General features: G+C 39.9%; 1 long non-coding RNA gene across 1 annotated transcript; it reads right to left on the reverse strand.

Moving 5' to 3' along the window:
• Window positions 1-5,583: 5,583 nt before the first annotated feature.
• On the reverse strand, window positions 5,584-58,675 carry LOC116277200 (uncharacterized). The gene is made up of 7 exons (XR_012067520.1): window positions 58,539-58,675; window positions 41,337-41,376; window positions 39,417-39,635; window positions 35,515-37,333; window positions 34,899-35,011; window positions 12,055-12,231; window positions 5,584-7,987 (listed from the first exon to the last, which is right to left on the reverse strand). It is a non-coding gene; the product is annotated as an uncharacterized lncRNA (long non-coding RNA).
• Between the last annotated feature and the right edge of the window lie 13,414 nt (window positions 58,676-72,089).

Below are 72,089 nucleotides of genomic sequence, written 5' to 3' on the forward strand. Positions count from 1 at the left end.
TCCTCACACTTGTTTATTGTATATTTTCCTGGGAGCTGTAAGCTTTGTGAGGATGAGAAGGTCATGTCTGTCTTGTTCACCAGTGTGTTCCTGGCACCTAGCACAACTGCAGGCACATACAGAATCTCAAATATGGGTCTTTTACCCATTTTATGCTTTGCCTGTAATTTTACAACTTTTACTACAATTGATGAAATTGCACCTTTCCGCTCTATTAAACAAAAGCATTGTTCTTATTTATGAGAAAATAGCTCCAGATTTAAAAACCCACCACACTATAAAGGATGGTTTGAATCTTTGGTACTTGCACAATTCTCCCCCCAGTTCTATTGAGGTAATACTGACAAATAAAAATTATATGTACATATACATTGTGAAATGATTACTACAGTCAAGCTAAGTAACATATCCATCGCCTCACAGTTCTAAAGCATAGTTCAAGTCCAATATTTTCTTATTGATTTTTCTGTCTGGATGATCTAACCTTTGTTGAAAATTGAGTATCAAAGTCCCCTAATATTATTGCATTGCTGTCTATTCCTCCTTTCAGATGTATTTGTTTTTGTTTAATATATTTAGGTGCTTTGATATTGGATGCATATATATTTACGATTGTTATATATTCTTGATTAATTAACCCCTTTATCAGTACATAATGCCCTTTGTCCCTTGTTACAATTTTTGACTTAGTCTATTTTGTCTTAAATATAGTTACCCCTGCTCTCTTCTGGTGACCATTTGCAAGGAATATCTTTAGCCATCCCTTTATTTTCAGCCTTTGTGTGTCCATAAAGCTGAGTAGGCAGTACATAGTTGAGTCTTGTTTTTTACCCATTCAGCCACTCTGTCTTTTGATTGGAGAATTTAATCCATTTACATTCAAAATAATTATTGATCTGTAAGGACTTACTCTTGCCATCTTGTTCATTGTTTTCTGGCTATTTCATAGTTCATTTGTTTCTTTCTCAATGTCTTATTTTGTGAATTGATGATTTTCTGTAGTTATATGCTTTGATTCCTTTTTCCGTATCTTTTATGTATGTTCTATAGGGTTTGAGGGTTTTTAAAAAAATTTTGGCAGGAGGCAATTAGGTTTATTTCTTTATTTTAATGGAGATACCGGGGATTGAACCCAGGGCCTCGTGCATGCTAAGCAGGCACTCTACCATCATGCTATACCCACTCCTCAGGTTTTTATTTTGGGGTTACCATGAGGCTTACATAAAACATTGTATAGTTATCATAGCCTGTTTTAAGCTGATAACAACTTAATTTTGGTCATTTCAGTTTGAAGGACTCCCTTCAGATTTCTTATAAGGCAGATTTATGGTGATAAATTCCCTCAGCTTTTGTTTGTTTGGAAAAGTCTTTCTCTCTCATTCATTTCTGAAGGATAGTTGTGCCAGCTAAAGTATTCCTGGTTGGTAGTTTTTTTCTTTCAATACTTTGAATATATCATCCCACTCTCTCCTGAAGTGCAAGGTTTATACTGAGAAAGGTGATACTCTTATGGGGGTTTCTTTGTATGTAATGAGTTTATTTTCTCTTGTTGCTTTCAAAATTCTCTCTGATTTTTGACAGTTTTATTATGTGTCTCAGTGAAGTTCTCCTTGGATTGGATTTTTTTGGGGACCCATGCACTTCATGTACCTGGATGTCTGTATCTTCCCAGATATGGGACATTTTCAGCCATTACTTAAATAAGCTTTCTGCCCTTTCTCTCTCTTCTCCTTCTAGGACTCAACCATGGGTAGTTGTCAAAATCAGTGTTCTGTGGAGGGATGATGGATGAACTGTCCTATTCTCCCATCTTGCTTATTTCATTGCACTTGAACAATTTCTTATGTTAGGCTTGTTGGATTCAGATAAAGAACACGGGCAGAAAGTAAGCAGATGTTGTGCCAATGTCAGAAGGAGGAGATAAAGGTGATAACATCAATGAATGATTGCTGAGCTGTGCTCCTATTGACATTTCAATGTTCATCAATTAGGCACTTCTCACGGGAAGGAAAAAAAATTAATTAGTGTCTTAAAACTTGAAGATAACCTGTGCCACTGAGTGGGAGATCAGCATGTTCCCAGTGGTAGATGACAAAGAATTTGATCAAACATCTAAACAAATCTTATTTCCAAGTTCTTGTGCTGTGCATGTTAAAAAATGAAAAACATATCCAGATAGACACTGCACGTTTCTTACCACCTGCTTCACTGAGAGTGGGTATTTCATAGCATTATTTTACATAAGGGACATAATGAATAGTTCTGGGTAAGGTTTAGTGCTAAGAGGGCTTCTTTATGACAAAGTTATTTTAATTGAATCTCTAAGTATGTGGAAAGGAAATCTAAGCTGACATGCAGTGTAGGTATAAATCCTTAACTCTGACCCTTTCTTAGATCCAAGCTGCCAACATAATGATTTAGGGTAGACAGTGGAAGAGAAAGTCCAGCATTGGTGCTTTGTTGGCCCTCAAGAAGTACCACAGAATTTTCAGAACCAGATAGACTCACATAATATGCACATCTTTGCCACAAGTTAAAGGAAAATATACTGGATTTATTTGTTAGAAACTTAAAGTACAACATATACTATGTATGGCATATGGAAGTCTCAATATTGTTAAGATCTCAATTTTCCACATTAATCTATAAATTTAACATAATACTAATCTAAAACTCAGAATTTTTTTTTGTAAAAATCGATAAGCTGATTCTAAAGTTTATAAGGAAATGTGTAGGATCTAGAATAACTAAAACAAATTTGAAAATAACAAAGTTGGAGGAATCACACTTCCAAATTTCAAGACTTGCTATAAAGCTACAGAGGTCAAAACTGATATTTACATAAGGATAGACATATGGATTAATAGAGCAAAACAGAATACAGAAACGGGCCCATACATACATGTCAAATGACTTTCAATAAAGGTGCTAAGCCAATTAGAAGGCAAAAGAAAGTCTTTCAACAAATGATGCTAGATCAACCAGATATCCAATTTAAAAACATAAATCCTGACTCTTACACATCATACACAAAAATTAACTCAAAATGGATTGTAGAACTAAATGTAAAAGCTAAAACTATAAGACTTTTAAAAGAAAACATGGGAGAAAATATTTGTCAGCTCACGGTAAACAAGTATTTCTTAAATAGAATGCAAAAAGAACAAACCATAATAATAAAAAGTTGATAAATTAGACTTCATCACAATCAATCTTTTTCTCTAAAATTTCAACATTAGAAATATGAAAAGACAAAGGCAATACACATAAAAGAAAATATTTGCAATATATATGTCTTACTAAGGACTTGTATCCAGTATACGTAATTATCAGTTGAAAGAATTTTGGGGGGGGTTTTGGGAATTTTTAGATAGGGACTATGTGTTAGATTTTATCAGTGTTTCTCAACCAGTTTTTCATAATCATCCCCTCAATGAACTTTTTTAAACATTGTTTTGCTAATTGTTTCCCAAAAGAAATTTTAGTACCACCGATACGTATCTGTTTATGTACTGTATGTATATTTGTGCTTCAGATATAAAAAGAGTAAGATTTTTTCACACATGCCTCCAAGAAAAAAGTTTCACCTGTTGAGAATTCTTAGATTATATTATGGGAATGTTAATTTTGCTAAAGTGATCATGGTATTTGGCTTTATAAGAAATATCATTATTTTAAGAGCTGGATAACAAAACTAATATTTTAAAAGACTGAAATGCTATAATAAATTTACTTTAAAATACATTAGAATTTCAAAACAATACAAAACGGTCCATCATTACCACTTCAACATTGTACTAGAGATACTTATTAGCCATTGCAGGAAGGCATGGCAGACAATTAAAACATCGAGGGGTTGAGAAAAACTCTTATTCATAAGAAAATCTAAAATAATTTACAGATTAATAAGAATTAATGGTCACTCGACCCATCCACTTTAGGAGATAATGCTACTAAAAATAAATATGCATATAATGTACCACCACCAATTTAGTCTGTTTCTGGAAATAGATCCTGGAAAGCTCTTGTACATGAGTACCAGGAAACACTTATGATCATAGAATCATGTTTGTATTAACAGTAAATAAAAGAATCAATACAGACATCCATCAATAGTAGATTGGATACATAAATCATAATACAGAGGCAAATACAATGGAATGCTATTCAGCAGTGAAATGAATGGTCTATCTCCTGTCTGCAGACTCTACCCCGATCCTAGAGAGGGTCTTATGAATGCTTGTGACAGGCCACAAGGATGGTAGACTAGAAGGAGAAACTGATCCACAGAACTCCAAATCTTGGACCAATTCAGCAAGCACACTGATGGCACCCTCACAGACAAAGGAGTCCACATTTTTATTTCCCTGGGTCTCACATCTCTAGGATTTGAACGTGTCACTACAAAACGACTCCAAAAGAAGAAACTTTGATATTCAGTTTTATATCAAATGCACAAAGTATGGAGTTAGATTAAATTGCTTTTCAGTGCCCTGCGTCTTTTGATCAGAATAGAAGTGGTTCTTCTCTTCTTCCATTGTGATAGATAATAGTGGTGTCTTACCCTAGAATTGCAGCCAACTTTTCAATAATAATTTTGCTTTCCATTCAGCCTAAATGAAAGGTCACTGTTTCAACCTCTATGAACACTGGTTCAAATGAGGGTCACCAGCTTTCACAAGACTAGGATTTGTTAACATCTTCTAGTTAGCATTGACATTATTATTCAACAGCACAGTTTTCCCTATTTAAAACATTGTGAATATTCTCAGTTTATCCTAGTCTATTTCTCCCCCTGAATCCTGAAGTTAAGACCCAGGATGTTGTCAAAACACTTTAGAGACACTTTTTTTTTTTTTCCAATCTCGCATATCCGAGCTGCTCTTTTATTCTCCCATACAACCTCCAACATGGCTTCCTCGAGTTGAAGGCAGATCATAGGCCAGCAGCAGGGATTTCACACTGATCCTCTAAGCCAGTGTGTATTTAGTCAGCTTTGGTTGCCGTAACAAAATAGCACAAACTGGGTGGCTTAAACAACAGAAATTTCTTTCTCATAGCTCTAGAGGCTAGAAAGTACAAGCTCAAGGTGCCAACCAATTCAGTTCTGGTGAGAGCCCTCTTTCTGGCTTATAAATGGCTATCTTCTCACTGTCTTCACATGAGAGAGAGAGAGAGAGAGTGTGTGTGGGAGAGCAAGCCAGGAGCCAGCTCTCTAGACACTAAATCTATTGGATTAGAGCACCACCCTTGTGACCTGATTTAACCGTAGTAACTTTCTTATCCAAATATAGCCACACTGGCAGTTAGAGCTTCAACATATGAATTAGGAAAGTGGGGGGACATAATTGAACCCATAGCACAGTGCATCTCAAAGTATTTGTGCTGAAGCACCAGGTTGGTTCTGTATGTTTTGTTTTAACTTTATCTCTTGTGGACCATTACTTTCGTACAAATCCAATAGAAATGGATCCCTCGAACAAAGGGAAATAGGGACAAAACCTAGAGACATGCAAGATGCAACACCTGATTTTTTTTATTATTAGATCCAATAAACAGAAAAATATTCTGTAAATTGCTTTTTAAAATACTTTTTATTGTAAATATGTATAACAAAATTTACCACTTTAACCATTTTTAAATGTACATTTCACTGATATTAAGTACTTTCACAATGTTGTACAACCATCATCACTATCTGTTTCCAGAACTTTTTCATCTCCCCAGCTGGAAACTCTGCACCCATAACACTAAATCGCCTTTCCTCCCTCTCTCAGCCCCTGGTAAGCACCATTCTAATTTGCCTCTCTGAATTTGTGTATTCTAAGTACCCCATGAGTGGAATTATGCAAGATTTGTTCTTTTGTGTCTGTCTTTCTTCATTTAGCACATTTTCAGTTTCAACCATGTTACAGATTTTTTAATGCTTCTCAAGCTCTTGTTCACAGTTTCTTTGCTTACTTGCTGGAGTGCTAACTTAGTTTGTGGGCCGGCATCAGCCCAGGGGTTGCTTTCAGACCGCACTCCGAATAGCACTACTCTAAGCTGTTACGTAACCGGACGTATGCTTATATGCCTACTTTACTGGACATTATCCCTCAAGTAAAACCGGGGAAGGATTGGATAACACCAAGGCAAGTAAGAGTCGTTTGTTTAGTAGGTAAGACCACCTGCATCAAGGATAACTTTTAGTGAAAAACAGAGAATCTTGTCTTGTATTTACCTAGTCATATGTATGTCATATTGGCACTGCCAAGACGGTGAGTTGATGATCAGATTCAATAAGGAGTAGTCATTAAAATAAGTAAAATTTTGGCCCATTGAAAGCATAAACCTTCTTATCACAGGCACCTGTATATTACTGTTCTTTAGAACCAAGCCTCCAAGCTGCTGTTTATTAGTATGGGTTCCATTATCAAATGGTCCAAATTGAAAACCATATTCTATCAGCTTTCTAGAGTCTTGAGAATTATCCCCAGAGGGTTCAAGATGGTGCCCTGAGCACATGTCTATCTCCTCTTCTTCCTAAGAGACCCCCCACTCCTCCAAGATGTACAATTTCCAATCATTTTCCAGTTCTAAACAAATCTCTCTCCCTCTCCCTCTTGCTGTTCTCAACGACACTTCTCTCCAGCACCATCACCTTACCTCACAGAAGCAAATGGAAATGTTGTGGCCTGCAAAAATTCCCTGAAGCAAGGAAACACTAGGGCTTGTTGGAAAGAATGGACACGGATAATAAGGAGAGAATAAGTAACACTTTGTACTGTAACAAGTCATCTTGCCGTATTCTTCTCAATGCCGACTGAGATCTGGGCAGGCAGATGTGCTCACTGTGCTTCCTCTTTCTAGACCGTACTTTAGAGACCCCAGGTCCTGGAATTTCCTGCCCAAAAGGCTTCAAGCCTACTTCCAGGGCCCAAGCAAACATCTTCCCTAAGACTCCCCAGCTAGTGTGTTCTGTGCTAAGCTTGAGGAATGGCCAAACAATTGCTCTTTGTTGGGAAGGGATGGGGGGAGCTTTAATACGTGGCCTGGGGTATCGACATGTATGCATGGGGTCCTCTCATGGTGAGGGGCAGACCTTTATGCTGTGGAGCCCAGAGTCCAAGAAGCCTCCATTCCAACCTGGCCTTCCAGTCATGGCAGTGGGAGAGAACATATTTAAATCTGTTACCTTGACTGACAACTTTTAACCACTTAGACAGCTGGTGTGTAGACATCCATTGTATTCTTGCCTCAGGCCCCACAAATGTTAGCAGGACTCTGTCTCTCTTAAAAGAGTCTCATCCTGATAATGACACTTCAGTTTCTCAGGGCTCTCCTTGCCTTTCAGCGTTACAGGGGGAGGCACTGAGGAGGCACAGTCCCAGCTCTGGGCTCTCGGGTCACTTGAAACATACTTTCTCTCCAAATGGCCAGGTTATCAGTTTGATATTGAGTGAGAGCATGTATTTCCTTTGATGTTCACCTTAGGCATTTGTTGACATTCTGAATTTATTTTTTGAATATGTAAAACACTGACGTGTTTCGGAGTATAAACTGTGTCTTGCCTCCTCCCTTCATTCTTGCCCCTCCCACCTCCCACACCCTAGAGGCAACCGTTTAATAAGTTGTTTATTTATTCTTCCAGCATGTCTTCCTGCAAATAGAAGCAAATACGTAGATGTTTTCTCCTCTCCCACCCCTTTATTGCACAAAATAGAGCTTCCTGCATACACAGTCCTGCACCTTGTGCTTTGTCACTGAACAAAGTAGCCTGGAGACCACAACATTATCAGTGTCTTTCTCAGTCCATTTTTACAGCCACATAGAACTCCACAGTATGAACATACCACAGTTGATTTTCACTAGTCCTATATCATGCAGGTTTGGGTTGTTTCCAGTATTTTGCTGTTCCAGTAGTATTGCAATCCATAGCCTTGTCATCCGTCATTTCATCAGTGTGCAGGAATACCTTGAAGATGGATTCCTAGCAGAGGAGTTCCTGAGTCAAAGAGTAAATACATCTCTAATTTCTTTAGCTATTATGAAACTCCCTTTTGTAGAAGTTACAGTTTGCGTTCCCACCAGCAATGTGTTGTGGGTGTGTTTCTTCTAGCTTCACCTACGGAGTGTGCTGTCAAACTTTGAAACAGAAATAGTCACTCAATGTATTTTAATCTGTATTTCTGCTATTATTGGTGAGCCTGGTCATCTTTTTAGAAGGGTAAAGCCCTGCTTACATCTCTTTTGCTATATTGCCCGTTTTTCTATTTTGCTTTTGGTCTTTTTCCTGTAGATTTTAGGAAGGATGTTAACCTTTATTTTGTGACCTAAGTTATAGAAGCTTTTCCCAGTTTATTTGTCCTCTGCCTTTTCTTATTGTCCTTTTAGCCAGGCAAAAATGTGTTCCTGCTTTTTAAATGTAGTCTAGTATGTAAACTGATCTCTTCTTTTCTGGCTTCTGGATTTTGTATCATAATTAGAAAGGCTTTCATCACTTCCAGGTTATAAAGGAATTCACCCATGTTTTCTTCTATTGTTTCTTTTAAAAAAATTTTAGATCTTTGTTCCATTTGGAGGAACTTTTGGTGTGTGGCATTGGCATCAGTCTTTAGAGTTTTTGATCATGGATTTCCCTACTTTGTTTAGATTTTCTGTTTTGAGTGTTAATCCCCCTGCTCAAGGACTTGGCAGTCCTGAGCATCTTCCCATCCTCATTAGTTATCTGCAATTAGCTTTGATCATCAACCTGTCCAAACATCCCTCATGAATACTTGTTTGCCATACACACTTGCTCCATCCTTTTCCCCAAGAGATCCCAGGGGACTCAGTTCTCCCAGGCACAACTCTTTATAAAGGAGGCTTGATGACAACCTTTTTCATGGCAGGCACAAGGCATGGGAAGTCGTGCAATCCCAAGGGTGAGGTTTGGGTCTTTGGTGTTACTCCTACTGCTTATGGACCTGTATTTGGGCTGGGAAGCTTTGGGGGACATCTAGGGGAGCAGGAGGTGGTAGGGAAAGGCAACACTGTAAAATGAGATGGGGAAGGGCATGTGATGGTGCGTGTCAACATACTTCGATTTTCCTCTGGTCCCCCTCTAGCTTTCTTCTTGGCCTCAACATTGTCTTAGTGTTCATTGAATGAGGGTGATTAATCTTCTTCATCATTCGGGCATGTTTCTAAGAATTTTGAAACGCAAGCCTGATTCTGGAAGTTTGCATAGCAGGCTTTTCTCTACGGAAATGTAAATGAGCTGTTTCACTAAGGAAGAAAGTTTTCAAATGTGGGAAAATGGATGAGTGTTTGCTCTCTGTGAAAATTCTTTTCATACTGAATAATGCAGCTGTCATTCTCTGAGTTGGTTTCTCAAAAACTCACTGTCAAACAAACTTACTTCCTGGTCCAGGCCTACAATGAAAGTTGTTTATTCATTTACAAGTCCTAAGCCTTGTTTGTATGCCTTCCGCTAAAAGCACAATGCCCCACGTGTTTGGTGTAAATGGTCCTTTACCATCTTCTAGAATTTTAACTATTTTGATGGCTTAACCTGATCTTCTATTTCAAACATGGGAACTCATCATAAAACGGACTAGCTTTTCCTTTACACTGATCTTTATTTCAATTTATTTTCAATCTTTTCAATTGATTTTTATTTCAACCAAAAATGTATTGCTTTTTGAAACTGAGATTATAATTAAGAGGGATAGGACGCTTGTATGGTGCTGCCAGAGGGGAAGCTCTCAAAACAGTGCCCAGAAGAAGAGTGGGAAAACATTCCCCAAATATTTTATTTGATTGTAAAACTGCTGGTCTGTCCTACCAAATGACTCTTGGTTAAAGGTAATGCTTTTATTGTTGGCAGATGTCCCAACCTGGTCGGCCTGAAAGTCCCTTGAGGGGCAAGCACCATGTTTAATTTTGAGTGTGCCCTAAAGCCATAATTTGGGAGAATTTATTGTTACATAAATTAAATACTTTAGTAATTATAACTTGGGGATAATATTATTCATTTCTAACTTTTAAAAATTAATAAAACAAAAGTTTAATATAGGTACCATTGCCACTATGATTTTAAATATATGTAAAACAAAAGGAAGAAATGAGTTAAACCCACACCTAGCATTCTGTCTTTGTGAAATGTGGGAAATCTGTATAAAATATTAAAAGCAGATCCTTAATCAAAGATTCAAGCATAAATAGCTTATTTGGAAGACAAGCCCAGGAAATTTCAGTAGTGGAATGGATAAGTAAGAAAGAGAAAGGGAGGAAGCCAATACAGTGTGTTAACAAGGCAGTACCACTGTGGGCAACTGGAGCAAATCCCTCTGAATTCTGTATAGTAGTGCAGACTGTGTCCCAGAGTTGCCTCAACAAAGAGGCGAGGAAGCCTCTAGTTGAGGACTGCTCTTGGAACATTAACTCTATGGCACTTCTGCTTGCTCCACTGCTGGCCAAAGATGAGCCTAAGTGTGAATATCAAGGGGACACGGAAAGAGCAGCAGCGTTTCCTCCTAAGGAAAAATGATGCAAAGTGCAAAACAAAAATATTCCATACTTTTAAAAAATTATTTTGGGGGGGATGTTATTAGATTATTTTTGTTTGTTTTAGTGGAGGTACTGGAGATTGGACCCAGGACCTCGTGCATGCTAAGCATGCACTCTATCACTCAGCTACACCATCCCCCCTATACTTTCTTTTGATACGCTATTGAGATCTAGAAATTAGTTCCTGCAGAAAATAATTTGCAATGAATAAAGCAGGAGAGCAAGATAGAGAATCTGAAAACCAAAGTAACCAAAGATTTCCATTAAAGCAATACGTTAAGCTCATTAAATATTCATGATACCTCATAATCCCACTGTAATGACTCAAGGGTCTCCTAACCAAGAAATACAACTTCTTTAATATTATCCCCCAAGTTTCAAGTCACTGTGCCAATAAATAGGCAACCAAAGATGAAGATGGTTAGGATACATTCTCTGCCCTATTTGAAATACTGATTTTGGCCTTCTCAAAACTCCATTAAATTTTAGGTTGGTTTTTGTTTTTATTTTGGTAGAGTTACTTAAGTGACTCGTACATGGGGATTTTAATTCTCCATCTCCATTGGAAGCTTCAGGTTTGCAGGGGGGAGGGTGGAGAGAAATGAGTCATCTGGAAGCCAATGAAGCTGATGATAATGTAGGTACAAATCATGTCCAGGGAAACTGAAGGGCTTTGTCTTGGAAAATAGGGGGAGTGGGAGAACTGTCTTCAGATCATTTCAAAGTCAAAAAAGTGGTAAAATTGGTCTATTCTCTTTGCTCTCCTGTATTCATCAAAATAGACTGTAGGTGTGGGGAGGACAGCATGAGAAGTGGGCCAAGGCCACCAGACAGTCCATCATTCCCCAGTTGTGCCTTGTCCTCTCCCACCTCTGCCTTTGTCTGTATAGGAAATGCAACCTCTCCCTGCAAGTTTATTTCAAATGCTACCTCCTTCATATGGTTGGTGGTCATCTTCCTCTGTGCTTCCTTTGTGCCCCTATGATAATCTTTAGGACATTTTGCCTTACTTCTTCTCAAACAGATACACACATACGTTAATTATCTGAGAATGAAAACTTCTTCCTCATTTTCTCAGACCCCCTCCTCTCTCGCTGACACAGTGACTGCGCTGGGCAGTTCATCACCATATTGTCTCAACTACGAAAGCACTTTCTCCATACTTCCCATGGGACACTTCCATAATTAAAAAAAAAATAACAACAGTAGCTACTACTTACTGAGTACTTACTATGAATCAAAAACTGACACTGGCACTGACACTAATAACCTCGTTGCCTCAGTTTCTCATCTGGAAAATGGGACTAATCATACCTGTTTCATGGAAATGTTGTCATGGACACTATAAGAGATACAAGTGAGAGTCTTAGTATGGGGACTAACAAATATCAATACTTGATAAATATTTTACCACAATGTCTTAGTTAAGAGAAGGGAAAATCTATGAGGTCATTAGGTGTGAAGGGATGCTATTGGCTGAAGGAAAATGAAATGCTAGGGGGTTGCTGAAGACCAACATACCTCATCTTATTTTTTTTGTCTACTATTTGACCTGTTCTTTCTGTTGGAGAAAAAGAGTCCATCTTCTGTGGGTGCTAGCTTCTTCGTAAGTCACAGAAATACGTTGCTTATTTGTTACTTGGTTTGACCACGAGTCATCTGAGAACTTCCATGAGGGAAATGCTGTTCAAAAAGCCTCTGTATGAGGAAGAGGTCATTTATTCAATAACTGTTCATGGAGCAGGTTAACATCAAGCTCTGTGCTAGATGCTGGGGACATAGTGATGAACAGGACAGCATCTTGCCTTTATGGATACTTTAGTGTCAAATGGGAAATAACTAAGCAAGTAAGGGCAAGAAGTTCATCACATAGACTCTGTCGCACACACACTCCCACACACTGTGCATAGTTTAACCCTGATTCCTAGAAATCTTGCCAGGGAAGAGGGCAAGGAGCCAGGGGACATTGGCAAAAATATGAACCCAAGAGACTGGACCACTCCAAGATGGGAGGGTAAAAGGGTAAATTATTCAGTGGGGATAAGAGGGAGAAAAGGTAAGAGGCTGACTCAGTAGCTTTGATTTGGGAGAGTAGCTATGCTGGAAAGGACCAGCAGATCCCAAAGCTTAAGGGAGGTAGTGTCAAATATAGTGAGCTTAACTAAGGCAGAACAGAGAGGAAAGGAGATCTTTTTTTTTTTTAACTGAAGTATAGTTGATTTACAACATTGTGTTAGTTTTTAGTGTACAGCATAATGATCTAGTTATATATATATATATATATATATATATATATATATTTTCATATTCTTTTCCTTTCTGGTTTATTACAGGATATTGAATATAGTTCCTTGTGCTATGCAGCAGGCATAGTTGGTTATCTATTTTATGTATAGCAGTTAGTATCTGCCATTCCCAAACTCTCAATTTATCCCTCCCCCATGCCACTTCCCATTTGGTAACCATAAGTATGCTTTCTGTCTGTGAGGCTGTTTTGTAAATAAATTAATTTGTATCATTTTTTAGATTCCACATACAAGTGATACCATATGGTATTTGTCTTTCTCTGTCTGACTTATTTCACTTAGTATGATAATCTCTATGTCCATTCCTGTTGCTGCAAATGGCACTATTGCATTCTTTTTTTACGGCTGAAAATATTCCATTGTGTGTGCATGTGTTTGTGTGTGTACACACACATACATATATATATATATATATACACACACAAGTGTGTGTGTGTATCACATCTTTTCTCCAGTCATCAGTGGACATTTAGGTTGCTTCCATGTCTTGCCTATTGTGAATAGTGCCGCTGTGAACATTGGGGTGCATGTGTCTTTTTGAAATAGTTTTTTCTGGATACATGCCCAGGAGTGAGGTTGCTGGATCATACGGTAACTCTTATTTTTAGTTTTTTAAGGAATCTCCATACTGTTTTCCATAGTGGCTGCACCAAACTACATTCCCACCAACAGTGTAGGAAGATTCCCCTTTCTCCCACCCTCTCCATCGTTTATTATTTGTACACATTTTAATGATGGCCATTCTGACCAGTATAAGGTGATACCTAATTGTAATATTGATTTGCATTTCTCTAATATTTAGTAATGCTAAACATCTTTTCATGTGCCTATGGGTCATCTGTATGTCTCTGGAGAAATGTTTATTTAGGTCTTCTGCCCATTTTTTGATTGGGTTGGTTTTTTTTGAGTTGTCTGAGCTATTTATATATTCTGGAAATTAAACCCTTGTCAGCCACATCATTTGCAAATATTTTCTCCCAGTCCATAGGCTGTCTTTTCATTTTGTTTATGGTTTCCTTTACTGTGCAAAAACTTATGAATTTAAGCCCCATTTGCTTATTTTTCCTTTTATCTCTATTGTCCTAAGAGACTGACCTAAGAAAACATTGCTACAATTTATGTCAAAGAATGTTTTTCCTGTGTTCTCTTCTAGGAGTTTTATGGTGTCATGTCTTAAATTTAAGTCTTTAAGCCATTTTGAGTTTATTCTTGTGTATGTTGTAAGGGAGTGTTCTAACTTCATTGATTCACATGCAGCTGTCAGCTTTCCCAACACCACTGGCCAAAGAGACTATCTTTTCTCCATTGTATATTCTTGTCTCCTTTGTCAAAGATTAATTGACTATAAGTGTGTGGGGTTATTTCTGGGCTCAGTACTCTTTTTTTGTTTTTGTGCCAGTACTACACTGTTCTGATTACTCTATATCTCTGTAGTATTGTCCAAAGCCTGGAAGGGTTATGCCTCCAGCTTTGAGGAACAAGAACAGTACTGCTTTGGCAATTCTGGGTCTTTTATGGTTCCATATAAATTTGAGGATTATTTGTTCTAATTCTGTGAAAACTGTCCTGGGTAATTTAATAGGGGTTGCATTAAATCTGTAGATTGTTTTGGGAAGTATGGCCATCTCAACAATATTAATTCTTCCAATCCAAGAGCATGGGATATCTTTCCATTTCTCTGAATCATTTTCAGTTTTCTTTATCAATGTTTTATAGTCTCAGCCTGTAAGTCTTTCACCTCCTTGGTCAGGTTTATTCCTGGTTTTGTTTTTTTGTTTTGAAGTGACTTTAAAAGAGATTGTCTTTTTACTGTCCCTTTTTATTGTTGGTGTACAGAAATGCAACAGATTTCTGTTATGTCAATCTTGTATCTTGCTGTCTTGCTGAGTTTATTGATCAGTTCAAGTAGTTTTGTATGGATTCTTTAGGGTTTTCTATATACAGTATCATGACATGTGCATATATTCACAATTTGGATCCCTTTCATTTCTTTTTCTTATCTGATAACTCAGACTAGGACTTCGAATACAATGTTGAATAGAAGTGGTGAGAATGGGCAGCCTTGTCTTGTTGCAGATTTTAGCAGGAAGGCTTTCAGCTTTTCAGCACTGAGTATTATGTTGGCTGTGGGTTTGTCATACAGAGCTATTATATTGAGATATGTTCCCTCTATACCCGCTTTGGTAAGAGTTTTTATCATGAATGGATGTTGAATTTATCAAATGCTTTTTTTTTTTTTGCATCTATTGAGATGATCGTGTGAATTTTGTCCTTTCACATTTATTGATTTGTGTATGTTGAGCCATCCTTGTGACTTTGGGATGAATCTAACTTGATCATGGTATATGAACTTTTTTATGTGTTGCTGGATTTGGTCTGCTAATATTTTGTTGAGAATTTTTTCATCTATATTCATCAGAGATAATGGCCTATAATTTTCTTTTTTGGAAGTGTCTTTGTCTGATTTTGGTATCAGGGTGATAGTGGCTTGATGAATGACTTTGGGAGTGTTCCCTCCTCTTCAAACTTCTGGAAGAGTTTGAGAAGGATGAGTATAAGTTCTTTGTATGTTTGGTACAATTCCTGAGTGAAGCCATCTGGTCTTGGACTTTTATTTGCAGGGAGTTGTTATTATTATTATAGATCCTATTTCACTTCTAGTGGTTGGTCTGCTCAAATTATCTATTTCTTTTATCTCTTTTTTAATTGAAATATAGTCAGTTACAATGTGTTGATTTCTGGTGTACAGCATAATGTTTCAATCATATGTATACATACATTCACTTTCATATTTTTCATTATAGGCTACTATAAGATTTTTAATATAGTTCCCTGTGCTATACACAAGAAATTTGTTTATCAATTTTATATACAGTAGTTAATATTTTCAAATCTCAAACTCCCAATTTATCACTTCCTACCTCCTCTGCCAATAACCGTAAGTTTGTTTACTATGTCTGTGAGCCTGTTTGTTTTGTAGATAAGTTCATTAGTGTCTTCTTTTTTTTCTTTTTAGATTCCACATATGAGTGGTATCATATGGTATTTTTCTTTCTCTTTCTGGCTTACTTCACTTAGAATGATGATCTCCAGACCCATCCATGTTGCTGCAAATGGCATTATTTTATTCTTCTTTGAGGATGAGTAGTATTCCATTGAATAAATACACCACAGCTTCTTTATCCAGTCATCTGTTGATGGACATTTAGGTTGTTTCCATGACTTGGCTGTTGTATATAGTGCAGCTATAAACATTGGGGTGCATGTATCTTTTCAAATTAGAGTTCCCTCCGGAGATAGACAGACAGACAGATATGTTTTCTTCTAGGAGATTTACAGTGTATTGTCATATTTAAGTTTTTAAGCCATTTTGAATTTACTTTTGTTTATGGTGTGAGGGAGTGTTCTAACCTCATTGATTTATATGTGGTTGTCTGGTTTTTCCCAGCACCACTTGCTGAGGAGACTGTCTTTTCTCCATTGTATATTCTTGCCTCCTTTGTAGATTAATTGACTGTGACTCTTTGGGTTTATTTCTGTGCTCTCTATTCTGTTGCATTGATCCATATGTCTATTTTTGTGCCAATACCATGCTGTTTTGATTACTATAGCTCTGTAGTATTGTCTGAAGTCTAGGAGGGTTTATTCCTCCAGTTTTGTTCTTTTTCTTCAATATGGCTTTGGCAGTTTTGGGTCTTTTGTGATTCCGTATAAATTTTAGGATTATTGGTTCTAGTTCTGTGAAAAATGTCCTGGGTAATTTGATAGAGATCACATTAAATCTGTAGATTGCTTTGGGTAGTATGGCCATTTCAACAGTATTAATTCTTCTAATCTAAGAGCATGGGCTATCTTTCCATTTCTTTAAGTCATCTTTAATTTCCTTAATCAATGTTCTGTAGTTCTCCATATATGTTTTTCACCTCGGTCAGATTTATTCCTAAGTATTTTACTTTTCTGGGTATTATTGTAAAAGAATTTTTTTTTTTTTGCTATATAAGTTTATTATTACTGTAACAACATTTAATGGAGTATAATCTGTGCATATACTGAATCACCATGCTGTACATCTGAAACTAGTATGATATTGTAAATCAACTATACTTCAACAAAAGAAATACATAGGTAAAAGGGTTTATTCTTTGTTTTTGTGGAGTTTTTTTTGGGGGGGGGGGAGTCCATTTTTGGTTTTGACTTAGAAGCAAGGCTGATTATTATTCCTCAGACGCCCCAGAGTGGTTAGTTGTCATTTCTGTCCTTAATTTATTTTTGTTGTTGAAGTATAATCAGTTTAGTTTCTGTGTCAGTTTCCGGTGTACAGCATAATAGTTGAGTCATACATATAATTGTTTTCATTTTTTAATTATAGGTTACTACAAGATATTGAATATAGTTCATGTGCTCTACAGTATAAACTTGTTTAACTGTTTTATACATATAGTAGTTTGTATCTCTAAATCTTGAACTCCCAATTTATATCTTCCCACCCACTTCTCCCCTTGGTAACTGTAAGTTTGTTTTCTATGTTTTGAGTCCTTTTGTTTTGTAGATAAGTTCATTTGTGTTTTGTTTTTTTTTTAGATTCCACATGTAAGTGATATCATACGGTATTTTTCTTTCTTTTTCTGGCTTCCTTCATTTAGAATGACAGTCTCCAGGCAATTCTGGGTCCATCCATGTTTTTGCAAATGGCATTATTTTATTATCTCTTCTGGCTGAGTAGTATCCCATTGTATAAATATACCACTGCTTCTTCATCCAGTCATCTGTTGATGGACATTTAGGTTGTTTCCATGTCTTGGCTATTGTAAATAGTGCTACTACAAACATTGGGGTGCACTTATCTTTTTGAATTAGAGTTCCCTCCAGATATATGCCCAGGAGTGGGATTGCTGGATCATATGGTAAGTCTATTTTTAGTCTTTTGAGATATCTCCCAACTGTTTTCCATAATGGCTGCACCAACTACATTCTTACCAATAATGTAGGAGGGTTCCCTTTTCTCCACAGTCTCTCTAGCATTTACTGTTAGTGAACTTTTCAATGATGGTCATTCTGACTAGTGTGATGTGATACCTCATTGTAGTTCTGGTTTGCATTTCTCTGTTTTCATGTGCCTATTGACCATTTGTATTTCTTCATTGGAGAATTGCTTGTTTAGGTCTTCTGCCCATTTTTGGACTGGGTTGTCTGGGGGTTTTTTGTTACTAATTTGTATGAGTTGTTTATATATTCTAGAAATTAACCCCTCGTCAGTCTCATTCGCAGATACTTCTCCCATTCTGTAGGTTGTCATTTTGTTTTGCTTATGGTTTCTTTGCTATGCAAAAGCTTGTAAGTTTAATTAGGTCCCATTTATTTTTGCTTTTATTTATCTTGCCTGGATAGAATGCCTTAGGAGAACATTGCTAATATTTAAGTCAGGTAATGTTTTGCCTTTTTCTTCTAAGAGGTTTATAGTAAGTGTCTTGTCTTTTGTTTAAGTCTTTAAAGCCATTTTGAGTTAATTTTTTTGTATTTTTATTGAAGTATAGTCAGTTTACAATGTTCTGTCAATTTCTGGTGTACAGCACAATACTTAAGTCATATAGGAACATGAATATATTCCTTTTCATATTCTTTTTAACCATAAGTTACTATAAGATATTGAATACAGTTCCCTGTGCTATACAGTATAAGCTTGTTGTTTATCTATTTTATATGTATTGTTGGATTTGGTCTGCTAATCTTTGAGAATTTTTGCATGTATATTCCTCAGAGATATTGGCCTATAATTTTCTTTTTTGGTAGTGTCTTTGGTTTTGGTATCAAGGTGATAGTGGTTTGATAGAATGACTTTGGCAGTGTTTCCTCCTCTTCAGTCTTTGGGAAGTTTGAGGATTGGTATAAGTTCCTTGTTTTGTAGAATTCCCCACTGAAGCCATCTGATCCTGGACTTTGATTTGCAGGGAGTTTATTATAGATTCTATTTCACTTCTAGTGATTGGTCTGTTTAACTTACCTATTTCTTCTTGATTCAGTTTTGGTGGCCTGTATGTTTCTAGAGACTTGATCATTTTTCCATGTTGTCCAATTTGTTGACATAATTGTTCATCATATAATAGTTTTTTGTATTTCTGCAGTATTAGTTGTTATTTCCCTTTCATTTTTAATTTTGTTTATTTGGGTCCTCTGTTTTCATCTTGGTGAGCCTGGCCAGAGGTTTGTTGATTTAGTTTACTCTTTCAAAAAAAAAAAAAAAAAAAAAAACAGCTCTTGGTTTTATTGGTATTTTTTTATTTTTTTAATTTTGACTTTATTTTCTCTGATCTTTATTATTTCCTTGCTTCTGCTGACTTTTGGTTTTGTTTGTTCTTTTTATCATTCTTTTAGGTGTGGTAGGTTAGGTTGTTTGAGATTTTTCTTGTTTTTTGAGGAAGGCCTGTGTTGCTATGAACTTCCCTTAGGCCTGCTTTTGCTGCATCCTATAGATTTTGTATGGTTGTGTAGTCATTGTCATTTGTCTCAAGGTATTTTTTAGTTTCCTGAGTTCACCATTGACTCATTAGTTTTTAAATAGCATGCTGTTTAGTCTCCATGTAATCGTTTTTTTCTTATTTCTCTTTCTGAGGTTGATTTCTAGTTTCAGGCCAGTGTGGTCAAAAAGACGCCTGAAATAATTTCTATCTTAAATTTTGTTGAGGCTTGTTTTGTGTCCTAGTATGTGTTTACCTGAGATAATGTCCCATGTGCACTTGAGGAGAATGTGTTTTCTGGTTTATTTGGATGTTCTGTTGTATTATTTAGGATCTCTGTTGCCTTAATGATACACTCTCTGGAAGATCTGTCCATTGATGTCAGTAGGGGTGTTAAAGTCTCCTAATATTTTTGTAGTCTCATCAGTTTCTGCTCTTATGTCTATCAGTATTTGTTTTATTTAGGTGCTCCTATATTGGATACAAACATTTTAATGAGGGTAATATCCTCTTCTTGTATTGATCCTTTTATCATTATATAATGTCCCTTTTATCTTTTTGGGGGGCCTTTGTTTTAAAGTCTATTTTGTCTGAGAGGAGTATTGCTTACCCCTGGCTTGTCATTTCTGTTTGCATAAAATACCTTTTTCCATCCTCTCACTTTGTCTATGTGTGTCCTTCTCTCTAAAGTGGGTCTCTTGTAAGCAGCATACTGTAGGCTCTTGTTTTGTTATCCAATCTGCCACTCTGTCTTGATGGGAGCATTTAGTCTATTGACATTTAAGGTAATTGATAGGTATTAATTGCCATCTTAAACCTTGTTTTCCAGTTGACTTTGTACTTCTTTGTTCCTTTCTTTTTGGTTTTTATGATTCTATTGTATGTTTTTGATTTGTGGTTATCCTCTTTTTCAAATACGTTAAGCCATTACTATAGCTACTTGCTTTAGACTGGTAGTCATGCAAGCTCAAATACATTCTAAAAACAAATCTATATTTTCTTACTCTCCCCCACATTTTATTTTTGTGAACTCTTTAACATCTTTTTCATTGAAGTATATAGTCAGTTTAGTGTTGTCTTTTATCAGTGTTGCATCTCTTTTAAGTTTCTCCTTTTGTTATTCATTATAGTTAGTGCTTTCACACACAAAAAAATATTTTTTAATCTGTGTACTGGCTTATTTAAGTGACTTATAGTCCAGTTCTGATTTTCTTTCCTATAGATTCTTGCTTCTTTTCTACTGAGAGTCAATACTTCTTTTAGAGTAGGTTGCTATATTGGTTGAGTTTTTGCTTGTGTGAGAAACTGTCTCCTATTCTAAATGATGATCTTGCTGGATAGAGTATCAGAAGTTCCAGGTTTTTCCCTTTTAGGACTCATACTGCTTTTATTTCTTTCATTTTTCTTTTCTGCTGTTCTGACTGGGTGATTTCCGTTACTCTATATTCCAGATCACTCATTCACTCTCCTGCATTATTCAGTTTGCTATCACTGCCTTTAGCTCAGCTTTTGTCTCAGCAAATGAGTTTTCTAATTTTAATTGGCTCCTCTTGATAATTTCTAGTCCCTTTTTACAGTAATCTGCATTTCTATTGATAGCCTTTCTTAATTCCTTCAGTATTTTTACCTCATTTTTGCACTCAGTGTCTATTTGACTGGAGAGGTCTGTTTCACTCTTCTTTCAGGGGAATTCTCCTGATCTTTTAATTTCAAGTGGTTCCTCTGCTTTTTCATTTTACTTAATTTTCTCCGACTCTGAGTTTAAGAGAAACAGTTACCTACTGTGGTCTTAAAGGACTCTTCTTATCTGGGAGCATCCCTCTATAGAGCCTAATATTTTGGGTGCAATGGCTATTCTTAGTATGGATGACTGACATGTCTTTCCTCCATGTGTGCTGGCCATTATCCCCTTGATAGGTGGCATGATTTGTGTTGTGCCCAGAGCCCTGTCAGGGGTAAGGTCTGTGCCCCAGTTGTTGGAGCAGACGCCCTCAGATCCGTTTCTGAGCTGCAGTGTGAGGTAGGTGGGACTGGAACACTCTCACTGGGAGAGGAGCTACTGAGTATTCCTCCACAGGAACTGTCTCCCAGGAAACATGCTCTGTGGTGTCACCTGTCACCGACTGTGTGGGCTCAGAAAGTACTCTGTTGTTGGCCCCACCTCAAGTGTGGGAATGCAGGCAATCAGCTCATGTTACCCTCAGGCCCTGTGCTCACTAAGGCACTAGTAAAGATCTGTTGGCACAGATCTGCTGACTGAGACCACCATGGGAGCTTGAGAACAGCCCAGACCCTGACCTTGGCAAAGCCCACAACCACTAACACAGGACCTACCCAGCCATGGGACTACCAACAGTCCACTCCGGTGTCCTGCAGGTGAGGAATTTACAAATGGCCAAGTGGCCTGTAGCTCTGGGGGTGGCAGAACTGCTGGGACAGGGCTCAGATTTCAGCCCTGCCTTCTCGTGTGGGTAACCGGTGGGTGCTTGCTCAGTCCCACAGCTCAGAAAGGTGGAGGCACGCCTGCTTTGAGCATGCCAAGAATGAGGCTGCTATGGCAGGACCCCATTTCTTCCTGCAAGTGCATGTTAACAATGGGGCTTCTATGCTGGACCCAGGCTCTGTCGTGCATATACCCCTGGTCGTGGCCTGGACCATACTCCAACCCCTCAGGCTATCTCCAAGCAGCCAACCCTACTCCTCTCCCTGGATCTGTTGACTGAAGCCCGAGTTTCAGCACCCAGCCCCCGTGGGCACTAGGAGACGTGCATCTCAGGCTGGGGAGTGCAGTGAGGTATCCACAACCATCTATGCTGGTCTCTTTCTGTTCTGCCTGCTGCGAGCCCATTGCTGCACTCTCCACTGAGCCTCAAAGCTCTCTTTCTGTCCTGGTTGATCTCCAGCAAGTTAAGGCAGTTCCCAGGTGAGGGAACATTCCGTCTATCACAGCTACCTCCCAGGGGGCACATGTCCCATTACAATTTATTTTTTCCATCCTACCTGGTTATGTGACCTTTCTTGGAGCTTTGGTTGTATGAGCTCTTCTCCCAGTGTTCACCAGGTATTCTGTGACAGTTGTTCCACATGTAGATGTACTAGTGGGAGGAGGTGAACTCCATGTCCTTCTATTTGTCCATCTGGATCTCTATAGTAAGTTCCTTCATGCCTTTAAGATTTTTGATTTGCAAAACACCCGTATAGGAATATACTGAATCCCTCAATTCCCTGGCACAGTACAGTTAGCAGGGCTAATAAGAGGAGACTTTTATAAAGCAACTATTGAAAAACATGTTGGAGGTTATAGGGAAATCAACAGGAATGATGATGTGCCCCCAAGGCCAGTAACAACAGGGCAGAGAAGAGCCAACAGGAAGGCAGTTACGGAACCTGATTGGGGAGCGGAGGAGACAGGAGACACAGTTTCTGAGACACAAGCATTCATTCCAACAGAGAGAGATTGGGGAGAGGAGAGAGGACAGAGAGAGGAGAGAGGACAGAAGAGAGAGGAGACAGGAGACAGAGTCTCTGAGACACAACCATTCATTCCTACAAAGAAAGATTTGAGAGGGGAGACGGGAGAGGGGACAGAGGACAGAGGAGACAAGAGTCAGGACACGGACACAGGAGACAGAGGTTCTCCGACACAAACAATCATTCCAAGAGAGAAAGATTTCACAGAGGGGAGGGGGGAGAAGGGAGGAGGGAGAGGGGAGAGGAGAAAAGGGAGAGGGGAGAGGAGACAGAGTTTCTGAGACACAAGCATTCATTCCTAGAGAGAAAGATTTCAGAGAGGGCAGAGGGGAGAGGAGAGACGAGACAGAGATTCTCAGACACAACTATTCATACCAAGAGAGAGAGATTGGGAGAGGGGAGAGGGGACAGAGGACAGAGGAGACAGGAGACATGAGACAGAGGTTCTCGGACACAAGCATTCATTCCAAGAGAGAAAGATTGGGGAGAGGGGAAAGGGGAGAAGAGAGAGGGGAGAGGGGAGAAGAGAGAGGAGAGAGGATACAGAGTTTCTCAGACACAAGCATTCATTCCAAGAGAGAGAGATTGGGGAGAGGGGAGAAGAGAGGAGAGAGGAGACAGATGTTCTCAGACACAGGCATTCATCCCAAGAGAGGGGAGAGGGCAGGGGAGAGAGGAGACAGAGTTTCTGAGACACAAGCCTTCATTCCTAGAGAGAAAGATTTCAGAGGGGGGAGAGGAGAGAGGGAGATGGGAGAGGGGACAGAGCAGACAGGAGACAGGAGACAGAGGTTCTCAGATAGAAGCATTCATTCCTAGAGAGAAACAATGGAGAGAGGGGAGAGGGGAGAGGGAACAGAGTTTCCGAGACACAAGCATTCATTCCTAGACACAAAGATTTCAGAGGGGGGAGAGGAGAGAGGGGAGACGAGAGATGGGAGAGGAGAGAGGGGAGAGGAGAGAGGAGACAAGAGTTTCTGAGACACAAGCATTCATTCCAAGAAAGAAAGATTGGGGAGAGGGAAGAGGGGAGAGGAGAGAGGAGAGAGGAGACAGAGTTTCTGAGACACAAGCATTCATTTCTACAGAGAAAGATTTCAGAGCGGGGAGTGGAGAGAGGGAGATGGGAGAGAGGAGAGAGGAGACAATAGTTCTCAAACACAAGCATTCATTCCAAGAGAGAAAGATTTCAGAGAGGGGAGAGGGGAGAGCAGACAATAGTTCTCAGAAAGAAGAATCCATTCCAAGAGAGAGAGATTGGGGAGAGGAGAGACAGCAGAGAGGACAGGGGAGAGGGGAGAGGAGAGAGGGGAGAGGAGACAATGGTTCTCAGACACAAGCATTCATTCCAAGACAGAAAGATTTCAGAGAGGGGAGAGGGGTGAGGAGACAGGAGACAGAGTTTCTGAGACACAAGCATTCATTCCTAGAGAGAAAGATTTCACAGGGGGGAGAGGAGAGAGGGGAGTGGAGAGAGGGGTGGGGGGAGAGGAGAGAGGGGAGACGGGAGAGGAGAGAGGAGACAGGAGACAGAGTTTCTAAGACACAAGCATTCATTCCTAGAGAGAAAGATTTCAGAGGGGGGAAAGGGGAGAGGGGAGAGGGGACAGAGTTTCCGAGACACAAGCATTCATTCCAAGAGAGAGAGATTGGGAGACGAGAGAGGAGAGAGGAGACAATAGTTCTCAGACACAAGCATTCATTCCAAGACAGAAAGATTTCAGAGAGGGGAGAGGGGTGAGGAGACAGGAGACAGAGTTTCTGAGACACAAGCATTCATTCCTAGAGAGAAAGATTTCACAGGGGGGAGTGGAGAGAGGGGAGTGGACAGAGGGGAGGGGGGAGAGGGGAGGGGGGAGAGGAGAGAGGAGACACAAGCATTCATTCCAAGAAAGGAAGATTGGGGAGAGGGGAGAGGAGACAGTAGACAGAGTTTCTGAGACACAAGCAATCATTCCTAGAGAGAAAGATTTCAGAGGGGGGAGAGGGCAGAGGAGAGAGGAGACAGAGTTTCTGAGACACAAGCCTTCATTCCTAGAGAGAAAGATTTCAGAGGGGGGAGAGGAGAGAGGGAGATGGGAGAGGGGACAGAGCAGACAGGAGACAGGAGACAGAGGTTCTCAGATAGAAGCATTCATTCCTAGAGAGAAACAATGGAGAAAGGGGAGAGGGGAGAGGAGAGAGGGAACAGAGTTTCCGAGACACAAGCATTCATTCCAAGAGAGAGAGATTGCGGAGAGGAGAGAGGAGAGAGGGGAGTGGGGACAGGGGAGAGGGGAGAGGAGAGAGCAGAGAGGAGACAATGGTTCTCAGACACAAGCATTCACTCCAGGAGAGAAAGATTTCGGAGAGGGGAGAGGAGAGAGGGGAGACGGGAGGGGGGAACAGAGGACAGAACAGACAAGAGAGAGGAGACAGAGGTTCTCAGACACAAGCATTCATTCCAAGAGAGAGAGACTGGGGAGAGGGGACAGGGGAGAGGGGAGAGGGGACAGAGTTTCAGAGACAAAAGCATTCATTCCCAGAGAGACAGATTGGGGAGAGGGGACAGGGGAGAGGGGAGAGGGGACAGAGTTTCAGAGACAAAAGCATTCATTCCGAGAGAGAGAGATTGCGGAGAGGAGAGAGGGGAGTGGGGACAGGGGAGAGGGGAGAGGAGAGAGCAGAGAGGAGACAATGGTTCTCAGACACAAGCATTCACTCCAGGAGAGAAAGATTTCGGAGAGGGGAGAGGGTAGAGGAGAGAGGGGACAGAGGACAGAGGAGACAGGAGACAGGAGTGAAGGGTTCTCAAACACAAGCATTCGTTCCTGGGGAGAGGGGAGAGGAGAGAGGAGAAGGGGTGAGGGGAGAGGGGAGAGGAGACAGAGTTTCTGAGACAAAAGCATTCATTCCTAGAGAGAAAGATTTCAGACAAGGGAGAGGGGAGAGAAGAGAGGGGAGAGGGGTGAGGAGACAGGAGAGGAGACAACAGTTCTGACACAAGCATTCGTTCCTGGGGTGAGGGGAGAGGGGACAGAGGTCAGAGGAGACAGGAGACAGAGGTTCTCAGACACAAGCATTCGTTCCTGGGGTGAGGGGAGAGGGGACAGAGGTCAGAGGAGACAGGAGACAGAGGTTCTCAGACACAAGCATTCATTCCAAGAGAGAGAGATTGGGAGAGGGGAGAGGAGACAGCAGACAGAGTTTCTGAGACACAAGCATTCATTCCTAGAGAGAAAGATTTTAGAGGGGGGAGGGGGGAGAGGTGAGAGGGGAGGGGGGAGAGGAGAGAGGGTAGAGGAGACAGGAGACAAAAGTTCTCAGACACAAGCATTCGTTCCTGGGGAGAGGGGAGAGGATACAGAGTCTCTGAGACACAAGCATTCATTCCTAGAGAGAAAGATTTCGAAGGGGGAGAGGAGAGAGGGGTAGGGGAGAGGGGACAGAGGGAGAGGGGAGACGGGACAGAGGACAGAGGAGACAGGAGACAGGTTCTCAGACACAAGCATTCATTCCAAGAGAGAGAGAGAGAGATTGGGGAGAGGGGAGAGAGGGAAGAGGGGAGAGAGAGGAGAGGAGACAGGAGACAGGAGACAGAAAACAATGGTTCTCAGACACAAGCATTCGTTCCAAGAGAGGGAGATTGGGGATAGAGAGATTGGGGAGAGGAGAAAGGGGATAGGGGAGAGGAGAGAGCAGACAGGAGACAGGAGACAAGGGTTCTCAGACAGAAGCATTCATTCCAAGAGAGAGAAATTCAGGAGATGGGAGAGGGGAGACAGGAGACAGGAGGGAGGTCATCAGACACAAGCATTCATTTGGAGGGAGGGACACAGAAATACAGGAGACTGGAGGAGAGGAGAGCAGAGAGGAGAGAGGCAGGAGATAGGTTTTCAAACACAAGCATTCATTCATGGAGAGAGACAGAGATACCTCAGATGGTAGAGGGGAGAGGAGAGAGGTCCTCAGACCCAAGCATTCATTGAGAGAGAGAAAGTGAGAGAGAGAGAGATTCAGGGGTGGGGAGAGGGGAGACAGGATACAGGAGACATGAGAGAGGTTGTCAGACACAAGCATTCATTCCGAGAGAGAGAAACAGCGATTTGGGAGAGGAGAGAGGAGAGCGGTTTTGATACATAAGCATTTATTTCGAAGGAGAGAGATAGAGACAGAGACAGGAGCGGGGAGAGGAGGTTTGCAGATACATGCATTCACTCAGAGAAGGAGAGAAGAAAGGAGAGGAGGTCTCAGTCATAAGGCATGACTCCTATGGTGAGAGGGAGGGAGGAGGAGAGAGGGACTCAGACACAAGCCACCATTCCTAGCTTGTCACAGTGAGAGGTTCTCAGACAGAAGCATGCATACTCTGGGAGGGGGGAGGGAGAGAGTCGGAAAGAGGGAGAGAGGAGAGAAGAGAGGGACTCTAGAGGCTTCCCTGGGCAGCAGAAGCAAACCCAGGGTACCAGAGTTTCTGAGAGTACAGAGTACCTCCGTGTTTTCTCTCTACTGCAGTCCAGAGTTCCAGAATCCCCTGGAGAGAAACTTACATACATGCATGTGTCCTGGAAAAGATCCGTCAGCCCTTACATGTAGTTTTACTTAGAAGCCCGCCCCTCAGGCTGCAGCTCTGGAGGGCAGCTCGGGGGCCGCGTCCACAGGCCGCCCGCGGCCCGGGGCTCTCCCCCGTTGCTGTACGCTGGCATGGCAGCTGATGGAGAACGATTTGCCCGTTGGTTCCTGGCCTGTGGGACTCCTGAGCATAAGCCCCCCTGGCCACCAGATCCACGTGATTTAGAGGTATCTTCTGAGTGGCAGTCACAAAAATCAGGCTGCCAACAGACAGTACAAGATCCTTTCTGGAAGTTACGAGCCAGTGGACGTGAGACAGAGAGCACACAAAGATGGCAGCCACCCGTCTACGTCCCTGGAGAGTAACCTGCAGGCTCTTACAAGCGTGTTCAATCCGATTCCTGCCATGAAGCTGCTGCTTTAACATAAGCAAATCTTTCACAATGGGGTATGATTCAGCTTTAGAAAGTAGTGAAATTCTGACACATGCTACAATTTTATTGAATCTTGAAGACGTTACAGTAGTGAAAGAAGCCATACAGAAAAGGACAAGTACTGTATGATTCTCCTGCGCTGAGGCGCCTAGAACAGTCAGATTCACAGAGACAGCAAGTGAAAGGGGGGTTCCCGAGGACTGGCTGGGGGAGCACGCAAGTGTGAAGTTACTAGTTCAGAGGTATAGAGTTTTAATATGGACTGATATAAAGCTCTGGAAGTGGATGGGGATGATGGTTGCACAATGATGTGAATGTCTGTAATACCAGTGAACTGTACACTTAATGGTTAAAATGGTAAATTTTGTCTATTTTAGTACAGTTTGAGAGAATTAGCATTGGACCTCATCACATAAATCTGTTTTCTCTTAAAAAAAAAAGAACAAAGCATCAAAGTTTTGTGTTTTCTTTTTAAAGTAATGTCATATGTCAGATGGCAAATGACAGGTCCACTAGACTGACTGGGGCCATGGGAGTTCGTGGTCCAGAATGAATCAAAAATTTGCACCTGACTTATGGTCATTCTCTCCTGTTGCTCCAGGCCAGGGTCTGTGTTCACGAGATAAAAACAGAATAGATCCAGTTTCACTTCAGATAGGAAATGATTCTGTTCTCAGAGTCAGTGAAGGAATATAGTGGCAGATCATTCAAAACTTTTTTTTTAAAAACAGCATATGTGGTTTGGGTACTAATGTTTAAAATAGAATGTTGTTTTTGTTTGGAATGTCTGAATTCCCGGAGCACACACAGTTTCACTAGGAAGTCAGCATCCCCAATCTTGGTTTCTTGACCCTCAACATTTTGGAAATGAACAGAATTGCCTCAGACATAGCAACAAAGCTTCAAAATTTATCTCCTTTAGAACCCCTCCCTTGAGACAGCCTGTCTTTCAGAGACACCTCCTTAAAGAGAAGTAATACCAATATGGTTGGGAAGGCTTCTGTTTGCGGCTCTGACGGGGTTAGGGGCTCTCTTCGAAGTATGAGTCACAACTATTTATAAGAATAAAGCAGGTAGATTTCCTGTCAAGATGGCAGAGTGGCAGGACCACGAGCTCGCCTCTCCTTGTGACTACAACAAAACCACAACTGACTGCTAAACAGCCATTGAAAAGACTGGAACCAAGCAAAAAAGATCTTCAACTGGAAACATAAAGAGGGAACCACAGCAGGACGGGAGGAAGGGCGTGCTCACATTATAATCGGGCCCCATACTCCCCGGGTGGGCCACCCACACGCTGAATAGTTAAGTGGCAGAGGCCCTCCCACAGGAGTGAGAGCTGAGCCCCACGTCAGGCTCCCCAGCCCAGGATTCCAGCACCAGAAGGAGGAGACCCCAGGACATCTGGTTTTGAAGGCCAGAGGGGCTTAACTCCGGGAGCCCCCAGGGACTGGGGCAAACAGAGACTTCACTCTCTTGAGAAGCACACACAGAATTTCATGTGCGCCAGGTCCAAGGGCAGAGGCAGTGATTTTATAGGAACCTGGCCCAGACCTGCCTGCTAGATTTGGAAGGTCTCCTGTGGACGTGGGAGACGTCTGTGGCTCACCCAGAGGACATAAAAGCTGGTGGTGGACATGCCGGGAGTGTTCATCTGCATGGGCTTTCCTGGATGCTGAAATCTTGATTGGATCATTACAGAGGTCCAGGACCAAGCTCCACCCAGCAGTGGGCAGGCAATGGCTCCTCCTGCCAGGAAACCTGCATAAGCCTCTAGTCCAGCCTCATCCACCAGGGGCACATGCCAGAAATAAGAAAACAACAATCCCAAAGCCTGTGGAAGGAATCCACAAACACACAGGAAGACAGACAGTATGAGGTGGCAAAGGAGTATCTCCCAAGCCAAGGCACAAGATAAAATCCCAGAAGAAGAAATAAGTGATGAGGAGATAGGCAATTTATCTGAGAAAGAGCTTAAAGTAAAGATGGAAAACATGTTCAGAGAACTCAAAAGGAGTATAAATTCAAAGAGCGAAGTTTTTAGCAAAAAGTTGGAAAATATAAAGAATACCCAGAGTTGAAGAATGAAATCACTGAAATGAACAACGCACTAGAAGGAACCAAGAATAGACTAAATGAGACAGAAGAACACATCAGTGAGCTAGAAGACAGATTAGTGGAAATCACTACTTCAGAACAGAAAAAATAAAAAAAGAATGAAAATAAATGAGGATAGTTTAAGAGAACTCTGGGAAAACGTGAAGCACTCTAATATTCGCATAATAGGGGTCCCTGAAAGAGAAGAGGGAGAGAAAGGACCTGAGAAAATTTTTGAAGAGATAATCACTGAAAACTTCCCCAGCTTGAGAAGGAAACAGTCACCCAAGTCTAGGAAGCACAGAGAGTTCCATACAGGATCAACCTAAAGAGGAACACACCAAGGCACCCAGTCATCAAATTGACAACAATTAAGGATAAGGAGAAAATATTAAAATTAGCAAGAGAAAAGCAACGAATAGCATACAAGGGAACTCCCATAAGGTTATCAGCTGAGTTTTCAGCAGAAACTCTACAGGCCAGAAGGGAGTGGCATGGGTATATTTAAAGTGATGGAAGGGGAAAACTTACAACCAAGAACACTCTATCCCGCAAGGCTCTCGTTCTGACTTGATGGAGGAATCAAAAGCTTCACAGATAAAAGCTTAACAATTTCAGCACCACCAAACCAGCTTTACAACAAATGTTAAAGGACCTTCTCTAGCTATCAAACCATAAGAAAAGAGAACAAAAAGAAAGAGAGAGAAAAAAAAAAAGACCTACAAAAGATTGCTTTGGCAATTTGGGGTCTAGTATGGTTCTGTATAAATTTTAGAATTGTTTGTTCTAGTTCTGTGACAGATGTTGTGAGTACTTTGGCAGGGGTTGCACTGGATCTGTAGATTGCTTTGGGGACCGTGGCCATCTTGATAATGTTGATTCTTCCAATCAAAGAGCACAAGATATCTTTCCATTTCTTTGCATCATCTTCAATTTCTCTCATCAAAGTTTTAACAGTTTTCAGAGTATAGGTAACCTCCTTAGTTATTTCTAGGTATTTTGTTCTTTTTGATGCAATGGAAATGTTTATGCCAGTTAAAATTCTGGTTTTTGAAGTGGAAAAAGAAAGTGAATGAAGGGCTGCAAATGGCAAAGTATCCTTTTTTCTTATGGGTGAGTTGTATTCCATTACATATATATATGCTGCATCTTCATTATCTATTCAACTATTGATGGGCACTTAGGATGCTTCCCTATCTTGGCAATTATAATGTATCTTTTTAAATTCTTATTTTGTGGTTGGCTTTATTCTTTTGATAATTATGTGAGTTTAAAGTGTTAAACGTTCTTAGAAACAACGAAGAGTACATATATGTAAATTTAAAAGATATGTGTAGTATTGTGTATATGTGTTTACATGTAATACATTGTATATGTGCAAATTGTAATAATTCTACCTAAACTGAAAAATGAAAAGATAAATTGTACAACACAGGAAATATACCCAATATTTTATAATAACTATATATGGAGTATGACATTTAAAGATTGTGAATCATATTGTACACCTGTAAGTTATAATACTGCATATCAATGATATTTCAATAAAAACATACATCTTTAAGTTTGGTAGATATAGCTAAATTTATATTATTTTTCATAAATAATTTTAAAAAGTACACATGCTTTTAAAATCATTTGTAGCTTTTAGTATTAAAATCACAATAGGATTTAAATCAAGTAGTTATTGAATATTTATCATCTATGCCAATCGTACGCAATATGGGAAAAACTGAAGAATAAGACAACACAAGGAAAGAAACAAAGATCAGAGAGGAAATAAAACGTTAAAAAAAAAAAAGAGAAAAATCATTCAAACCAAGAGCTGGTTTTTTTGAAAGAATAAACAAAATTAACAAACCTCTGAACTAGGCTCACCAAGAAGAGAGAGACGACCCAAATAAACAAAATAAGAAATTAAAGAGGTAAAATAACGACCAATACTGCAGGGGAAAAAAAAAAACTGTAAGAGAATAGTATGTAACTGCCAACAAACTGGACAACATAGAAGAAATGGACATATCTCTAGAAATATATGTTCCACAAAAACTACATCAAGAAGAAATAGATGATTTGAATAGACCAATCACAGGAAGTGAAATAGAATCTATAATAAACTCCCTGCAAATAAAAGTCCAAGATCAGATGGTTTCACTGGGAATTCTAAAACATACAAAGAACTCATACCGATCCTTCTCAAATTTTTCCAAAAGACTGAAGAGGAGAGAATACTCCTAAAGTCATTCTATTCAGAAACTATTAGCCTGATACCAAAACCAGACAGAGACACAACCAAAAAAAGAAAATTACAGGCTAATACCTCTGATGAATATAGATGCAAAAATTCTCAACAAAATATTAGCAAACTGAACCTGACAATACATAATAAAGATCATAGACCATCATCAAGTTGGATTCACCCCAGGGTCACAAGGATGGCTCAACATACACAAATCAATAAATGTGATATGCCACATTAACAAAGGAAAAGACAAAAACCACATGATCATCTTAATAGATGCAGAAAAATCATCTGATAAAATTCAACATCCATTCATGATAAAAATTCTTACCAAAGTGGGTATAGAGGGAACATATCTCAACATAACAAAAGCTATTTATGACGGAGCCAGAGCCAACATAATACTCAACAGTGAAAAGCTGAAAGCCTTCCTGCTAAAATCTGCAACAAGACAAGGCTGCCCACTCTCACCACTTCTATTCAACATCGTATTGGAAGTCCTAGTCACAGCAATCAGATAAGAAAAAGAAAGAAAAGGGATCCAAATTGGAAAGGAAGAGGTAAAAAATTATCACTATGCAGATAACATATTATATGTAGAAAACCCTAAAGCCTCCACACAAAAACTACTAGAGCTGATAAATGAATTCAGCAACCTAGCAGGATGCAATATGAACAAACAGAAGTGTGTTGCATTTTTTTACACTAACAATGAAATATCAGAAAGGGAAAGTAAAAAAAAGTCTCTTTTAAAGTCACATAAAAAACAAAAATACTTAGGAATAATCCTGACCAAGGAGGTGAAAGACTTATAGGCTGAGACTATAAAACATTGATAAAGAAAACTGAAAATGATTCAGAGAAATGGAAAGATATCCCATGCTCTTGGATTGGAAGAATTAATATTGTTAAAATGGCCATACTACCCAAAACAATCTACAGATTTAATGCAATCCCTGTTAAATTACCCAGGACAGTTTTTAAAGAACTAGAACAAATGATCCTCAAATTTATATGGAACCATAACAGACCCAGAATTGCCACAGCAGTACCATTCTTGTTCCTCAAAGCTGGAGGCATAACCCTCTCAGACTACAGACAACATACAGAGCTACAGTACGGTATTGGCACAAAAACAAACACAGATCAATGGAACAGGACAGAAAGCCCAGAAATAAACCCACAGACTTACAGTCAATTAATCTTTGACAAAGGAGACAATAAGATACAATGGAGAAAAGACAGTCTTTTTAGCCGGTGGTATTGGGAAAGCTGACAGCTGCATGTAAATCAGTGAAGTTAGAACACGCCCTCACACCATACACAAGAATAAATTCAAAATGGCTTAAAGACTTAAATATAAGACATGACACCATAAAACTCCCAGAAGAGGACACAGGAAAAACATTCTCTGAAATGAATCATAGCAATGTTTTCTTAGGTCAGTCTCCCAGGACAATAGAAATAAAAGCAAAAGCGAACAAGTGGGACTTAATCAAATGCGTAAGTTTTTGCACAGTAAAGGAAACCATAAACAAAACGAAAAAACAGCCTAGGGACTAAGAGAAAATATTTGCAAATGATGTGGCTGACATGGTTTTAATTTCCAGAATATAGAAAAACCTTGTACAACTCAGTAACAAAAAACCAAACTACCCAATCAAAAAATGAGCAGACCTAAACAGACATTTTTCAAAGAAGACATCCAGATGGCCAACAGGCACATGAAAAAATGCTCAATATCACTAATTTTCAGAGAAATGCAAATCAAAACTACAGTGAGATACCACCTTATAGTGGTCAGAGTGGTTTTCATTAAAAAGTCCACAAACAATAAATGCTGAGGAGGGTATGGAGAAAAGGGAACCCTCCTACACTGCTAGTGGGAATGTAATTTGGTGCAGCCACTATCGAAAACAGTATGGAGATTCCTTAAAAAACTAAAAAGTTAGACTTACCACATGATCCAGCAATCCTGGGCATATATCCGGAGAAAACTGTAATTCGAAAAGATACATGCACCCCAGTGTTCATAGAGGCATGATTTACAACAACCAAGACATGGAAGAGACCTAAATGTCCATCCACAGATAACTGGATAAAGAAGATGTGGTGTATGTATATATATGTATATGTGTGTGTGTGTATACAAACACACAAATACATACACACAGTGGACTACTACTCCGCCATAGAAAAGAATGAAATAATGCCATTTGCAGCAACATGGATGGACCTAGAGATTATCATACTAAGTATTTAAAACAGAGAAAGACAAGTATGATATCACTTATATGTAGAAAATAAAAAAAAAATGATACAAATGAATTTATTTACAAAACAGAAAGAGAGTGACAGACATAGAAAACAAAACACTGTTACCAAAGGGAAAGGGGGGAGGGGAATGATAAATTGGGGGTCTGGGATTTGCAGATACAAACGACTCTATATAAAATAAACAACAAGGTTCTACTATAGAGCACAAGGAACTATATTCAATAGCCTATAATAAACCATAACAGAAAAGATGAGAAAGAATATAGACATGCACAACTGAACACTTTCCTGTACACCAGAAACACATCACTGTAAGTCAACTGTACTTCATTTAAAAAAGAAAAAAATATGCCAAATATTAACATTTATCGATTCAAAGTGGCTAGTATTGTCACTGTAATCTGTATAATAATCTGTAATCATTTCTGAATCTAAATTTTTTAAATAGATAAATTAAAAAATAAAATAATTTTTGTTGAATAATACAGAACCAGGTATAAATAAGCAAGAGATCATTTCCTCCTATTCCTACCTTGTGGTTAATCACCTGAAGGGGATTTTCCCAACTCTGATTAGGATAATCAGCCACAGTGAGTTCTGGTAGCACTGCCTTTTCATCTGAAGAACTGCACAGAAGATTGCCTTCTGAAATGGAAAGAAACACAATTTTGTTCAAAGTTTGAATTAAGATGACCATAGCCTACTGTGTCTCTAATGGCTCTGACCCTAGACTAGCAGTTGTTCTTACATCAGGGTCACCTGGAGGGCTTGCTTCAGCAGACTGCCGGGCACCCACCACCAGAGTTCTGATTGCAGGGAAATGGGCTTCTCAGACTCTCCTGGGCGTCCCGGGGGGCTTGTTAAGGTGCAGATGCGGAGTCAGCTAGTCTGGGATGCGGCCCAACGTGCTGCGTCTCCCCCAAGCTCGTGCTGCTTGTCCAAGGACCGTACTTTGCAAAGTAGAGGGTCTGAAGCACTTTGACCTGATCAGTGATGCACTCATGCATCCTTGACCGCAGGAAGTTTTCATCGCTGTCCAGGAGGGGCTGATAGCACCCAACACCAGCACTTCCGACCTGCAGAGCCGTATAGTCACTCGCCTACCAGAAACCCTCCCTTCAGCCGGCCTCCAGTCACCTGCAACTCACCGTGTCTGAAAGTCAGCTCAGCGTCTTTGTCCTCACAGCCTCGCCCTCCTGGGTCAACCGCAGCTCAGGGACCACCACAGCACCCGCGGGGTCTAGGTGCAGAAAGTGAGGAGTCGTCCGTGGTACTCAGGAAAGCTCTCTCTGACGCGTCACTGTCTTCCTCTTCCGCTGCCTCGGCCCCGGTGCAAGCACCTGCCCACTTCTGAACCATCGCGGTGAGCGCCTCCTCGCCTGCACGTGCGCTGTGTGCCCGTCACGTCAGCCAGGGGGATCTCGGACAACCCCAGCCTCTTCCTCGTGGCTAACGGCGCTCAGTGGCCTCACAGGATCCAGAGGATGAAGTCCAGACTCCTTCGGGCGGCCTGGAAAGCCCTGGGTGGGTCTGGCTCCACTAGACCCTTCCCGGCCCCGCCCGCACTGAGCCCGCCCTCTGTTCGGGCTCCTTCCGTGCCCGCGAGAGCGCCCTGCTCTTTCCACCACGGAGCTTCTGTTCCTGTTCCTGCGTCCTGGACCACCCTCTCTAGCCCATCCGTCTCTCACTGTGTCTGATGAACTCAGACTCAGCCTTCGAATCTAAGGGGTGGAACCCGTCCCCGGTTCCCCTCCGGAAGCCTCAGTCAGTCCCCGTGCTTTGCTCCTCTAGCTCTTCTGAGCTCAGGACCACCTGGCTAATGTCTGTCTCCCCAGAGACGGGAAACTCCATCAGAGTGTAGACCACGCCCATGCTAGCGCGCCGCTGAGTCCCCGGCGTCCAGCCCGGTGCTGGGGGCATCAAAGACACTTCGATGAGCATGGAATGTTCACTGATTGAGTGAATGAAATGGAATAACTGAATGGACGGACAGCTGCTCCCTCCCTCCGCCTGCTGTCATCCTCACCCGTGTCCCTTACCCTGCTGAACGGACAGCCGCAATGCAACACAGCCTTTAGGAGGCCTCAGGACCGGAGCGGACGGTCCCAGCAAGGTTGTGGGGAAGAGCTGCTCTTGGTCAGGGGAGCCGAGCTGCGCCTTCAGAGGACCCTGTGCCAGCCGCGTCTTCAGAATGAGTTATGGGTCACTGGGTGTGGATTCTTTGGTTCTGTTGAGAATCACTGTAATAACGGCCTCACTCGCCATGGGTGGGTCTTCACAGCCCGATGCCTGGTATCTGGAAGGCCATCGTTTCGTAGGTATTGTTCGCCTTGTTGTTGTTTCGGGCAAGAGGATAAACTAGGTCCTTGATACTCCATCTTGGCCAGAAGCCAGGAATTGTTTCGTGGAGATAGGTTTTCACTGTCGCGGAATTTGCCTGGTCATCAAAGGAAGCAGGTGGAATGGCCGTGTGATTCTTTAAGACAGTGGTTCTCAGATTCGCGCCTACGTGAGAAATTGTCCAGAAGGCTTGTGAAAACAGATGACTGGGTCTACCCCGCCACCTCAACTTTCTGATTCAGTTCTTCCGGGGTGGGACCCAAGAATCTGCACGTGTAGTCCGTTCATAGGTGGCGCTGATGCAGCTGGTCCTCGGACAGCACTCTGAATAGCAGGGTTTCCAGATCTGGGTCTGCACACTTTCTCTCTCCAAGGGTAACCATTTCAGGCTTTGTAAGCCACATGCTCTCTGTGACAGCGACAGGGAGGGGGCTAGGAGGAGGGAGGGAGGGGGAGGAGGGAGAGGATCCCCAGCAGTTACCTTGCATACCTGTTACCCTATGAGGTAGCCTTCCAACCCACGGCTGCCACCTTTCCAGATGTTAGTTATTTTATGTTGCTGATGAGTTGCCAACATCCCCTATGGTTATTCCAAATACTGCAAGACACAAACTTTGATGATGCTCCCTGAAAAGAAACATCTTGCTCTTAGAGCTGTTTCTAAGAACGCCATTTCACAAGTCGTATTTGAGTGTTTATTTTCAAAACCATTTGATGGCTAAACTATGTTCCTAAAGTTATGTTTTGGTTTCTAGTTGCAATCCAAAAATCCTTGAAGATGCATGCATGAAAAGCCAGGGATAAAATTATAAAAGCCTACCACCATCTGCCTTTAAAATGTTATTTTCACAAAACTAAAATTATCAGATGTCTCCCAATGTTTTCCACGGGGAGCAGAGGCAAAACAACCATGAAATGAGTAACAGTTGTTGTTGCTTTTCCCCCACTGTAGCATCCAGTGGAACTAGACCTTTCAGCAAATTAAACATGATGAGACGAGAAAGGAAAAATCGTGAGCACCTCCATCAACGTTCCTCAGCTTCACTGAAACAGAACTTCATGCAGACATCTCTCCAAAGCATACCACTTCCTCCTCCTTTCCCCTGAACATGGATTCTGGATGCTCAAAGCATTCACAGCATAGCAATAGCCCAGAAGAATTACTGTAGTTGGGCAGAATTCCAAATTTAATAGCCCCAGGATCTAATTCAACAAAATTCCTACATTAATTCACGAACTTTCCCCTTTGGTTATGGAATCAAGGCTCAAGATCATCAGCCAGTATTATCCAACACCCCCAGGCTCTGAAACACTGCGGCTGACACATGAAGAGATAAAAGGCAGAACTTGCAATCTGTGACCTGACACAGTTTATATTAAAAATGGGCTCACTAAAGCTTCTTACCAAAATACTAGCCTAAGCAAAGGAGAACCAATATTGCTACATAAAAAGTACAGTAATAGAGTATTAATCACAATTAAGAGGAATGGGCCGTTGGACCTAATGCAGTTTTCTAGTCCTAGGAACATTTAACAAAATGCTTTTTTCCTTCTTATTGTCCCAATATTGCTGCCAGCATGTGGGGTAGTGGGTTTTGCGGACTGGCTTGCTCACTTCTGCTCCAGCCCCCTTCTGTGCCTTCCTGGCTTACAGAGACCTGAAAGCCACAAGCTCTGTTTTCCAGACGCCCTTACAACTAAAATTGTGGATGAGATTTCGATTCTGTATAATAGATGCACTCATCCAATGCTGGATTTGGAACCAAGTGATGCAGGAGCAGAGGCCAGGTTTTGTGGACGCAGACCATAACTGCGGCTGCCCGGTTCCAACGCCAGCAGCTGACACCGCCGTTTCCTGAGTCAGCAGAAGTGGCTTCCTGCTCACAGCGGAGGCTCCCAGGCAGCATTTTTCTACTAGCAGCCTGCTCAAGAAGCGCCTTCAGCTGGCGGTAGGGGCCACAGTGCCCCTGGAGCCCCGTCTGCGGTTCACTGTGAAAGTCGACCCTGGCAGTCTAGCTCAGACCGTCCCTCCAGCTTTTCCAGTGATACTGTTACTTGACACCCCTTACTGTTCCCTTGCCACTCAAGCCACATGTCACTGATTCTGTCTCTGTAAGTAGTTTCCAAATACAGTAGATGCTCACTCCCCTGCCTTCATAAATACAGTATAATATATGAACTGGATGAACAGATGCTTTAAAATTCTTCAAAATCATTAAGAAAATAAGAGTTTTATTCAAATCAAATTGAGTGCACAGTCACTTTGAACTTCCAGGAGTGACTTAACTTCATTTGAACCAACATCTCCTTTCAGACTATACCTTTACTGTTTTACTTGCTATGATAAAGAAATAAGCAGAGCAAGTGAAGAGAATACTGAAAGCATAAGCTCTAATTAAATCAAAAAAGATGACTGTGTTGGTAGTGGGTTCACTATTTCAATAGTTGCTGGTAGAGACTCACTCCAGCAACTGTCCAGGAAAAGACATATGGACTTGGCCTGGGGAGAGAAAAGGGGGTGGAGCGTAGAGCAAAGTTGGTGCGTGTTAGAGTATGAATTCCCCCAGAAGGAAATGTTGAGAGGACAATTTGAATGCAAGTAGTTTTTTAAGAGAGAAAAATCTGTAGGGGTACAAGGAAGTGTATTAGTTTTCTATTGCTGTTGTAACAAATTTGATGACAAAAAAACACAAGTGTATTATTCTCTTACAGTACTGGAGGCAAGAAGTTGAATATGCTGCAGGGCTGGTGGCTCTGGAGAGATGCCATTTCTTTTCGTCTTCCAGCCTTCTAGTGCCCTTAGTATTCCTTGGCTTCTGGCTGCTTCCTGAATCTTCAAAATCCATAACATATCTGCTTCCATCATCACATCGCCTCCTACTCTCACTCTGACCCTCCAGAATCCCTCTTAAGAAGGACTCATGTGCCACTATGAGAAAATTACAGACCAGTATCTCTGATGAACATAGATGTAAAAATCCTCAACAAAATATTAGCAAACCAAACTCAGCAGTACATTCAAAGGATTATACACCATGATCAAGTGGAATTTATCCCTGGGATGCAAGAATGGCTCAACATACACAGATCAATAAATGTGATATACCATATTAACAAAATGAAGGGGAAAAATCATATTATTGCCTCAACAGATGGAGAAAAACTATTTGACAAAATTCAACATCATTGCGTGATAAAAATTCTCAACAAATTGGGTATAGGTGGAATGTACCACAAGATAATAAAGGTCATATACGACAAGTCCACAGTTAACATCATACTCCATAGTAGAAAGCTGAGAGCTTTTTCTTTAAGATCAGGAACAGACAAGGATGCCCAGCTCTCCACACTTTTATTCAACATAGTACTCAAAGTCATAACCAGAGCCATTAGGCAAGAAAAAGAAATAGAAGGCATCCAAATAGGAAAGGAAGTAAAACTGTACCTGTTTGCAGATGGCATGATCTTAAATATTAAAAAAATTCTATAGACTCTACCAAAAAAATAAAACTGCTATAATAAACACATTCAGCAAAGTTACAGGATGCAAAACTCAACACTCAAAAATAAATTGCATTTCTATACACTACCAATGAAAAACCAAAAAGGACATTAAGAAAATATATACAGGGGGGAGGGTATAGCTCAAGTGGTAGAGCGCATGCTTAGTTAGCATGCATGAGGTCCTGGGTTCAATCCCCAGTACCTACTCACCTTCCCCTCCTGCCAAAATAAAAAGTAATGCAATAATAAATAAAATATTTTTTAAAAAGGAAACTACACATACAAAACAAGAAAGTTCAGTCAAGTGGTTACACACTAGGTAAATATATAGAAATTAATAGTTTTCCTTCCCCAGAGTGGCCAAATGGAATACTTGAAAAATAGATCATACCCACAAGAGCAACAAAAACATAAACTATCCATTTAATATGCAGAACCCCAATGATAAAAATTATCAAATTTTTCCAAGACATGTAAAGACAGATTTAAATATACAGAACTGTGCCATGCTCCTGGCTGTCATGACGGAATGGTATAAAGATGTCAATTCTTCCTAAAATGACTTACAGGTTTAATGTAATGCCAATCAAAAAATTCCACTTTTTAATTTTAAAATATTTATCTCAAAAATGTGTTGGGGGGTGGGTATAGCCCAAGCAGTAGAGCGCATACTTAGCATACACAAGGTCCTGGCTTCAATCCCCAGCACCTCCATTTAAAGAAAAAAAAAAAAAACTTTCATAACCTCTGCATGGATTGGAGCAGCAAAGGGGCACAGGCTTAAACATTTCCAAACAAGGGGCTGAGTTCCTGCTTCATCATTTGCACAATGGGTGCCTGCATTTTATAAGCACCTCCCGCAACAACATGGATGGACCTGGAGATTGTCATATTAAGTGAAGTAAGCCAGACAGATAAAGATAAATACCATATGAGATCACTCATATGTAGAATCTTAAAAATGACACAAATAAATTTATTTACAAAGCAGAAACAGACTCACAGACATAAGAAGCAAACTTAAGGTTACTGGAGGCAGGTAAGAAGGCAGGGGGGAGGATAAACTGGGGGCTTGGGATCTGCAGATACTAATGACTATATATAAAACCGATAAACAAGTTCTTACTGTATATCACAGGGAACTATATTCACTATCTTGTAATAACCTATAATGAAAAAAATAAAAATGAATATATCAGTATATATATGCTGTACACCAGATATTAACACAACATTGTAAACTGACTATATTTCAAATAAATAAATAGATAAATAAAAAAATAAAAGCACTTCTCCACTGAACATACTGGCCCATCATGGTGTCATGCTTTCCCAGCTGTACTGCTGAGTTGGGCCTGGAGCTAGATGATGGAATGTGCTAACAAAATCTCGGGCATTTGGGGAAGGACCTTTACCCAACACACAAATTTAGCAATGTCCCTCCTAGGTTTGGCCAAGTAACTTTCTTCCTCTTGCTTTTCGTATTTCCCTCATGGTTCAAAACCAATCTTTAGGGGAAGGGCTTGTCAGTTTTTACCAATCAAGTCCAAAATGGCCTCGTAAACATGTTTTTCTCTGGCTTTGTGTTCTTCATTTATCACATGCTTTGACATTGTTGCACCCAAGGCCATCTTACAGTCCCTCTTTTTACCGAAAATGAATCACATTTATTTCTAACTAAGTCACCCTTGGGGGAAAGGGAGAGAAGAATGTAGCTGGTTTCCTTAAGTACAGAACCAAGAAATGCAATATCCGTCCTCAGTTTTTGTCAGCTCTTTCCCAAGGCCATAATACACTCCTCCAAATCAGCACAATTGACTAAGATGTACTGCAGACACAGAAAAGGAGACATTGTTCAAAAATACCATCTTTTGACTAAAAAGGTAATCACCTCATTACAGACATAGATCAGAATAAGCCAAACCATTGTATTTCATATGAAGACTGGTCTAAATGGAACGTGGAATAAAGTGGGTGAGTGCTTAGAAAAACAAAGTAGTCCTTCCTTAAGTAGCCAAGTCTCGAAGTTGCTGATTACGTATCTGTGTTGGATAACACCTTAAAATGGGTAACACCTCACACGTAAACAGGCTTCTTTGTGGCTGCCATTCTATAAACCACACAGTACTTCTGTTTACTTTTACAAAAGAATGACGTGAATGTAAGTTGAATAGTGTAGCAAATGAAGTGACTGTCGACAGATTTCTAAGGGATAAATCTATAAAAAAAAAAAATCAGATTGCTTTTTGGCTTGCTAGAAAAGCATTAATAGATGCTGGCAGAGCCACCAGAGACAATTTATCTGGATCGCAGAAAGATAGTTGATGACCTTTGGTACAGTAAACTAATAAGTAAAACTAAGGAATTTAAAAATCAGTGCTAACATCCATACACGGAAATTATCCTAGCTGGAGATTGAGATGCAATTTTTTTAAAGGCAATGGTACCAAATTCCTATTATTTGCTTAGGCAAGGTAAGCTACCAGGTAAAAATTCTAAACAATAAAGTTCTTTTATGGGAAAAAATGTGGGTTTTTCTATATAAGCTTAAACATGGAATCTAAGTCCCATATTTTTAACTTTAATGTATACTCATTTCTCTTTTATAAAAGAAAGTCACTCTTGCCTATCATCGCAAACTGGAATTCCTTAAAATTTTTCTAGGAAACCTGTTTGCAAAAAAAAGTGATTCCCAAACTAATACCACAGGCATGGCAAAGAAGGCTATAAAAATAATCTGGTTCCAACACACCTTTCAACACACTTCCATCACACCGTGCCCCTGACACGCTTGCTAAGCTCTAATTATTAAAGAATATCCATTCTTTCCAACTCCATCCATGGCCACACTCTATTACAATCTTCCTGTCCGGGCTTTAAGTTCCCCAAGGACGCAGGCACAATCGCAAACATCCTTCAATTCCCAGAGCCTTCCCGATGGCCACTGCCCAGTGCACGTGGGATAATGGAAATTAAGTGTAATAAGTGCCTTGCCCAGAGCCCCTTACCTCTTACTTTTCAGTGCACATAGGCTCCACTTCCAACTGTGAATACCTGCAACGTTTTGCCAGGGGACTTTCTCTGGCTACTGAAGCTTGCTCTGCCCATGCCCAGGCTGAAAGTACAGAGCAGGCTAGCGTTACAGGAGCAGCCTTCAACCGTTGACTGACATAAATTGGTGGATAAAGACTCCAGCCCTTTCACCTCTTGGGTGGGATGACTCTGAGTCGCGTGATCTACACTGTCAATCAGAATTCCACAGACTAAGATTAAGCTCAAATCGCCCTTAGTTTACTGTCTTGATAACACACCCTGCAATGACTTCCTTCCCTTCCCTGTCTCATTTCCACAGTCCCCTACTAGTGTTTCCTGGACCGCCTCACACATAAACTACTTGCACTCAATCCTTGTCTCCAGGTCTATATGTTGGGGAACCCAAATTAAGAAAACAAAATACTGAGTTGAACAGCACAAAGTTTCAAGGGCATATCAGTCAAGGTGAGTGTGTCTTTTCAGAGATTGCTTGCTTCAACTTGTCCCTTGGATCAAATGCATTCTTTCAGAGATTACTTGTCTTAACACTGGGAGTTTTGACTTACGTCCTTGAAACAGAAAGCTTTTACAGCTTTTTGAACAGAAGAATAGCATAATATAGGCAGTGTTTTAGGAAAGTTATTCTGGCAGAGGTAGATGGATGGATGGATGGGTGGGTGGGTGGGTAGCAGGATAATAAAGACATCAAGACAGAGAAATTAAATAATACAATAGAAAAATTAGATTTGGTGGATATTTTCAGAGCATTACACCCCCCAAAAATAGGATATACATTCTTTTCAAGTGCACATGGAACATTTTCCAGGATTGATCATGTACTTGGGCACAAAAGAAACCTTAGCAGTTTTAAGAAGATAGAAATTATCTCAAGCATCTTTACTGACCACAATGCCATGAAACTAGAAATCAACAGCAGAGAAACAAAAGAGAACAAAAGGAAGGCATGGAGATTAAACAATATGTTATTAAAAAACCAATGGGTCAATGAGGAAATCAAAGCTGAAATTAAAAAATACCTTGAGACAAATGACAATGAAAGCACAACCACACAAAATTTATGGGACACAGTAAAGGCAGTGCTAAGAGGGAAGTTTATAGCGATACAGGCCTTCCTCCAAAAAGAACAATCTCAAACAATTTAACCCACCAGCTGAATGAACTAGAAAAAGAAGAATAAAAATCCCCAAAAGGCAGCAGAAGGAAGGAAATTATAAAGATAAGGGAGGAAATAAATAAAATACAGGTTAAAAAGACCATAGAAAAAAAATCAACCAAACCAAAAGCTTGGTTTTTGAAAAAGTAAATAAAATCGACAAACCTCTGGCCAAACTCACAAAGAAGAAAAAAGAGTGAGCACGAGTTAGCAAAATAAGAAAGGAAAATGGAGAAATTACAACAAATAAAATAGAAATACAGAATATCATACGAGAATATTATGAAAAACTATATGGAACCAAACTGGATAACCTAGAGGAGATGGACAAGTTTCTGGAAACATACTGTCCACCAAGACTGAATCAAGAAGAAACTGACCACTTGAACAAACTGATCACTAGAAATGAAATGGAATTAGCAATAAAAAACCTCCCTACAAATAAAAGCCCAGGACCGGACGGCTTCACCAGGGAATTCTACCAAACATACAAAGAGGAACTCATACCAGTCCTTCTCAAACTCTTCCAGACGATTGAAAAGGAGGGAATACTCCCAAACTCATTCTATGGAGCCACCATCACCCTGATACCAAAACCAGGCAAAGACACTACAAAAAAAGAGAATTATAGGCCAATATCACTGATGAACATAGACGCCAAAATCCTCACCAAAATTTTAGCAAATAGAATGTGTTGACACAAGGGTGGTTCAACATATGCAAATCAATCAATGTAATACATCACATCAACAAGAGAAAGGACAAAAACCACATGATCATCTCAATCGATGCAGAAAAAGCATTTGATAAAATTCAACACCCATTTATGATAAAAACTCTCGCCAAAGTGGGTATAGAGGGAACATATCTCAACATAATAAAAGCTATATATGACAAACCTACAGCCAGCATAGTACTCAACGGTGAAAAACTCAAAAGCTTCCCACTAAAATCTGGGACAAGACAAGGATGCCCACTATCACCACTCCTATTCAACATAGTCCTGGAAGTCCTAGCCACAGCAGTCAGGCAAGAGAAAGAAATAAAAGGGATCCAATTGGAAAAGAAGAGGTAAAAGTGTCACTATATGCTGACGACATGTTACTATATATAGAAAACCCTAAAAGGTCCACACAAAAACTACTAGAGCTGATAGAAGAATTCAGCAAGGTAGCAGGTTACAAGATTAATGTTCAAAAATCAGTTGCATTTCTTTACACTAATGATGAATCAACAGAAGAAGAAAGTAAAGAAACAATCCCCTTTAAAATAGCACCCAAAGTAATAAAATACCTAGGAATAAATCTAACCAAGGAGGTGAAAGATTTATACACAGAAAACTATAAACCATTGATGAGGGAAATTAAAGAAGACCTTAAAAAATGGAAAGATATCCCATGCTCTTGGATTGGAAGAATCAATATTATTAAAATGGTCACACTGCCCAAGGCAATCTACACATTTAATGCAATCCCTATCAAATTACCCAGGACATATTTCACAGAACTAGAACAAATCATAATAAAATTTATATGGAACCATCAAAGACCTAGAATTGCCAAAGCATTACTGAAGAGAAAGAAAGAGGCTGGAGGAATAACTCTCCCAGACTTCAGACAATACTATAGAGCTACAGTCATCAAGACAGCATGGTACTGGTACAAAAACAGACATATGGACCAATGGAACAGAATAGACAGCCCAGAAATGAACCCACAAACTTTTGGTCAACTAATAATCTTCGACCAAAGAGGCAAGAATATACAATGGAATAAAGACAGTCTCTTTAGCAAATGGTGTTGGGAAAACTGGACAGCAGCATGTAAAACAATGAAGCTAGAACACTCCCTTACACCATACACAAAAATAAACTCAAAATGGATCAAAGACTTAAACATAAGACAGGATACAATAAACCTCCTAGAGGAAAACATAGGCAAAACATTATCTGACATACATCTCAAAAATGTTCTCCTAGAACAGTCTACTCAAGCAATAGAAATAAAAGCAAGAATAAACAAACGGGACCTAATGAAACTTACAAGCTTCTGCACAGCAAAGGAAACCATAAGTGAAACAAAAAGACAACCTATGGAATGGGAGAAAATTTTTGCAAATGAAACCGACAAAGGCTTGACCTCCAGAATATATAAGCAGCTCATATGACTCAGTAAGAAACAACCAAACAATCCAATCCAAAAATGGGCAGAAGACCTTAAACAAGCAATTCTCCAAGGAAGACATACAAATGATCAACAGGCACATGAAAAAATGCTCCATATCACTAATTGTCAGAGAAATGCAAATCAAAACTACAATGAGGTATCACCTCACACCAGTCAGAATAGCCATCATTCAAAAATCCACAAATGACAAATGCTGGAGAGGCTGTGGAGAACAGGGAACCCTCCTACACTGCTGGTGGGAATGCAGTTTGGTGCAGCCACTGTGGAAAATAGTTTGGAGATTCCTCAAGAGACTAGGAATAGACTTACCATGTGACCCAGGAATCCTGCTCCTGGGCATATATCCGGCAGGAACTCTACTTCAGGATGACACCTGCACCCCAATGTTCAAAGCAGCACTATTTACAATAGCCAAGACATGGAGACAGCCTAAATGTCCATCAACAGATGACTGGATAAAGAAGAGGTGGTATATTTATACAATGGAATACTATTCAGCCATAAAAACCAACAACATAACACCATTTGCAGCAACATGGATGTCCCTGGAGAATGTCATTCTAAGTGAAGTAAGCCAGAAAGAGAAAGAAAAATACCATATGAGACCACTCATATGTGGAATCTAAAACAAACAAACAAACAAACAAAGCATAAATACAAAACAGAAACAGACTCATAGACATAGAATACAAACTTGTGGTTGCCAAGGGGGTGGAGGGTGGGAAGGGATAGATGGGATTTCAAAATTGTAGAATAGATAAACAAGATTCTACTGTATAGCACCGGGAAATATACACAAGATCTTATGGTAGCTCACAGAGAAAAAAATGTGACAATGAATATATATATGTTCATGTATAACTGAAAAATTGTGCTCTACACTGGAATTTGACACAACATTGTAAAATGTTTATAAATCAATAAAAAATGTTAAAAAAAACTTTAAAAAAAAAAAAACATCAAGGAGGCTAACTAAGCAGCTGCAACCTGGAAGACGGCCTTCACCAAAACCTGACCATGCTGGCACCCTGATCTCAGACTTCTATCCTCCAGAACTGTGAGAAAGAGATATCCTATTGTTTATTAGCCACGCAGTCTATGATCCTTTGTTACAGAAGCTGTTATCATGGTAAGAAAATTTTATAAGATGTTATCCTAAGGGGAAACTCCTTGTACTATTTTTGCCATTTCTTGTGAGTCAAACTACTTCATAATAAAACATATATAGAAGTAAATTAATCTTTAAAAACATTTGGGGCACAGTCTGGGCCCAGGCGGATAAATCTCAACCACTGTGTCCCTTTACTCAGAGGTCTAAACCTCTCAAGTCCATTCCTTGTCACCTGGTGACAGTTCCCCACACAATCTACCTTTCCCCTGTACATCCAAGGCTAAGTGATTTCTATTGGGCTCTGGTCCATCCTCTGCCACACGGCTACTGGAGCCAAATCCCTTTCTGTTTGAGCAGCGATTCTTCCTACTCAGATCACATTGCTGTCAAAGCTCACCTGCCACACAGCCTGGAGGGCTCTTCCCAAGCCTGCCCAGCAACCTGTAAGTCCTCTCTGGTAACCCGGGGCAGTGAACTTTCCCACCACCCCTGCACTCTGTGTCAACCACTCCTGCAGCTCTTTTACCTTCTCTGGTCCTCTCATCTCCACACACACCCATCGACCCCTCCAGCCAGTGTGGAGGGCCTGTCCTCTATGCAGGAATTTCTTTTTCCTGTTCTTAGGGATCCACTTTAGCACTTCAACTAGACTCATTCTTGACCCACATTTCCCCTCCACATGGGGCACCCACACCCAGCAGCCCAAACCAGGGTACCCAGTGGACTTCAGATGATGGGCTTCCCTCCACCATAAGCATTCAGAGCCTGATTCAGAGCAAGAGGGCTCAGTTAATTGACAAAATCATATTCTTCCTTTCAAATATTAAAGCATGTAGTACACTCATTTTACTTTTCATCTCACTGTTCTCTCCTCCCTCTCTAGAGTAACCCTTTAACTCACCTTTTTTTTTTTTTTTTTAAAGTTACTCTGGCAAAACTGGCCATTGCCTTGGCTCTGAAAAACCAACCCAACAACACCTAGGATTAGTGCAAGTGAACGACATACCCATCAAGATCCAAGGTCCTGATTAGTTCAGCAAATTGCTTTAGCATCCATCTAGAAATTGTCATTGGGTCTGGGGTGGAGGATTTCAGAAGCGCAGACATTGGAAATTGGTCTATAAAGACCCAATGGCTTCTGTTGTCAGAATACTGTAAAATCAATTTGGCAGCAGAGTTGCAAATACCTACGGGGATTCATGTTATGCTGACATTTGTTCTGGCATCAGGCCTTCCTGCTGTCATCAGGTGTCAAGATGCTCCCTGGCTCGGACGCTGTTGGTTCTCTGTAATGTATTCCTCAGAACTATCTTCAGAGAGTTCCACTTCCTTTGTTCCTGACAAGGAATGTTGATTCCAAGTCTTTGGAGCTGTTACAATATTTTAGATTTTTAAAAAGATATATTTAGAATATATTTATATATTCAATATAGCAAAATATTTATAAATGTATATATTTAATATATGTCTTGTATGAAGCATATTTGGCCTCAGTAGCAACAATCTCAGAACAGTTTTTCCTTGAATCTCAAATTTCTGGTAGTTTTTTTTATGATTGTATCTCAAGTTTGAGAGTAAGTTCTCTTTTGAAACATTATGAAATAATAGGAAAAAATTAGTTTCCACAAACTATAACCTAAGGAATGTTGAGCCAAATAGTAAGAAATCTAGATTCTGCTACTAAATTAATTACCTCCAACTCAGTTCATAAGATAAACTAGAACCTGGTTGGTATAAGTGTGTCACATGGCTCAGCTACATAATTTGTGGGGCCCAATGAAAATGAAAATGAGCCCCTTGTTCAAAAATGAATTTTAAAGACAGCAATAACAGAGCATTAAACCACATATAAAGCCATCCTGGACATGGGAGATAATTAATCTGGAGCAGCCACTATGGGAAACAGTATGGAGATTCCTTAAAAAACTGAAAAGATGAGATGACTTACCCTATAATGCAGCAATCCCACTCCTGGGCATATATCTGGAGGGAACTCTAATTCAAAAAGATACATGCACCCCAATGTTCATAGAAGCACTATTTACAATAACCAAGACATGGAAGCAACCTAAGTATTTATCAACAGATGACTGGATAAAGAAGCAGTGGTATACACACACACACACACACACACACAGGAATACTACTCAGCCACAAAAAAGAATAAAATAATGCCATCTGCAGCAACATGAATGGACCTGGAGATTGTCATTCTAAGTGAAGTAAGCCAGAAAGAGAAAGAAAAATACCGTATGATATCATCTATATGTGGAATCTAAAAAAAAAAAAAAACACAAATGAACTTAATTAAAAACAAGAGACAGACTCACAGACATAGAAAACAAACTTATGGTTACTGGAGAGAAATGGGGTGAGGGGATAAATTGGGAGTTTGGGATTTGTAGATACCTTCTACTACATATAAAATAGATAAACAATAAGGTCCTACTGTATAGCACAGGGAACTATATTCCATACCATGTAATAGCCTATAATGAATAAGACTATGAAAAGGTATTTTATATATATGTTTTTTATATATAAAAAAATATATATATATAAATATATATATAAAACAATATATATATATAACAGAATCACTATGCTGTACACCAGAAATTTATACATTATAAATGCCTATACTTCAATTAAGAAAAAAAAAGAAACAATAAACCTAAGGTAGAGGGACAGGCATTTGCCATACACTCATAGGAAAAAGGAAACTCACTTCTCTGTAACTGACACAGAGCAATATCGAAGCCTCCTGACCAGAATGCCCAGATGAAAGGGACAACTTGCTCCTAGTAGGGTACTTGCATCCTGTAGCCAATAATGGGACATCTAGGAAAGATTCAGTTCTTTGATAACCTTGACGGTTTGGAAAAGATAGTTCAGCCTACTTGAGTGAATTAATAAGCACAGTGAGTTTTAAAGCCTGAGTCCAGAAGTAGAGGCATAAAAATAAAAAAGTGAAAATGAAAAAAGCTGGAATATAAACTGGAGGTTAACTCTCCAAGTTGAGACTGTCCCAACAATTATCTTAAGAGTGTAAATTTTAAATTGACAGTGTGAACTGGACTAGGATGAACAGGGTGCTTCCAGAGAAAAAGTTTTGTTTTATTAATTTCAGATGACAACATCACAGAATTACCCAGGGTCAGTGCTGATAATGAACCATCCAGGATGGTATATTAATTAGGATTCCGTATCTGCAAGCAACAGCAACCAACTCTGGCTGACTTAAACATAAGGCAAATGATTGGCTGACTATTGATGTTTACAAAAATGATGGGTCTTGGGAATGGACAGCAACCAAAAGAATACCAGAGAATTAGGAAGCAGAAACCACAGATCAGACAAAGTCTGATCCTTCCTGCCACTGAGTTAAAGTCCCAGGAGAGAGCTTCCAATAGGCTAAGCTTAGGTTAGATACTTATATCCTCACATGGCCTCTTGGCTTCTGTAAAAAATTATTAGCACCTGGAATTGCTCTCCCACCAAGGCTACAGATATGTAACTCCCCCAAAAGAAATCCAAATGATACCATGTAGGTGAAGTGGATGCTAGGCAATCCAAAACAGTTATGAATGCTTGCTATAAGTGGAAAATCCACTTTCTCTCAAGTACAAACTCCCATTGGTTGGTGTGGCTGCCTGGTGTATATGTTGAAAAGGTTTCTGAAACCAGGTCCAAGCATCATGGGAAAAGGTGCAATGATTGATTAGTAGAGTTGGCCGCTGCCACAGAAAAGAAGTAAAATGTGTGCCAGCTCTTTGCCATTGTTTGCAATAGCATCAGTCTCCCTCCTCCATAAAAGCTTTCTCTCACTCTTTCTGTTAGAAATAAAACATCCCTCTTTGGCTCAAATTATTTTCCACCCCTGAGGAGCTGAGCAACTGTAAGCCATAATCTGAACCCCTTCGTGCCTCTATTTTTCATTGGTTAATGAAATATTAATACCCAATTCATAGGGTGGTTGTGAGTGTTATATACACTACAACACGGCAAACATCTTGCTTAAGGCCTGGCAAAAAGTCGGCACTCAAGAAATGTTAGCATACCCCCAATATGTACCTCTTTATGATCAATGATACATTCTTTCTTGTGTCATGGCTATTCGTGCTTAGTGCACAGAGGTGGAATCAAGGCATACTGGACTTTGAAACCTCCTACTCCTTCCTTCTCCACTCACCAGCTTTGTGGCCTTGTCCTATTTGTCACTAGATTTCCACCACCCAGCAGACTACCTATCACTTAGAGCAAGAGCTCAAGGAACACTCTGAATGAATGACAAAATTAACCTCTCTGAGCCTCAGTTCTCCCAGCTATAAATTGGGACCCTACCTGGCTCACTATGTCAAGACATTTCAAATTCAAAACATCAACATGACCTGGCACAGTCTTTTACCCCATATTTGCTGCTCTAGAAATGTTAGTTTCCTTCCTTTCTCAAAAACTGGTGTTTTCCATGAATTAAAAAAAATGGCCCTAGAGTATGATCCATTTCATACACTCAGATTTAACCAATGAAGAACTGTATTCAATTAGATTTGAACACTTGTTTTAAAAACATAAAATATATAAGCCACAAAGGAATCCATTTCAACTTTAAAGATAAGTGAAATACACATTTCTATAATAAAGAAGAGGCCAGACCAAAAAATCTTTTCTTTGTTCCTTCCCCTTTCATTTTTCCAAGGTGTCAGATTATTGCTCTATACCCAGAAAATGGTTTTGATGGGCTTCAGCGGAATAGCAACAAAAGGACACAATTAAAATAATGCAAATGCTTACTATTAATTTTAGCTCCAAAACTAGAATGGATAAAAAGTGAAAACTGCTTATTTCTACAAGCTCTAAAGGACTGGTCATTCTGAAAACAAATTTATACTTACTTTAAGATACACTTGGAAAATAATATCATTGTAGTAAGCTGAAATTCAATGTGGGCTCCTTTCACAAAAGGAATTAAGTAGAGCAAGCAATTTTCTACCAATCTGTATTTCTGTACAAACACAGGCCCATCAAAGAATTACTTGGGAACTCAGTTTGTTCAACAATAAAAAATAAAAGCTGCTCTTTTTATTTAAAAATGTTTTAATTATCTTTTTGCCTCATTCCCTTCTATTTTACAGATGATTTCTTCTTTCTTGATTCTTTTTCATTTCACTTAGGGAAGAAGAAACCAACTGTGTAATTCTTATGGGAGATCTATACCCTGTTGATGACACAGCTCTCTTTAATTTTCCAATTCTGGGTTTTAGCTACATTAGGCAAGAACTCTGTGGTTTTTCTCCTGTCTAAAGAATACTGACAGAAACTGAACCGCATCTGCGTGAGTGTTTGTGTCAATGCATCTGTGTGGGTGTATACAAAACACAGAGGAAGCTAGAGATTAATTTAAATGATTGTTTTAAACAAGTATCTCTTTATTAATTGCTAATTCTAGCTTTTAAAATAATATAAAGATGAAGGTAAGAGTGTCACATGGGCCACAGGTTGAGCATCAGAGAAGGGGGACTCTCCATTCTCATTTCACTGCTAACTAGCTCCTCTGTGAGTGTGGTCGCCAGCCTGTAAGATGGTGTCCAGTGATCTCTGCCTTCTGGTATGCACGCCCTTCTAGAGTCCCCACCCATATTTGATGAGGATTGGCCTGTGTAACTGATAGAATATGGCAGAAGTAATGTATCTCACTGCTGAGGCTAGGTCATAAAAGACACTGTGGCTTCTCCACTTGGCTTTCTCTTGGATCCCTCACTCGTAGAGAAGCCAGTTGCTGTTATGAAAACACTCCAGCAACCCTATGGAGGGGCCTTGACAGGATTCTGTGCGGGCCACCCCAGAATGTGCCACTTTGGCATGTGTATTATTTTGACATCAAGATAATCAAGGTCCAACAGACTCAACAAGAGCTTTTTACCTCCCCCTTAACTGCACAGAAGAATTTAGATAGAGGTCCTGGTCCGGGAAGAGAGCTACCACCAGACAGAGCTACAAGGAGTGTGGGTTGGGGGGGGTAAGCCGTGGGGAGGGCTGCAGAGCCTGTTTCTTTAAAGTCCTCTGTGTGTCCCACTGTCTCTGCATGGCCTGACAAACAATGAAGCAAACACTTGCTCGTCTCATCTTCCTGTGAACTGTCTTCCTCCCCTTTTCAGCCCCAGACCCCATCCCCTCCTCCTTCACTCAGGATAACATATAAGCTTCAGTTGCCTGACTGTGTTTGACCCTCTCTTATCTGTATGAGGCTCCCATATGTACAAAGTTACATTTGTTTTTTCCCTATTAATGTGTCTTCAGTCAATTTAATTATTATACCAGCCAAAGAACCTAGGATGCAAGAAGGGAAATGTTTTCCTCCCGTACATCCCACATGGTGAGGAACAGAGGTTTATGACCATCAGTTACTTCCATGAACTCGGAAGGAGATCTTCCAGCCCCAGTCAAGCCTTCTGATGACTGAAGACTTGGCTGATGTTTTCATTGCAATCTAAGCAGAGATCCTGAGCCAGAGCCATCACTTAAGTAGTCCCTAAATTCCTGACCCACAGAAACTATGACATGATACTATTGTCCTTTGGTATCCATGGGGGATTGGTTTCAGGACCACCACAGGTACCAAAATCTGTAGATGCTCAAATCCCATAGTCAGTCCTCCACATCCATGGCTTCTGCATCTGCAGATTTAACCAGCACAATACACCATCTGCAGTTGGTTGAATCCGTGGATATGGAACCCCCGGATAAGAAATGTCAACTATACTGAAAAAAATCTATGTATAAGTGGACCTGTGCAGTTGAAACCTGTCTTATTCAAAAGGTCAACTGTCAATATTTATTCTCTTAAGCCTCTAAGTTTTGGGGTAACTTATTACATAGCAATAGATAACTAATACAATTACCCAGTAGGAAGGGCCATTTTTTGTTTCTGTTTTTCTGATTATTTTTACTCAGCCAAATATTTACTGCTTAATATGCCAGACATTATTAAAACGCTAGAGTTGGACTAAATGCTCCTTACAGAACTAACATTTTGATTTTCATGGATAATCACGGAATCAGTCAGACTGTTCTTTCAATAGAATCTGCAGTTTGCTAGATCAAATGCTCTCCTTTAGAAAAATTCCAAATACTACCTGAAACCAATACCATTAATTGGATGACCCAACAAGCCTTCTCTTATCACTTGTTGTTTTCACACTTACACACTGGGAACACTACTAACTGGCTTTCCTGGGTTCCCTTGCCACCAGTGGTGGCCATGTCACATAATGCTGGCCAATGAGACAGAAAAAGTCATTTGTTTAAAGGGTTTCCAAGAAAGATTTTGATTTCTTGATAAAATAGGCACAAAAGGCTGGCACCACTCTTCCCTCCTTCTTTCTGCCTTGGCTATAATATAGCCCAGTGCCTGGAGCTGTAGCAGCCATCTTGTAGCCATGAGCGAAGGGCCTAGGGAAATTAAGACATACCAGGCCTTGACATAGTTGACCTGCCAAACCAATGCCAGGAGCTTCTGGCCTCCAGAGATGTAGAACTTTCTATTTCAGTCATAAAAGTTGGACTTTCTATTTCTTACAGTCAAATTCAATTTTAATCGACACAATACCATACAAAGTGATTGATTTCAAACGAAGTAATAAGAGTTTTCCCGCTAATGTATCTCCCTTTGCTCTGAGTTCCATAAATTGTTGAGATGTAATTTGTTAACATCAACATCACCAACAAAAGAGCCTCTCTCCTGCCTTCCTATATGACAGGCAATAGTGTATTCATAAGACAACATTCCTTGAGTGCACACCATGAAAGCAGCACTGTTCTCAGTGTTTTAGAAGTATTAATTCATTTAATCTTCACAATAATTCCTTGAGGTCAATACTATTATTTTCTACATTTTGCGGATGAGAAAAAAGATTAAGGAAATTTGTAAGGTTTCATAACTAATTAAATAGTAATGCTGAAACTTAAACTAAGATCATTTAGTTTCCAACATCACCATTTTGCTTATCTGACATCATCAGATAAAGCAATAAACACAAGAAAAACTGACATCCACCTGCCCCCTCAAATGCATAGGATCTTCCACATTTTGAATTTAAGCTCCTTTAATGTTATCTGCTTTGTAACTTTAAATTGTATGTATAGCCAGCAAGTGGAGAAGAGCTGGGCTAAGCAATGGAGTTAAGATTTGAGGTACATGAGTTTGGATAGAGAGGAAAATAACACTTACTGCCATCACCATCACCATCACCTCTAATATTTATTGAGTTTCTGCCTTATACTATGCACTACACTGGTGGGTACCATGTCAGCTTTATACATAAAAGATTTAGAGCTATTTCCCGAAGGGTCAGTTATGGCTGATTTTCAAATGACTACTCAAATCAATGGAAACAAGCATTCACCAATTAAGAGAAAACCAAAGCCATTCTCAGATGAACCATGGGGAAATGTATCCAAAGCTCTTTAATAGAAAAATAGCTGTGCTTTATTGAACGTTTATTCTGTGCCAGACACTGCCCTTAATGCTTTACAAGCATTCTAATTGTCACGCAACTCTCAGAAGTAAGCCCTACCATTAGCTTTTGGTCCCCTCTGCCCCCTACCCCCACCTGCTGGGGGATTAGAGGAGGGGATGCAAACGTTAGGAGTAACTAGATAAAATTTCTCAGACACCAGCCCCATCCTCTATGTTCTATACATATGAAGTAATTGGACTCTCGGATCAGAGACCAAAGACAAAGGACAGCAATAGCAGGAGTCAGATTAAGATCAGTTGTGCTGGTTCCCCAAGCCCCAGTTCCACCCACAGGGTGATGCTGTGAGGGCCAGGTGATGCCTGAACGTACAGTGAGCAACTCTGAGACTTGGAAATGCCAACCTTTGATGAGGGGGCTGCTACTAAATCTGCCCTGGAGAGAGACGAATTTCATTTCTATCCTGTAAGCAAGCAGGTCTGCCCTCTGCTTTGGAGGAAGATACTATCTCTACTTTGTTAAGTCTTTTTATTATACAAGCATCCTTTGCAAGACTGTATGGAATGCAGATCTGCTGATGCCTTTGCTCAGGTGTGCAGAAATGCAAGACCCCAATGGAGAATTTCCTCCCAACAAACAAACGATCCAGAAAGATTTTCAAAGGGTCATTCCAGCATTCCCAGGTAAGTATAAATGTAGCAAAAGTATAAATATAGGAACTAAAATTACTATAGTATGTATTTCTAAGCTTCTATTTAATCGCTTGTAGAGCATTCATAGAATAGCCAAAGGCTAAAATGTCAAAAATGATTCACCTATTTTGAAGAAAATATAGTGCAGAAAAACATTTAAAGTATTGTGCGTCCTTCAGAGCCTGACATAGAAGTAGGCTTTTCACAGAACCCACTTATACCCACCAGTCTATCATCAACATCCTATCACTGAATTCAGTCATTAAATACATCAAATGTGCTTTCTGAGAATAAAGTTATTAATGATACTGAAGTTTATGAATAAATGTGTCAATACTTTATGAATACTAAGACCTGCTAAAAAGTATCATAGACCAGGTGCAACTGGTTTAGTTCAATCATTGCCCTGTCAGATTAATGCCTAATTAACCCTATTAGGTTCCTCTTTACATATGAGGACTCCCATAGATTCAGTAGACCTCCTAACATCACACAGCAGGTTTATGGCAAAAACCCCATCTGTCTCATTACACATGTAATCCCAAACTGTATGAACAGGATTCTTTAGATCACATTTAAACATAAAAATATTCTTGGAAACCAGGAACTTTCATAGGTTCTTAGTAAGAGACTTAGATTTAGGATCAAGGCTAATAAAATAACACTTTTCCCCTAAAATAAACACTCTCCAGCCAGGAATTGAGACCTGAAAATAACTTTTACCAAGTGGAACAGAAAAATACAAGCTGTGGTGTTGTAAAAGCTATTCAACAATCAATTAGCCTGTAGGTAACCAAAGAACTATTTTAGTAGCTCCCTGAATGCTATGAGGTTAATAATACCCTGGGAATGATACCTATAGACCTCAGTCATTTTTCTAGTGCCGACAATAGCCTAGAAAAATTATTCAATCCACCTGATATATATTTAAAAAAAATTTTTAGCTGAGTAAATTTGAAGATCTAATTGGCTTTATTCATTTCTCACTAGGGCTGACCAAGAAATTCCAGACTGACTGGTTTAAAATGCCACTACTGGGAGAGGGTGAAACTGCAGTTAGCTTAGGTATGACTTGATGGGGCTTAGCACAAGTGTCTCCAGTTTGGGGCTTATTGTTTGTTTTTAACACGTATTTATGAGGAAAAGAATAACAGGATTATTAATTAATAGGAATTGCTATCCTTTGAGTTTTTAAACATAGAGAAAAATAGGAAATCAATCATAATTATGCTTCCATCATAACTATAACAGCCTAATAGCCCCATAGTTTAATACAAAATATCTTCCTAACAATGTATACAAATTCCAATGTGAGAAAGTCAAACAGTAAGATTACAAAAGAGTAAAATGGAACAAAATTTGCCACCAAAAAGATGCCTCTTAGGGAATAAGGATTATTTTAAGCAGGTTATTTAAAAAAATAAAATAAAACACAGCAGACTTGGGAGAAACTTTGAAAACCAAGCGTAAGTTGCTCTTTTATAAGAACAATTAACAGTTATAAGGGAAATCTCCATATGTAAGGGTATCTCTCTCTTAGTACTGACTAGATTTTTAGAAACTCTTATCAATGGAGAAGGCTTGGACTTTAATCTGCATAATACCCTTACCTTTGTTTATTGTGCTTTGCCTTGAAAACCTGGTTCTCCACTTACCCTGGAGATGGTATTGAAGATAGTGGCTTGGGCCATTTTGGAGAGTTGCTCAGTTTTCCTGGGTCTCTCTCAGGGACACACGAGGCATACATGATATTAAACTTGTTTGTTTTTTTCCAATTAATCTGTCTTTTATTACCGGGGGGGGGGGTGTCTCAGCCAAGAACCTAGAAGAGTGAAGGGAAAATTATTATTTTTCCTCCTCTACAAGAGGATGTAATTCCCACAGATATAAAAAAATTAGGAAAACTCAAAATACATTGATCATTTTGACACATTCTTCAACAATATATTTTCAGCATTTTGGAGATGTTTATTATTTTACTCATTTTCCCCACAATTAACATAGTCTCCATGTCTAAGTCTGATGAGCATCCAAATAAAGTTACAGATTATCAGCTTTCAGTATGCTAAGGATCTATACTGAGTTTGAGATCTAGACTTCTCTCACAGACATTTTTATAAAATAATAAATACATAATGTAATAAAACATCCAATAATGATATAAGCACTGCTGTGCAAAGATGGAGCTGCTTCCAAACCTGACTGTTGATGTCAAAGAACCAAACTTGGGTCTGTTCTCCCACGCACAGTAAAGCCAGGCTAGGGACACTGAGTTGCGGGGAAGGAAAGAGCTGCGTTTACTGGAGGGCACCAAGCAATAAGCTCAGGACTCCCCCACAGGTTTCAGCAAAGAATTTTTTAAGGCAGATGAGGGTGGGGCATCCCAGGGTATGTGAGCGGCTCTTGTACAATTCTCTGATTGACTGATGCTGAGGTAAAAGGGCAGTATTACAAGGGTTAACATTATCAGTCCTTAGGTGCCCAGTGGATGGGCTCATAATCATCAAGTAGTTAATTTCTTCCATACGGTGGTGGTTTTAGCATCTGTAAACAACTCAGGAGTTGTGCATCAAATACTATTATCCAGGTACTTCAGAGATGGGCTAAAGCAGAGGATGTGGATCTGTCCCGGAAAGGCCCCATAGGGTACTGCTTGCTTACACTGAATGACAGGTAGCCCCAATATGTGACGGCTTGAAATACTCATTCATCACCTGTTGTATGAAAATTTTAATTCGGCTTAGTAAAGGCAGTTTAAGGATTTCCCAATGAATAATGTATTAACGTGTGGGATGTATAAACCTCAAATTACAAAGACCAGCACGACCCCAAAGTTAAATACATCAGGTGTGATGGTTGCAAGCCAGCAATGAGTTTCCATTTTCATTATTCCTGCAGAATGTCACTGAGCACAGGATATTTTAGTTCACAGAAGCCTTGGAAACTGAGTAATCAATGACCTGCCGCTGTCTGGGAGAAATCCTGAGGGCTGTAGGGTAGATGAGTCTGACTAGAAAACTGACCACTTCCTAGTCCTTTGAAAAGGGACAGAGTCAGAGAGGAAGTAGGTGGGAGTGGGATGTAATTGGCCCCAGGACCCATTTCCACCTGAGAGATAACAGTTCTGAGCTGTACCTTTTCTGCAAGAAAACTATTCCCCCGAGGAACTTAGGATTATAGATACCAGAAATGTGCCTAAGGGCTGTACCCATCAACCCACCCACCCCCAGGTTAAAATCTGAGTCAGAAATTGTGACAACCCCTTGTTGGTCCATAAACATAACCAGGGGGAGTAGCATCACCATCAGAGGCGTAGGGGAGCAAAAGTTGCCACCCCACAAATGTGTCTCTTTGGCATGAGGATTCAGTTAGGTTGATTATTTTTAAGTAACAGAAGACTGGGGAAGTCTTCCTACTGCCCCCTTAGCTGTCTAAGGGATTTAGATAAAGGGTCTGTTTCTGGAATAGACCTATCATCAGAAGTAACTTCAAAGAATATGAGTTGGGTGTGGTGGGGAAACTCTTAGAGATCAGAGTCCACTCTCTGTCCCAGTGTCCCTGCCTGCCCCAGCAAACATTTGGTTACCAAACATTTGCTTTTCCATGTTCCTGTGAATTGCCTTCCCCCACCTGGAAGTCCCAAACCACTACCCCTGAAGTCCTCTTTTGTCTGTAGCTGAAGGTGGTATTTAAGGTGAGGGTTTCAGCCATTTTGGCGAGTAACTCAGTTTTCCTGGGTCTCTCCCATGATTACATGTTATTACACTTTTGATTTTCTCCTGTTCATCTGTCTCATGTCAATTCTTATACAAGTCAGAAGAACCTAGAAGGGGAGAGGAAAATTTCTTCCTCCCCAACACAAGCTAGGTTTCTTTTTTTCAAGGATGAATTAGGAAGAAAAAAAAAAACTGAACATGGAATGACCAATAAAAATGTTTTGGAACATTAAAAATTGATCATATAGCAGCTATTTTTCAAATAATGGTGGTTCAGGTACTCTGCTTGGCACTTGACATACTTATCTAATTTAATTTTCAGACCCTCTTCATAAAATAAAAGTTATTATTCCCATTCTGGAGGGGAGGAAACTGAAGTCTGGAAAGGATAGCCAAATCTCACAAAGTCACCTAACTGGTGGATGGCAAGGCTGAGATTCAAATAAAATTAAGTCTCTGCTCCTAATCATAGCCCCGGACCATCTTCCAGGGAACCACGGATCTGATTCTCAACACTTCCTCACCTAGTCATACAAACAAATCACCTGGGGGCAGGATGGGGGGTCCTGTTAAAATGCAGCTTCTAATTCAGTAAATCTGGAGCAGAGGCTGAAAACCTACATTTCTAACAAGCACCCTGGGGAGGTTAATGCTGCCAGTGCTGAGACCACAGTTTGAGTGGCAAACCTCGAAACCTGCGACCAAAGAAAATTGGGCTCTCAAAAAATAAAGAAAACACAAACTCTATGAAGTAGGCAATGAAAGGTGAAATGAAAGCACAAAAGGCCAGTATGAAAATAGAAACCGCTGAGAAGGCAAAGGCAAAGTAAGAGCTGGAAACGATTGCCAAGACTCCCAGGTAACTACAAAGGCGGAAGTGTCCACCAGAGCTAACAAAAGGGTGGAATCTACATTAGAGAACAAACAAATCAAACATATGTAAGGCCAACTGGAACAGCACTCCAAAGATAACAAGGGAAAAGAACAAAAGGATGAAAATGATAGAAGATTAAAGCTATGAGGGCAAAGATGCAAGCTTCTGCAAATAGGCATCGCAAAGGGGAACCAGGATGACGGGGGTAAACAGTAAACTTGAAGATACAGTAGAAGAAAATATTACTACTTAAGACATTAATGGGGGGGGCGGGGTAGAGGGTGGGAAGGGATAGACTGGGATTTCAAAACTGTAGAACAGATAAACAAGATTACACTGTATAGCACAGGGAAATATACACAAAATGTTATGATAAATCACAGAGAAAAAAATGTGACAATGAGTGTGTATATGTCCATGTATGACTGAAAAATTGTACTGAACACTGGAATTTGACACAACACTGTAAAATGATTATGAATCAATAAAAATTTAAAAAAAAAAAAAGACATTAAGACATAACACTGGTTCTAAATGATGAAGGGTCAGACATCTGTGGCAGACACTGTTGGTGTCCTGCCCGGTTTGACCTCTGCCCACTTTGGAGTCCACATGCAGCTACAGCGGATGGCCCTGGACCCCCTGGCAGTTCCCTGCCTCAAGCACCCATGTTCCTCTGCTACCAAGGAAGTACATTTAGCCTGTACACCAGGCAGCCCAGACTCAACACCCCAAGACTCAGTGGCTAAATGCCCCAGCTTCCCCTTCAGAGGCTGGGACAACTCTGAGGGGTCTTCTACAATTGTCTTCCAACAGGCCTAGCAGGATTGAGCCCCAGTTGCAATGCACACATGAACTCCCCTTCCTCAGGTTTTCTCTCTTCCTTGCCTCATCCCCTATGCCCTCACTTATGCATCCTGGGGTTGCCTCCCAATTAAGTGATCTGTACCCAAGTCCTTGTCTTAGGGTATGCTTTGGGGGAAACACAAGCTAAGACATGCCCCAAAGACATTGAAGGAAAATGCCTAACTATATTCAAGAAGAAAGAAATTCCACATTTAATGGTGTGTTAATCAAGTAGTAGGTGCTCCTCCCTGCCCACCATTTTGAATTCAGGACCTAGGAGGCACTGACATGGGCAACACATAAGCCTTCCCACATCCCGTCCCTTACACCACTTTGCCTCTTTTGGGCTCCACTGTGCAAGGTTTATAAATATCCAGAAGGCTCTATGGCATGATTCCTATTCCTTGCCTACCGCTCTTATCTGTAAATTCCCCATAAACTAGAACTGTGTCTTAATAACTTTATATCCCAAGTACCTAGCACAGTACCTTGCAGAGAGAAGGCTCTTGATAACTTTGTTAGATAAATGTTGGATGAATCACTGGGTCCTAGTACTGCTCTGCCACGGACTAGACATGTGACCTTGGACAACCCACTTAACCAGTCTGAATCCTAGTTTCCTCCACCTGTAATATGAGAGAACCCAATTCAGTGTTCTCTGAGGTCAAGTTATTGTATGAATCCAGATAAGCAAAATTTCTCCCTACTCCATCTCTTAAACCCAGTTAATGAAGCATAAAGCTGGCCACTCTATTAAGGGAGCAAATTTTTTTTGAACCACATTGATCTGTAACTAAAATATCTCCTAAAATCCTAGCATTTAACAGCCTCTTTGGGGGCCTAAGAACATTTGTACTGGTGATTATGATGAACTCTCATTGTCCAGACCTATGCTGTCCAATATGGCAACCATCAGTCCCACGTGGCTACTGGGCACTTGAAATGTGCCTCTTCCAAAACAAGATGTGAAGTAAGTATAAGGTACACACTAGCTTTCAAACATTTAATACCAAAAAAAAAAAAAAAAAAGTAAAATATCTCAACAATTGTATTACAGTCATTACATGTTAAAATGATCATGTTTTGAATATATTGGGCTAAATAAATTATACTGTTAAAATTATCTTACTTTTTTAAATGTAGCTATGAGAATATTTAGCATGCAGAAAACTTAGTGATTCATTCTGTGTCAACTGGGCGGTGCTGGTGTAGAAGCCACGAGGGAGAGAAAGATCTGTCTTAGTCTCTACCTTTAATATATTTCAGTGTCAAGGAGGGAGAAATGAAGAAGGAATAGATCCAAAAGTAGCTAACAGAAGACAAAGTAACTATGAAACAAAAGAATAGAGGGACAAAGTGCTACCCAAATGAAGGGTAGGGAGATATTCGGTCACTAGCTTTTACTTGGAAGTGGGGGTGGGGGGTGGATTTCCAACACAGGAAATCACCCTGCTGTGTTTCATCTTTCACTTCAGAGGTTTACATATTATCACAACAGGCTTTTGCTAACAGTTGCTGAGAAAACCAACCCAAACCTGGTCTCAGAGATATTATTGTTCTTACAATGCTCTGAGAACAAGAAAAATCGTGCTTTTATTTCCTGCCTGTGGTTGTTAAAATGTATCCAGGGACAGGATGATACAAATTCTCCAAAACAAAGCATTATGGCTTGACTTTCCCCATATTCCTCTAAAGAGACATTGTTGTTCACAAAGCAATCTCTTGAATTGGCTAAATGGTCTTTCAAAGAAACATTTTGAGATGGGTCTCCCAGGTGCTTATAAATTCTTCCAGTCCCTTAATGAATGTATCTGTGTGACTTCATGACCACTGCATGGAAGATGAAAAAACATGATGTGGAGCAAGTCAGCTGGGGCAGGTTGAATAGACACCCACTTTGTAATGCCAGTTCCACAGGATCATGTGCAATAAATAGCAAGTGGGACCTAAAGGCAGAAAACAGAATTCTACCTTGAACAAGCCCATAGCTCTTTCCCCCTTTTTCCTTCCTAACAAAATTCTGCTTTGCTGCAAGAGGCAATATGCCCAGCTGAAAACTTCATTCCCCAGCCTCGCTTGCAGATGGGAGAACCAGATGACCCAGTTAAGACCAATGAAGTGTAGGAGGAAGCTGTGTGGGGCTTCTAAGGGAGCTCCCGCACCAGCACAGACTTAGAGAGGACATCCTCCACCGTGTACCCTTCTGCTCTGCCTGTGGGCACCCTGCTGGAGAAGCAGCCGACCACATTGTGGAGACACCAACCCTAGACGGTTCAACTCCAGATTCTTTGTTATGTGAAAAATACGACAGAACTATTTGAGCCACAGTGGCTGTGCCCCTAACTAGGGGTTATACCTTCTTTGTTTGGATGGCTATTGTCACCAAATGTGTCCATGTGTATGATCTACTAACCCAACATTAATAGCAGTGTTAGTGTCCAACATCACTGCTTAATGGATCATACACCCTAAGAAAATAAAACACGTAAGCTGCAAGAAATGTTATACTGGGTGTGACCTGTGGTTCTTCTAGTCCAGTGTTGTCACAGACTGTATTCACTAACAATTATCTCAAAAGCCTGAGGACCATGATAAACAACACACATTGAGTACTTGCTATTGACCAGGCACTGTTTTCAATGTATTTTATATTATATATAATATATATATATTATATATATATATATCTAATGCATTTAATTCTTAGATGGACTCTGTGACAGAGGTAGTTATTTTTCCCATAATACAGTTGAGGGGCATATGGAGTTAAATGATGTGCCCCAAATCCCAACTACTAAGTGGTAAATTCATCAGAATTCAAATCCATCGCAGCTGATGCAAGAGCCTACTCTCTACAACCTATATTTGATTGCCTCCTGCCCACAAAGAGCCTGAAATTCTCCCCTTAATGATGCTTTAAATGCCTAAGGTGACCATTCTTTTTTTTTTGAAGGACAGCTGACTCTAATATTATATTAGTTTCAGGTATACAATGTAGATAATACTATATACAAAGTTATTATAAAATATTGACTATATTCCTTGTGGACCATTCACTCTCTTTTTTAAAAAAAATCTATTTGATGTTTTAATGTTTTGAAACTACTTACAATTTTATTCAAGGCTTCTAGCTTCCCATGGTATGTTTCAAATCCATCACCACCACCACCACAGGCAATGTCACCCAGGATGTATCTCCAGTTGATGGTGGGTTAGACCTAAAATAACAGTACTTATTCAAGTTGATTAACATATCCATCATCTCTGCCTAGTTACCATTGTGTGAGTGTGTTGAGATTTTTTTTCTATTTTTATTGAAATATAGTTGACTTACAATGTTGTGTTAGTTTCAGGGGTACAGCAAAGTGATTCTGTTATATATATATACACATACACACTTTTTCAGATCATTTTCCATTATAGGTTATTACAAGATATTGAATATAGTTCCCTGTGCTCTACAGTAGGTGCTTGTTGTTCATCTATTTTATATATAGCAGTGTGTATCTGTTAATACCAAGAGATTTAAGATCTATTCTTTTAGCAAATTTCAAGTATACAATGCAGCATTGTTAACAATTCTCACCATTCTATACGTTAGACCTCTAGAATTTATTCACCTTTCATAACTGAAATTTTGTACCCTTTGACCAGTATCACCCCATTTCTCCCTCCTCTCATCCCTGGCAACCACCATTCTACCCTCTGCTTCTTTGAGTTTGACTATTTCGGAAGTAATACTATTAAAAGATGTATTTATATAACCTAAATAAATTTAATAGACTTCTATCTTGTAATTTCAGCTTCTGTGATGGTCTGCCACAGTAGCATGGGAGACCCAAAGGCAGCGAATTAAATTCACCCTTCTACAAGTAACTAAATATTAAACATGGTTACTAATAACCAATTGCTTCTTTTCCAATCTTTTCCGGACACAGATTTCTCACCACCACCCTTTCAAGGATAACATGCAGAGCACTACCTGATAAAATGAAGTGTTCTCAGAACTAGACCATCTAAGGACAGGGAATCAGTTATCAATAACTGCCTAACAAACCACCCCCAAACTTAGGGGCTTAACACAACCACCATTTTGTTTGCTCATGAGTCTGTGTGTCAGCAACTTGGGCCAGGCTCAGCCTCTTGATGGGAGAAGTGCAAAGATATGGCCTTCTTCTTAATCTCTCTCAGACAGTTAACCCCTTCTAGAACGGGGTGGTTGGAGGACAAATATTTGATGCTGCTGACACCCAGTCACGTGATGAGCTACCTGGTAGTAACTGGTCTGTTACAGCCTGAGAAAGACACAAACAAGGCAGGTCACTTGTTAGGGGTGCTGGTGGGAACGCAAGGCAATTTAGGTTAAGACTATGCAAAATCTGTGTAGGAAATCAAGGCTGGGCAATAATCCTTCTGTAGAATATGTGGAGAGTCATCCAAATGCTCTTTTAACAGTGCTTTTTATGGTATGGGGTAGATTTCAATCATTTATTTATTTCATTGTTTGGCAAAGCTTTTTTTTTTTATTTTGTAGCAGTGAGCTCACAAAAAGTGTGTTTAATGAAAATTAAACCCTGAATTTCCTTCCCTCAAGAAAGGTATTGATTTGCACAAAGTATTTGTTAACACTTACCATCTACAATGAGGGTCCTTTTAATATCATTTTCTACCTGAAAACCCGAAGACCACACCTACTAAAGAGGAATCAGCATCTCCTTGAAAATTTGCCATTTTCCAAACCCAGTTGCTGAAGATAATAATTTAACACAAGCAGCTGCCAGAGGTCTGAAGACCCAGAACTCTGTGCCACAAGGCCATTCATTTTGACCAAAACCCTATTAAAATACATTCTTTAGATAAACATCAGTGACAGAGTCTTAAAGAGATGCAGCTAATAAACTTACTAAAAATGTATAAATTACAAATACTGAATCATGTTATACACCTGAAAGTAATATACCTCAACTTTTTAAAATGTGTAAATATAGACAAGAATTGCTCTGCTTCTGTTATTTTTTTAATGTCAAAATTGTCAAAATTATCAATGTCAAAATGTTTTCATTTTGCTGTAATGTATATAGATATATTAGTTTTACTTTTGAAAGATTTTACTTCTAGTAAAACTATTTTTAGATCCATCAGTATAATAAAACCAAATCAGTGGTCAATAAATAAATAAATATTTATTTATTGACCAACAAAATAAGTATTTCAGACCTTCCCCCTTCCACTTTGAAAGTGTCCTGGTTTGGACTAAAGTAACATGGTTACCCTAGTTATAACTGTACAATTTATGTTTCCACAGGGCTATCTAATTCAATTGTATTAAAATAAGAGAAGCTTTGATGTTATCATAAGAGGGGCTGAAGAGATGCTCAATTTTACTCAGCAAAAAAGATCTTTTTTTTTCCTCTTTCTTGCCTGATAGCTTCGGGGAACAGGACTTGATTATCACACCGTCCTGTTGATTGTATTTCTCATTTCTTCTCACTACATTCCATCTTAATGATGCTGAAGGAGGTTTCTTCACTCCAGAGTTCCTGAGGGCTCCTGTAATGATTGCTAAGGACAGTGCCTCTTTCCCAAATGGCCACACCCACCAGGATCTTTTTGTCTTTGAATTATAAACAGGGTAGTGTCCTTTTTCATGAATTTTTTTCTGAACTGAAATTTTTTACATTCATTTTGGTTATCATTTTTGTTGGTTCTTACTGAGGCCCCGCTTCAATTATTTACCAGCTTGTGGGCAGCTGCTGCGTAATGTTTTGAAAATGAACTGGCTCAGATCACTACAGTGGGAGGGGTCAATCCCACTCCTGTCATTTCTATTTTTACAAACGTAATGGTCATCGAAATTTCTGCTTCTGTTGTTTGCACCGTATTTCTGTTGCTTCTACTCTTCCATTCTCTATCCTCTATGTGAATTATGGTAATGCTAGCTGCCTAGAAATCTCAAAGCTGATTACTCTCTCAAATAAAGCCCTGTCAGCTGGAGACTGGAGCTGGTAACTGGTTACTGCATAGTAACCTGCTCCACAGAATATTCCAGAGACTAAGGTGACAAGATTTTGCCACCTTAGAGCAGAGGATCACAGGCAAGGTTGTAATGTATCAAACCTGAAAGATCCACAGAGCTTCCACCTATACCTCACAGGCCAGTGCTCAGACACCTGACTGTCCTTAACTGCAAGGGAAGCTGGGAAATGTAGTCCAGCTGTGTGTCTAGAAGGAAAGAAAACAAGCGTGGTGAATAGCCCACTGAAGTCTGCCACAAACTAATTAGACATAGTCACGGTAGTCATTAGAACCTCAAAACAGGCTGAATGAAAGCTTTCTGAAGAATAAACCATAAAATATAAGCTCACTGCCAAATGCACATTATGGGTGCTGGTTAAATGCTGAAAAGTCCCTTCAATTGCCAGCAGAAAGGGTAATTCATTTTAAGAAGTAGTGATTTAACTTGTTTAGAGACTGAAGAAGTTTGTCTCTGAAGAGAATGTGTGATTCAAATCGACTCTCCTGTCTTACTACTTTTGAGCATTCATTTGAGTGCCCAGACACCCTGACCGCCCATTTGAAAACAACTGGCAAAGGCACGGCCCTATGCCTCAGCCTTGCTGAACTTCTGGAACAAATTTTACACACAATTACAAAGTGTTGAAGTCTCGTGCTGTTTAATTACTTATCTACAACTTCAAAGCAGAATGAAGTTCTCTAACATAAGTTTGAAACTGCCTGCTACTGCAATGATAATGTCACAAAATCTATTTGTATTTTGCAAATGTCTTGCAATCATTGCAATCATATCTATTCCCTACCATCTTTGACAGAATTTCCATTCTCATTTTACAAGTGAGGCAGCAAATGGCGCTCAATGTTTCTCAGTGTTTCGTAGTCCTGAACTGGGCTCCCTCTCCCTGTAACTGTATCTGTAGATAGACAATAGACAGATAGATTATCTGCATCTGTAGCTTCACCATCCTTTCTGTTAATACATTTGTGAACACATATTAATCTACATCCTAAGTGATAAAATATTTGATAGCACCTGCTTTCATGCATTTCTGCCTTAATAAATGATAATCATATTGGCAGAACTTATTTCCAAAATTATCTTCATAAAAGCATTTAAATTGCAGCCAAGCAGGACCTTGTGCACCTCCACCCCTGCCTCCCACCATCCCCTGCCTTTTGTTTATAGAAAAGCTAAAGTCTCCAAGGCCTCCCCGAGTGAGTCACAAAAGAGCATGGTCAAGCAGTTGGTGATTAAGCTGAGTTATTTTATAGATACTGTAACTACCACCATGTAGGCAGCTTTGGGCAGGAAACAGCTCTCTGCAGGAGGCTCCTTTTGTCTTGTGACTAACCTTAAACCAGGCACCCTCATCCCTTTCTGTTGATCACACAATACCTTGCCTAATCTGTTGGTTCTTTCCTAGATCAAAGAAGTTGTAGTGAAGAATAAGTAATTAACATATGACCAGATCAGCTTCCCCTTGGATTATTTTACAAACAAACTTCGTGAACAAGATAGCATCTAAAAGAAATTCAGAGAATTGACAGTCCTGCATGCACTGGGGATGCCGACAACGAAGCCTGCACAACGAAGCCTGCACACGATGCCTGCATGCATTCCAGGGGGTGGCGCCAACTCTGACCCCTGTCTCAATGATTCTTTCCCCTGTTCCCTTTAAAACTTCCATGGCTAAGCAGAATCTTCTGAGATGGTCCTTGGGGACTTAAGTCCATCATCTCCCCAAATTGCCAGCATTCTGATTAAAAGTAATTTTCCTTTCTGTCAGCATTGCCTCTGCTTATTGATTTAATGAGTGGCAAGCAGCCAGCCCACGTGTGGTAACAAAATGATGGTAAAGGGAAACTCTTCTTTAAATTTATTTTTTTAGCCAAGTTCGTTTTACTTGCATGTTAACTCATTTGTGCCTTCACCTCTTTCATTTCTACATCCATTCCTTCAGTCAGTCATTCACAAACATGATTGGTTTCATCATTTTAGTTAACTGAAAAACAGCTACCTATGCTGGGGTTGTCTTCAGAGGACACATTTAGAGGAACATGATTAGGGTGCAAGCTCTACAGACACAAAACCGTTACAAGCAGAGAGCTCTTGTGGCTGAGTAAGTTGTACTCATGAGTTGTATTTGTATGTGCTGCAGAGATACCCAGTTTACTCAGTCACTGATTGTTTTCCAGGGGTACTGAGGTATAATTAACAAAAAAAATTAATGTATTTACATATATGCGTATATCAAACCATCACGTTGTATGTGTTAGTCATTTCATAATATATATATAATCAAGTTAGTTAACATATTTATCACCTTTCGTGGTTACCTCCTCCCCTTCCTTTTTTTTTGGTAAGAATCCTTAAGATCTACTCTCAGCAGGTTTCAAGTATACAATACAGAATTATTAACTATAGTCGCTGTGCTGTACATTAGATCCTCAGAATTTATTCATCTAACTGAAATTTTGTGCCCTTTGACCAATATTTCCCCAACCTCCAGCCTCTGGCAACCACGGTTGTACTGTTTCTATGAGGTTTTTTTTTTTTTCAGATTCCACATATAAATGATACCATACAGTGTTTGTCTTTCTGTCTGGTTTATTATAATGCCCTCCAATTTCATCATTGTTGCAAGTGGCAGAATTTCATTCTTTTTCATGGATGAATAATATTCCATTATACATTTACATCACATTTTCTTTATCCACTTATCAATGGACACTTAGGATGTTTCCAAGTCTTGGCTATTGTAAATGCTACCGCAATGAACACAGGGACACAGATATCTCTGCAAGATAGTGATTTCCTTTCCTTTCTATTCATACCCATAAATGGGATTACTGGATTATATGGTAGTTCTATTTTTTAATTTTTTCAGGAGCCTCCATACTGTTTTCCACAATGACTGCACCAGTTTACAGTCCCACCAGCAGTGCACAAGGGTTCCCTTTTCTCTACATCCTTGCCAACATTTATCTCCTGTGTTTTTGAGAGCTGACATCCTCATTCATTCATTTATGCAACTCTTCTTCACTTACCTACTGAGCAGGTACCATGTGCTGGGCACTGTCTCAGGTGCTGAAGATCCCATGATGGACAAGATAAAGTCTCTCCCCTCATGGAACTTCCATTCCTGTGGAGAAGACATTCAATAAGCAGATATATGGATGGATCAATTATATATAATATTTATAGATATAGTACATACATATTAATTGTAACATGTATAGATAACAATTACATATATTATATCACTGGCAAATGCAATTTTGTGACTTCCTGTCTCAACAACAGCCCTATATTAACATTCACATTCTATCTCTGCCCTTTTCGCATTCAACACTCCAGGAAAATTCTCACTGTTGGTGAACAAAAGGGCTGTAGAATGAAAAAAGGTAACCAAGTAAAGTTCATTAATGATTAGAATACAAATACAAGTGTTACATTTGACATTTTTTATTATATTATTTCAGAATCCCAACCCTCCTCCTTCCCCACCCAAAACAAGACTCCAGGGTCCCAAGTGGTTGCTGGTTGAGTTCTCTTCCTTCTCTCACATGAACACAAATATACAGATTTTGAAAGGTTCTGAGAGATCATCTTCTCTCCCCGTGTTATTTTACAAATGAAGAGAGGTTCAGGAACATGAAGAAATTCGCCCAAGATTATAGAAATAGATGAGGGAAGAGCAGGACTGGATTCCAGTTCCAGTTTTGCATCCCTGGGAGAACACAGTGAGTTAACA

The sequence above is a fragment of the Vicugna pacos genome, chromosome X (genome assembly GCF_048564905.1).
Source record: "Vicugna pacos chromosome X, VicPac4, whole genome shotgun sequence".
Lineage (NCBI taxonomy): Eukaryota > Metazoa > Chordata > Mammalia > Artiodactyla > Camelidae > Vicugna > Vicugna pacos.